The sequence below is a fragment of the Triticum aestivum genome, chromosome 6D (genome assembly GCF_018294505.1).
Source record: "Triticum aestivum cultivar Chinese Spring chromosome 6D, IWGSC CS RefSeq v2.1, whole genome shotgun sequence".
Taxonomy (NCBI): Eukaryota; Viridiplantae; Streptophyta; class Magnoliopsida; order Poales; family Poaceae; genus Triticum; species Triticum aestivum.
The window spans coordinates 183,559,064-183,631,152 of NC_057811.1; the positions used below are offsets into that span (position 1 = coordinate 183,559,064).

At 43.2% G+C, this 72,089-nt stretch overlaps 2 protein-coding genes across 6 annotated transcripts; both read left to right on the plus strand.

Moving 5' to 3' along the window:
• The first annotated feature begins 3,933 nt into the window (after window positions 1-3,933).
• Window positions 3,934-22,113, plus strand: LOC123144403 (V-type proton ATPase subunit B 1-like). 4 transcript variants are annotated; one of them, XM_044563529.1, is made up of 7 exons: window positions 3,934-4,137; window positions 4,482-4,555; window positions 5,128-5,183; window positions 5,300-5,398; window positions 5,575-5,634; window positions 5,941-6,052; window positions 22,085-22,113. In XM_044563529.1, the coding sequence occupies exons 2-7, from the start codon at window positions 4,498-4,500 to the stop codon at window positions 22,096-22,098; spliced, it is 399 nt and encodes a 132-aa protein (XP_044419464.1). In that variant the 5' UTR covers window positions 3,934-4,137; window positions 4,482-4,497; the 3' UTR covers window positions 22,099-22,113. The 4 variants fall into 4 exon arrangements, with proteins under 4 accessions (XP_044419464.1, XP_044419462.1, XP_044419463.1 ...); XM_044563527.1 differs by lacking the exon at window positions 22,085-22,113 and adding an exon at window positions 21,914-21,981; XM_044563528.1 differs by lacking the exon at window positions 22,085-22,113 and adding an exon at window positions 21,200-21,242.
• Window positions 22,114-27,934: 5,821 nt separating this feature from the next.
• On the plus strand, window positions 27,935-35,035 carry LOC123144402 (V-type proton ATPase subunit B 2). Of its 2 annotated transcripts, none has more exons than XM_044563524.1 (15): window positions 27,935-28,139; window positions 28,484-28,557; window positions 29,129-29,184; window positions 29,301-29,399; window positions 29,576-29,635; window positions 29,942-30,053; window positions 30,224-30,432; window positions 30,962-31,090; window positions 31,245-31,382; window positions 33,429-33,579; window positions 33,873-33,955; window positions 34,094-34,141; window positions 34,232-34,285; window positions 34,369-34,452; window positions 34,529-35,035. In XM_044563524.1, the coding sequence occupies exons 2-15, from the start codon at window positions 28,500-28,502 to the stop codon at window positions 34,712-34,714; spliced, it is 1,467 nt and encodes a 488-aa protein (XP_044419459.1). In that variant the 5' UTR covers window positions 27,935-28,139; window positions 28,484-28,499; the 3' UTR covers window positions 34,715-35,035. The 2 variants fall into 2 exon arrangements, with proteins under 2 accessions (XP_044419459.1, XP_044419460.1); XM_044563525.1 differs by having other exon boundaries at window positions 28,110-28,280.
• The last annotated feature ends 37,054 nt before the right edge of the window (window positions 35,036-72,089 follow it).

A 72,089-nucleotide genomic window follows, 5' to 3' on the forward strand; every position in this document is an offset into this window, starting at 1 on the left:
TGTAAACAATAATATCTCAAAAATGACATAAGTGACATAGCGATGATTCCGGCACAAGAGGAGTACCACTGCAGTTTCTACAATAAGTATTGATGAAGAATACTAGGCCCACTTGTAAAACACGATATAGCGTTGCACTGCAGTTTATGCATCGGGGAATTTCTTGTACTCATGGATGTCTGACAAATTATATAGGTTTAGTATCATCCATGTCTAAATTTACAGAGACTATCCTCCTAAGCGAACTCAGATGAATCATTACGACATTTCTCTGCAACAAATTCAGGATTATTTGTTTTCAGCGACGCACCTCTTAGTCCACTAAGTCCAGTCAGGTGCTTGTAGATTCATCTTGCCGGTGGACAGTTTGGAGACCTGGACCGAGCCCTCCCGTCTCGCCGCCCGGCCTATTTCTTCCCTCACGGATCTCCGCGTCCCCGCTGATGGCTGCTGCAGGTGCGCGATCTGCTGATCGACCCACGAACTGAGCACGGCGTCCATTACGCCGTCAGATCCGTTGGAGTTGAGCTCTCCCCCACCTCCTGCACGAGGGGAAATCTGGATCGGACATGGACACAAGGAGATGCGAATTAACAAATATAGTAGCAAAAGTTCAGATGACGCCCGCATGTAACTAAAGACCAGGGATTGTTTGCGCTACCTGCTGGCTGATGCGCTGTATTAGAGATTTCATCGCCGGCAAAAGTGGATTCCTCTCCCTCACACAATCTCCTCTCCGGCGCCGACAAGGACTCAGTCCCCCACATGCTGGTAAAGTGATTTTCCCGTGCTTGTGGCTTCATCTCCAACACCTGCGGCCAGCACGCCTGTCTCTTCTTCACAGACCCACGGGTCTTCGCTCAAGGGCCGTCGCTTCAACCACATGCCGCAGAGAGCCCGCCGTCCCGAAAGCCAGCAGATCCATCGGCGCTGCACTTTCATCCGCCTCCTCGGTCAAATTGGGTCTGGTTCAGATAGGAAACAATCAGACAAAAATGAAGAAGGAACGAGGACCGACGAATAGCAGATCAACAAAATTTATCCTACTGACGGGCCGCATTAGGAATTCCACTGGCAATGAAGCGCCGATCTAACCAGTGAATACGTCAACAAAATCGATAGGTTTGGCGCATACCTTTTCTCTGGTTGCATCAGGTGAAGGAAATATGCCCTAGATGCAATAATAAAGTTATTATTTATTTCCTTATATCATGATAAATGTTTATTATTCATGCTAGAATTGTATTAACTGGAAACATAATACTTGTGTGAATACATAGACAAACAGAGTGTCACTAGTATGCCTCTACTTGACTAGCTCGTTGATCAAAAGATGGTTATGTTTCCTAGCCATTGACATGAGTTGTCATTTGATTAAACGGGATCACATCATTAGGAGAATGATGTGATTGACTTGACCCATTCCGTTAGCTTAGCACTCGATCGTTTAGTATGTTGCTATTGCTTTCTTCATGACTTATGCATGTTCCTATGACTATGAGATTATGCAACTCCCGTTTACCAGAGGAACACTTTGTGTGCTACCAAACGTCACAACGTAACTGGGTGATTATAAAGGTGCTCTACAGGTGTCTCCGAAGGTACTTGTTGGGTTGGCGTATTTCGAGATTAGGATTTGTCACTCCGATTGTCGGAGAGGTATCTCTGGGCCCTCTCGGTAATGCACATCACTTAAGCCTTGCAAGCATTGCAACTAATGAGTTTGTTGCGAGATGATGTATTACGGAACGAGTAAAGAGACTTGCCGGTAACGAGATTGAACTAGGTATTGAGATACCGACGATCGAATCTCGGGCAAGTAACATACCGATGACAAAGGGCACAACGTATGTTGTTATGCGGTCTGACCGATAAAGATCTTCGTAGAATATGTGGGAGCCAATATGAGCATCCAGGTTGCACTATTGGTTATTGACCGGAGACGTGTCTCGGTCATGTCTACATAGTTCTCGAACCCGTAGGGTCCGCACGCTTAACGTTTCGATGACAATTATATTATGAGTTTATATGTTTTGATGTACCGAAAGTTGTTCGGAGTCCCGGATGTGATCACGGACATGACGAGGAGTCTCGAAATGGTCGAGACATAAAGATTGATATATTGGAAGCCTATGTTTGGATATCGGAAGTGTTCCGGGTGAAATCGGGATTTTACCGGAGTACTGGGAGGTTACCGGAACCCCCGGCAACATAATGGGCCTTAGTGGGCCTAGGTGGAAGAGAGGAGAGGCGGCTAGGGCTGGGCCGCGCGCCCCTCCCCCCTAGTCCGAATAGGACAAGGAGAAGGGGGCGGCGGCCCCCTTCCTTCTTCTCCCTCTCCTCTTTCCCCCCTCCCAAGTCCTAATCCAACTAGGAAAGGGGGGGGAGTCCTACTCCCGGTGGGAGTAGGACTCCTCCTGGTGCGCCCCAAGGCTGGCCGCACCTTCCCCCTTTGATCCTTTATATACGGGGGCAGGGGGGCACCCCAGACACAACAATTGATCATTGATCTCTTAGCCGTGTGCGGTGCCCCCCTCCACCATATTACACCTCGATAATATCGTAGCGGTGCTTAGGCGAAGCCCTGCGTCGATAGAAGATCATCATCGTCACCACGCCGTCGTGCTGACGAAACTCTCCCTCAACACTCGGCTGGATCGGAGTTCGAGGGACGTCATCGAGCTGAACGTGTGCGGAACTCGGAGGTGCCGTGCGTTCGGTACTTGATCGGTTGGATCGTGAAGACGTACGACTACATCAACCGCGTTGTGTTAACGCTTCCGCTTTCGGTCTACGAGGGTACGTGGACAACACTCTCCCCTCTCGTTGCTATGCATCACCATGATCTTGCGTGTGCGTAGGAATTTTTTTGAAATTACTACGTTCCCCAACATCAGGAACTCCATGAGCCAGATCTCGGGATGCTCCTTCGCACGCCGGCAGGGATCCTTGGCACGGCGACCTAGCTTGTGGCGGGGGCGGGGGTGGGGAATGGATCGAATGCAGCCGAATAGCAGCCATTCGACGCGCTGCGCCGATGGCAGACGGAAACTGGTTTTCCTGTTCCACGGATGAGGACGGCAGCGGGCGTCCCGAGCCACGAATCAACTCTGATGGGATAACGGTGGCCGGCATTCCGCCGTTTCCTGGCCCATAGGTCAGCACCCCCGCTATACGTATCCTCTATTTTCCATCATTATCTGGTCTCTCGTATATCCCTGCGCCATTAAATGCGCCGCATCTCAAGACGTGAACGAGCAGCCCTGATAACGAGCACATGTGTGCTCATGTGCAGAAACACCGCGTCCCTCTTACAAGTTGTACTCTACCTAATTTGATCGTAAAGAACAAATAACTTGTAGTAAAATTATTGTAAACTAGTAAAGAACTATTTTACAACTCAAATCAAGCATGAGATTTGATAGTAAAACACTATGTATTTTATAGTAAAGATGCTCTGCTGTGTTATGACTCATTTTTGGGTTGACTTTTGATGGTAATACACTTGGTGCTTAGTGGTAAAAATGATAAATCGTTTTACCACCCACTACTACAAGGAGGAGATTTGATAATAAACACTATAAAATTTTATAGAAAAATGACAGACTTCCTTACAACTCAATTTCTGATTAATTCTTGATAGTAAATTTGGTACTAGTAGATTCTATTACCACCCATTAGTACCTGGAGGGGATTTGCAAGTGGATTTCTTTCTCTTTTTATTCACCTGTAATGGCCGGAGCGACGAGCTCAGGCAGAATTTAACGCAAAATAGATATACACGTATTTATGTATGTATATTTAATAATTTTAATTTGGATCAAGATGACGTGCTGCCTCAGCATCTCAAACTACTCCCTCCGTTCCATATACTAGTTTTAAAATTTCAAAAACGCTCTTATATTATGGGATAGAGGGAGAGAACTCATAGAGATAGGGTGTATGTGTGTAGTGAGGTGATTGCACCGTGTTAATTTTTTTTCTTTCAATTTGGGCTCTGGTGTTTAATTTCGTTAGCCTTCCTCCTCCGCTCGTGTCGTCGTCTCCACCACCCACGTTGGGTTCTAGCCACGTCTCTGTCTTCCTCTCCCTCTCGTTCTCCATCTCGTTACCTCTCTGCTGCCAACCCGACCCAAGGTGCGTCTCCTCGCGACTCAACCCGCTCAAATCCCAGCCAACTAGCGCCCAATCCGGGGAGAATTGGGTTGATCCTTGTGCTGTGTTTGTTCCCATCCTCGGATCCTGGACCAAGATCCGACCGAGAGCCCAGATCTGCTGGTAGAGTTCAAGCGGGAAATATTGCAAGCCTTTTCTTACTCAGGCATTTAGGAGAGTGCAATTTTAGTGGGGTTGGCGCGTTTGATGCGGCGGTGTTGATTGGAGTGATCCATCGGTCTAGATTGGTCCTATGGCCTATCGTGGTCACTTTCTTCCTCCTTTGTTTCTTTGGACGGTTTCCTTGATTTTGCCATTTCCTGCAGGTTGTTCGTCGCCAGCATGGGTCTGGCGAAGGATGGCGCCGAGATGGAGGAGGGGACATTGGAGATTGGCATAGGTAAGTCTTGACCAAGGCAAACCGAAGCTTGTGGTATGTATATTGCTCTTGAGAATTACAGCCTAGATTGTTTAGCTTTCTTGTGTTACTCCAATGGCGAACGGATAGGTTTGCTACATTAGTGCTCTGCTGTGCATATAAAGATAATAGATGCCGGACGATTGGCATGCTGCTAGAGTGCACTCATTTGATGAAACGGAGATGTTTTTTTGACCCGATGAAACTGAGATTTTATCAATCTTTAAAGTAAATATGCTGGCAGACAGTAAAGGTTGTCCTGTTCGTTTATTCTTGATCCTGACAGGAATGTGCTGCAAATCAGTATCAGCAATGTTCTCCTGAACCATGGTCCTGAGGTCCTTGCCTTTCTCCGTTGTATCTTTGCTTTTCTCCCATAGTTTCACACTAGTTGTACTTACACTCGGTGTGGCCTATCTAGCACCCCCCGCCGGTGTTGCTTCCTATCTTTCACATTAGTCTATATAGTTTTTTTAGGAAATCATTAGTCTTTTTTTGAAAACCCATTTGGGTGATATAGCAAAGATGATAATGAATTTCTGCTTGTCATGCAGAGTATAGGACTGTCTCCGGTGTGGCAGGGCCGTTGGTTATTTTGGACAAAGTAAAGGTATGATTTGTCATTCTTCTCTATATAGCTATAGCTGCTAATGTTACCGAAATTATGGTTGGATCAAATAACCATTCTCACACTCAGTAAATTTTCGCTGTATAAACCTATTTTAGGGCCCAAAGTATCAGGAGATTGTGAACATCCGATTGGGAGATGGCACCACTCGTCGTGGTCAAGTCCTCGAAGTCGATGGTGAAAAAGCTGTTGTGCAGGTTGTTTCCTTTCTATGGACCATATTCTCTTGATTGAAGAATGCCAATTGAGTTTTACACGATGTTGCATTTGATCTGATTTTTTACATAGTTTGCTTAGGGATCCAGTGCATTAAATTGTATTTGGTTACATGGTACTTGACCTTTTTTGGATACTGAGCTGCGTGCCTCTTAAGGTATTTGAAGGTACTTCAGGGATAGACAACAAGTATACTACTGTGCAGTTCACAGGCGAGGTACCTGTTATTCACATCTTTGCTTCTGATTCTTTGTCGTTCAATCATTAAATGCTTTATTTCTTTCTATGCAATAAATACCCAGATCATCAAACTATAGCTATACAATTTCAGTATGAACAATAAATGACATCAGCCATCTTAAAGTTGGATATGGAAACTGAACCCAGAAAATGCTAGGCATGAACATTTAGTGATATCAAACGTCTTCCTGCTGAATAACTTTATTTTTCGAATGAGGCTTTGTTGACTCGTCTCAACTTCACCACTTTATTTCTTTGCATATGGCACCGTTTTGTGTTACAGGTTTTGAAAACTCCCGTCTCACTTGATATGCTTGGACGCATTTTTAATGGCTCTGGAAAACCTATTGATAATGGCCCCCCTATATTGCCCGAGGCTTACTTGGATATTTCTGGTGAGTTATTTCATGTTATCGTAAACTTTCTTATGCTTAGGGTAGACAAGTGGCATGGACACTTCTTAGGAGAACTGGAGATTAGTTAAATAATCTATTCTTTGTGAAAGGCTCCATCTTAACTTATGGTAACCTTTATAATATCTGAGAGATGTCTGATATTATCCCAGGAAGTTCTATGCAACTCCCGTTTACCAGAGGAACACTTTGTGTGCTACCAAACGTCACAACGTAACTGGGTGATTATAAAGGTGCTCTATAGGTGTCTCCGAAGGTACTTGTTGGGTTGGCGTATTTCGAGATTAGGATTTGTCACTCCGATTGTCGGAGAGGTATCTCTGGGCCCTCTCGGTAATGCACATCACTTAAGCCTTGCAAGCATTGCAACTAATGAGTTTGTTGCGAGATGATGTATTACGGAACGAGTAAAGAGACTTGCCGGTAACGAGATTGAACTAGGTATTGAGATACCGACGATCGAATCTCGGGCAAGTAACATACCGATGACAAAGGGCACAACGTATGTTGTTATGCGGTCTGACCGATAAAGATCTTCATAGAATATGTGGGAGCCAATATGAGCATCCAGGTTCCACTATTGGTTATTGACCGGAGACGTGTCTCAGTCATGTCTACATAGTTCTCGAACCCGTAGGGTCCGCACGCTTAACGTTTCGATGACAGTTATATTATGAGTTTATATGTTTTGATGTACCGAAGGTTGTTTGGAGTCCCGGATGTGATCACAGACATGACTAGGAGTCTCGAAATGGTCGAGACATAAAGATTGATATATTGGAAGCCTATGTTTGGATATCGGAAGTGTTCCGGGTGAAATCGGGATTTTACCGGAGTACCGGGAGGTTACCGGAACCCCCCGGCAACATAATGGGCCTTAGTGGGCCTAGGTGGAAGAGAGGAGAGGCGGCTAGGGCTGGGCCGCGCGCCCCTCCCCCCTAGTCCGAATAGGACAAGGAGAAGGGGGCGGCGCCCCCCTTCCTTCTTCTCCCTCTCCTCTTTCCCCCCTCCCAAGTCCTAATCCAACTAGGAAAAGGGGGGGAGTCCTACTCCCGGTGGGAGTAGGACTCCTCCTGGCGCGCCCCAAGGCTGGCCGCACCTCCCCCCTTTGATCCTTTATATACGGGGGCAGGTGGCACCCCAGACACAACAATTGATCATTGATCTCTTAGCCGTGTGCGGTGCCCCCCTCCACCATATTACACCTCGATAATATCGTAGCGGTGCTTAGGCGAAGCCCTGCGTCGGTAGAACATCATCATCGTCACCACACCGTCGTGCTGACAAAACTCTCCCTCAACACTCGGCTGGATCGGAGTTCGAGGGACGTCATCGAGCTGAACGTGTACTGAACTCGGAGGTGCCGTGCGTTCGGTACTTGATCGGTCGGATCGTGAAGACGTACGACTACATCAACCGCGTTGTGTTAACGCTTCCGCTTTCGGTCTACGAGGGTACGTGGACAACACTCTCCCCTCTCGTTGCTATGCATCACCATGATCTTGCGTGTGCGGAGGAATTTTTTTGAAATTACTACGTTCCCCAACAGTGGCATCCGAGCCTGGTTTTATGCGTAGATGTCATATGCACGAGTAGAACACAAGTGAGTTGTGGGCGATATAAGTCATACTGCTTACCAGCATGTCATACTTTGGTTCGGCGGTATTGTTGGATGAAGCGGCCCGGACCGACATTACGCGTACGCTTACGCGAGACTGGTTCTTCCGACGTGCTTTGCACAGAGGTGGCTGGCGGGTGTTAGTTTCTCCAACTTTAGTTGAACCGAGTGTGGCTATGCCCGGTCCTTGCGAAGGTTAAAACAGCACCAACTTGACAAACTATCGTTGTGGTTTTGATGCGTAGGTAAGAACGGTTCTTGCTCAGCCCGTAGCAGCCACGTAAAACTTGCAACAACAAAGTAGAGGACGTCTAACTTGTTTTTGCAGGGCATGTTGTGATGTGATATGGTCAAGGCATGATGCTATATTTTATTGTATGAGATGATCATGTTTTGTAACCGAGTTATCGGCAACTAGCAGGAGCCATATGATGGTCCACAAGGTATCTGATGTGAGCACCGGTACTCAACCAGAGGAAGAAGAATGCCAGGAGATCTGATTATAGAAACAACTGACTAACTCAAAGTTCAAATGCAAAAGAATTATGATTTCCAACTCAGGGGGGTCAGGAGCAACGCTCTGATCAAGGATGGATAAGTTGAATAGGCTTAGGGGTACAATCGATGGCAATTTGATAGGTCGAGATCCAGCTCACGTTTAAAATGACGTCTGAGCCGGAAGAATGAATTCTAGGATATGATTGAGGATTGCGAGCATTCGCAACAAATTGAATCAACGGACTCAAAATGATAATGACAAGAGATGCCAATAAGATTACGAGAATTTTGGGATTAACCATAATGCAAGCAAACAAGAATTTCAAGAGCAATAGGCTCCTGAGGATTTTCGGAAGATCGAATAGTATTTTGAAGACTATTGTGGAATACTTGAAACAACTGGGGATGACCGGATACTCGGTAAGTGCGAGAATTATCCGTAGGGGTATTCAGGTGACAAAGAACAGCAAGGCGGTAAGCTCAAAGGATTCTCGGAACAACAGAGAGAATTTCGGGGTATCTTGTAATAACAAGATCAACTGAGAAACATTGTATGAATGGCGAGTATACGTGGTTATTCATAGGAGTTTATCGATAAAAGGGAATTGCAAAAGCAATGAACACAAGTTCTCGGGTTATCAGCGGAGAGTATCTTCAGGGTCTTCACGTGCAGCAGACGATCATCAGTAATAAGGGGCTCTCCGGGTGAAAGTGATAACGAGATCCTAATGTTAGATTTAGTAAAATTCACTTAACCTGAATAGAAGAGAGATCAGAGTCCCAGAGTATAGACAAGGAGTAAAAGATCCTAATACCACCCAATGGCGACGTGGGCCCGTAAGCCACACAGCCATGTTAGTAAAACAGTTTTCACTGACTAGACTCAACTTCGGCCAAGGAGTTGGAAAGGGGGATTCCTACAGGCAGTTGGCTCTGATACCAACTTGTGACGCCCCCGATTTGACCGTACACTAATCATGCACGCAAATGTGTACGATCAAGATCAGGGACTCACGGGAAGATATCACAACACAACTCTAAAACATAAATAAGTCATACAAGCATCATAATACAAGCCATGGGCCTCGAGGGCTCGAATACAAGTGCTCGATCATAGACGAGTCAGCGGAAGCAACAATATCTGAGTACAGCCATAAGTTAAACAAGTTTGCCTTAAGAAGGCTAGCACAAAAGTAGCAACGATCGAAAAGGCAAGGCCTCCTGCCTGGGACCTCCTAACTACTCCTCGAAGCCGAACTCCATGTAGAATCATCCTCGGGATCTCTAGCTCCTGGACTCCAGCATCTGGTTGCGACAATCAGGTATACAAAGGGGAAAAGAGGGAGAAAAGCAACCGTGAGTACTCATCCAAAGTACTCGCAAGCAAGGAGCTACACTACATATGCATGTGTATATGTGTAAAGGGCCATATCAGTGGACTGAACTGCAGAATGCCAGAATAAGAGGGGGATAGCTAATCCTGTCGAAGACTACGCTTCTGGCATCTCCATCTTGCAGCATGTAGAAGAGAGTAGATTGAAGTCCTCCAAGTAGCATCGCATAGCATAATCCTACCCGGCGATCCCCTCCTCGTCGCCCTGTTAGAGAGCGATCACCGGGTTGTATCTGGCACTTGGAAGGGTGTATTTTATTCAGTATCCAGTTCTAGTTGTCATAAGGTCAAGGTACAACTCCGGGTCGTCCTTTTACCGAGGGACACGGCTATTCGAATAGATAAACTTCCCTGCAGGGGTGCACCACATAACCCAACACGCTCGATCCCATTTGGCCGGACACACTTTTCTGGGTCATGCCCGGCCTCGTAAGATCAACACGTCGCAGCCCCACCTAAGCACAACAGAGCGGTCAGCACGCCGGTCTAATCCTAAGCGCGCAGGGGTCTGGGCCCATCGCCCTATGCACACCTGCACGTTGCGAACGCGGCCGCGAGCAGACCTAGCAACCCACACGATCACGGCGGTTACGTCAAAGCGGTCCAACACGGCGCGCGCCACTCAGTCGCTGACGTCACGAAGGCTTCGGCTGATACCACGACGCCGGGATACCCATAACTACTCCCGCGTAGATGGCTAGTGCGTATAGACCAAATGGCCAGACTCAGATCAAATACCAAGATCTCGTTAAGCGTGTTAAGTAACCGCGAACGTCGACCAGGGCCAGGCCCACCTCTCACCTAGGCGGTCTCAACCTGCCCTGTCGCTCCGCCACAAAGATCCACTTGCGGGTACTCCTTCGAGCCGACCCGACTTTAGTCATCACATGTGTCATGTATGTAGTATATAAGTATATACCCGTGATCACCGCCCAGGCGATCACGGCCCGATAGTATAGCACAGCAGACGGACAAGAATGTAGGGCCACTGATGGAAATCTAGCATCCTATACTAAGCATGTAGGATTGCAGGTAAAGGTATCAACAGTAGTAGCAAGGATAGGCTATGCATCAGGATAGGATATCGGAAAGCAGTAACATGCTACACTACTCTAATGTAAGCAGTATAGAGAAGAATAGGCGATATCTGGTGATCAAGGGGGGGCTTGCCTGATTGCTCTGGCAAGTAGGAGGGATCGTCAACTCCGTAGTCGAACTGGGCAGCAGCAGCGTCAGTCTCGTAGTCTACCGGAGAGAAGAGGGGGAAGAAACAGTAAATACAATGCAAACATAAGCACGACGAGACATAACATGGCAAAGCGCAGCGATAGGAGTGTTCTAACGCAGTGCTACACGATACTGGCGAAGGGGGATAATATCCGGAAAGTTTTCCCGGAGTTAGGCATTTTTGGACAGATGAAACGGAGGGGAATGTTGCGAGTATGATAGGTTAGGGAGGTGTGGCGGACGAACGGGCTGCGTATCCGGATTCGTCTCGTCGTTCTGAGCAACTTTCATGTAGAAAACATTTTCATCCGAGTTACGGTTTAAAAGATATGAATTTTCAAAGATTATTTGAATTTCTGGAATTTATTTATTTATTAAATTAAATTCGAATTATCCAAAACAGTAATGGTGACGTCAGCATGTCGTATGTGTGACATCAGCAGTCAACTGTGCGCTGACCATGTCACCCTGACATGTGGGGCCCACATGTCAGCCTCTGTAGCTAATTAACTGGGTTAATTTAAACAAAAAAAAACTTAATTAGATTGTGGGCCCTACTAGTCAGTGTCTGATTAGGGATTAGTTTAACTAACTAATTTAACTAACTGATTAATTAGTATTTTTATTTTTATTTTTTAAAAGGTTTTATTGGTGGGCCCCGTATGTCAGCTGCTGGGATTGGCCCAGTCAGCATCGACCGAAGTCAACGGGTCAAAGGTGGGGCCCAGGGGCCCGCTGGTCAGTGACCCTGGGGGTGGGCCCCAGGCGCCACGTCGGACGCCGGCGGGAGGGCACTCCGGCGAGCCCGTACACGGCGGCGAGCCTCGGCCGTGGCCGGAATTCGGCCACAGGGGTCCGTTTCACGCGCGCTTGGTCGCGTTCGAACGGCCAAGACGATCCGCGCCGGATGGTGGTAGTGGTTCGTCCGGAGGTGGCCGGAAACGGCATCGGCGGTGAGCTTAGCGGCGGCCGGAGTTCGGGGTTGCACGGGCACGGCGATGGGAGGCACGGGAAGGCCAGATGTGGGGCTCAACGGGGCCCTGGGAGTGCCAGGAGCACGCGGGGACCATCGGTGCGGGCGGAGGAGCTCGGGGTGCGCGAGCCAGGCAGCTATGGCGGACGGCGGCGGTCGGTACTAGCAGGGAAGCTAGCAGGAGGGGAACCGGAGCCCAGGAAGAGAGGGGGGTAGCGGAGCTCACTGGGGAGCCGTAGGGAGTGGCAGCGGGCTTGGGGGAGGCTGAGGCCGTCCGGCGCGGTGGGGACGAGGACGACGGTTCCGGGCGACGGCGGTTGGCGTCGGGGCGGCGAGCACGGCGTCCTGCGAGGCGGGCGACGGGGGGGGGGAGCGGCGCCGACGTCGGGGCCTCAGGCGGCGGTGGTCGGAGACGGGGGACAGGGGCGACGGGGCGCCGGCGGTGGGCACAGGGGCAAGGCGCCCCGATCCAGATCACGTTCGGGAGGAGGAGCGAGGGGAGACGGGTTCGTGGGGAAAATGGGGTGTAGTGGGCTAGGGTTGGCAGGAGGGAGAGGGGGCCTTTTGTACTGAGGGGGAGGTCGTGGATGGCTTCCACGCAGGGCTCGGGTGGCCATGGCCGGGGGGATGAGCGCCACGATCCCCCTGCCTCCCTGTAGCAGAGGAAGGGGACGAGGGGGTGGGCTGGCCCCTTTTGGCTAGATGGGCCAAGTGGCCCAGGAGGCTCTCTTTTTGTTTTAATTTTTGTTTAGTCTTATCCTTTTTCTTATTTTTCTTTTCTGATTTAATTTTATTTCCCAAATTGTTTTAGTTTTGTAAAATATTCATTTAGTACCTAAAATAGTAACATTAATTATACCACTGCCACAATAACTTTGGAACCTAGCTAAAGTAGTTTAGTATTTTATAAAATATAATAGGGGTATAACTAATTGTTTTTGCTGCTGTTGTCATCACTTTAGGGTATTTAAATATTTTAAAAAGATGTTGTTTCTCCACCAATATCATCCATGATTTATTTGTCACATTAACAACATTTTATTTTGACTTTTGAAAACTTTAATTGTTTGCCTTTAATTTGAAGTTGAATTCCGAATCGGTTTTGAACTAACGCGAGATTTGCAACAGTATCAGAGGTGATGTGGCACCATTAGCAGAGTTTTACTGTAGCCTAATTATCCGGGCGTCACAATTCTCCTCCACTACAAGAAATCTCGTCCCGAGATTTAAGAGGGGAAGTGACGGGGAAGGGATTTGGTTACGAAATTCTAACGAGTCATCTCGGTCTTGGTTGCTCTTCTCGAAGAGGTCGATCCATTACGTGGGTGTCTTCATTTATCTGCTTCGGTCATCATGACGATGTTGGCATCCTTTCTTCGGGAGCTCCATCGTACTTACGAAAGGATAGGAGGGAAACTACAAGGACAGGTGTCTGCAAGGGCTGATATTCGGCAATTAGCTCTGGGGTTTTGGACCAAGGTATCCCTTGAGTCGAAACTTAGGAAAACATCGAGAGCAAAGTAAGAAGGTACAATAAGGAGTTTCAAGCGGCCAGGCAATCGTTCGATGCCTGAAACAGGGCGTGAAAGGGGCTCAAAGCAATCGGGAATAAGTATTGCGTCTTATACCAGAATAGATCAATAGGCAGGTGGCCCGTGAATTACATACAAAGTCAAGCACGAGGAGTAACTTTGACAAAAGGGTGTACAGGAGAGTCAGGTTTCGATCTTGTGGAACTGTGGGTTATGGGCCCACCATGTGGGTTAAAAGTAGGAAGGGCGGAGACGTCTTGCATGATCATGTAAGCAAGGGATGTCAGAGGATAGCATGTCTTTTATGTCGGCAACCACATCGGTACCAAGGGTGAGGGACGAAGAGAACCATTTTCCTGCTCGTCGAAACGAGGCGGACCAATAGGCAAAGTTCTCGTCCATCGGTGGTTACCGGAATATCATCGACAATAGTAACAGGGTCTTACTGACAGGATTGTACACCGGGGTGTTTACATAAGCAGGAGAATACTACTGCTTAGATCATATAGATCACCAGAAAGGTTAAACCAAACAATGGAAAGGAAAATATGATTATCAGATTAAACAGAAGAATGGAAAGGAAAATGTGTTTAAACACATATTTCAAGGGTGTATCCTCCCCAAGGACAAGCAGAGCATGATATCCAGGACAGGATATAATGTAGAAAACTCTTTAGGTAAGGTGAGAGAAATTTCATGACATCACCCATACTACGGTGTTTGGATAATGCAAAGAAAATTTTGCATTGTTCTTCAAATGCTCTTATTGAAAATCGGAGTACCACAGACATGCTTCGAGATAACATTGGCATGGTCTTCAAGCAAAGGTCAGACGTTGGATACAAAGGATCCATCGGAAACAACTTATAGAATAAGTCTTACCACTTTCTCATGGAAGAATAGCTAACCTTGCTAAAAGGGAAAACTTATAACAATAGGTCCTCCCGCCAGGTGTGCTGGGTATCATCACCTTACCGGGTCATAAATAGGCCAATGTTATAACTCTTGGAAATATGTCCCAACCATCATACCTGACCGAGATTCAGATCTGATTGGTGTCAGGATACCTCAGACTCAGGATGTCTGAGAAGAAAAGTGCAACACAAATTGATGGGATGACATTATAAGATTCTCGGGAAATGAACTATGAAAGCAAGTTCCGAAACCAGAGTTCTTCATTAAACCAAAGAGAGGGATAGGAGGTGGCTGATGGACTCAGCGACATTCCATTGAGAGTTCCAAGATGGATTTCCACAACTATGTGAACAAGGAGATAACAATAGTTAGATCGAATGACTTAATGATGTATGCTCGAGGAAAACATACACAGTTAAACATTGGTTGAAATGTGCACCCGAAATGTGGGCTAGGTAGCACGATCAATGTTCGAATGATGATTCATTAAGCCATAGACGTAGAATGAAACTATAGACCAATAACTTCAAAGCAATAGGGTTGCTAGAAGTTTAGAATTTACACGTCACAGACCATTTGTCGGTATTTCGTTTAGAAACAACACGGGGACCAAGAAAGAATGGTGATGGTGAGAAGTATCACTGTACCAAGAATTCTTAAGAGGTGGAGTAATGCTCACGACATTCTTGACATCGAAGATGGTAATACTCCACGGTAGAACATAACATAGGTTGGATAGCAGGGAAATCAAGATACAACACAAAATATGAACAAGTTTGTGTTGAGGGGAGGCAAGAATGTTGTCGATGATAACACAATTCATCGAGGGGCAAGGATGGTATTTCTCATCCTGAATTTCGACACACAACTTGGAAGAAATCAAATTGTTGACAATGATCACGACAAATTTGTCGAGAGGTTTTCAAGAAGATGTAATTGATCGACGATGACATCAAGTCAAAGGAATGATGAAAGCGAAAGGTTATTGGAACCACGGGTAGGGCACAAACTCGAATTCAAGTTTGCTATTCAAGGAGAAGTGATATGACGAGGGAGATCGACGCAAGATTAGCTCACTGTCGAAATTTGTGCGCTGGGAAGGTCCAGGTAACACAGTTAAAATCATCAAGGTAATGATATAGCCAAACAGGCTAGGAATGGCGTGATCGGGTACAAACTCGTACTTAAGGAAGATTACTAAGAGTTGTTGAACCGTAGTGCGGACTCGGTTCAGTTATCGGTGTCTTTGCGTGATTAATAACTCAGAGCCCGTGGAAAATTGGAATCAATGAGAATGTAGCACTTGATGGAGAACTCATAATAAGTTATGCAGTTCCGTGATAATCTCGAGATACCAGGGGGGTAATGCTCGACGACAAATCAAAGTAGAGGTTGGACTAGGGTATTGCTCTGCAGAAGACAAGTGCTTAAACTTGCACGAGAAATGGTATTTAAAGGAGAACATGGTCGGAACCACGATTGAAAAAGGCCAGATCCCAGATATAAGATGAACTTATACCAATGGAATAATTAATTTAAGAAAAGCTTTAATGATAAGATCTACATCGTGTTCATGGGCATGAACGCAAAGTTCAAGGTCGACTCCCACTTCTCCAATGCATAACCTTTCATTTACTTCTCGCGTTCGATGAAGTTATTTAGTAGAAAATTATCTGGTAAAATACCAGAAGGTTATGGCTTGTGAAAACCTTCGGGTTCATACGGTTTTTTTTAGGGAAGGTATAGGTTCAACCCATCAAGGCATCTTAGGAACATATACCACAAACTTCGGAGTAAATATTACAAGCTCGAAAGAAGGGCATTGTTCAAAATCAGATGATACAATTTACCAAAGGCATTATATACCCATGGAAAGGCTCACAAGGTTATTCAATAGGAAGGACACTGTCGGATAAAATCCAACAAGGGAACCGATGGTCCACAAGGGATCTGATGTGAGCACCGGTACTCAACCAGAGGAAGAAGAATGCCAGGAGATCTGATTATAGAAACAACTGACTAACTCAAAGTTCAAATGCAAAAGAATTATGATTTCCAACTCAGGGGGGTCAGGAGCAACGCTCTGATCAAGGATGGATAAGTTGAATAGGCTTAGGGGTACAATCGATGGCAATTTGATAGGTCGAGATCCAGCTCACGTTTAAAATGACGTCTGAGCCGGAAGAATGAATTCTAGGATATGATTGAGGATTGCGAGCATTCGCAACAAATTGAATCAACAGACTCAAAATGATAATGACAAGAGATGCCAATAAGATTATGAGAATTTTGGGATTAACCATAATGCAAGCAAACAAGAATTTCAAGAGCAATAGGCTCCTGAGGATTTTCGGAAGATCGAATAGTATTTTGAAGACTATTGTGGAATACTTGAAACAACTGGGGATGACCGGATACTCGGTAAGTGCGAGAATTATCCGTAGGGGTATTCAGATGACAAAGAACAGCAAGGCAGTAAGCTCAAAGGATTCTCGGAACAACAGAGAGAATTTCGGGGTATCTTGTAATAACAAGATCAACTGAGAAACATTGTATGAATGGCGAGTATACGTGGTTATTCATAGGAGTTTATCGATAAAAGGGAATTGCAAAAGCAATGAACACAAGTTCTCGGGTTATCAGCGGAGAGTATCTTCAGGGTCTTCACGTGCAGCAGACGATCATCAGTAATAAGGGGCTCTCCGGGTGAAAGTGATAACGAGATCCTAATGTTAGATTTAGTAAAATTCACTTAACCTGAATAGAAGAGAGATCAGAGTCCCAGAGTATAGACAAGGAGTAAAAGATCCTAATACCACCCAATGGCGACGTGGGCCCGTAAGCCACACAGCCATGTTAGTAAAACAGTTTTCACTGACTAGACTCAACTTCGGCCAAGGAGTTGGAAAGGGGGATTCCTACAGGCAGTTGGCTCTGATACCAACTTGTGACGCCCCCGATTTGACCGTACACTAATCATGCACGCAAATGTGTACGATCAAGATCAGGGACTCACGGGAAGATATCACAACACAACTCTAAAACATAAATAAGTCATACAAGCATCATAATACAAGCCATGGGCCTCGAGGGCTCGAATACAAGTGCTCGATCATAGACGAGTCAGCGGAAGCAACAATATCTGAGTACAGCCATAAGTTAAACAAGTTTGCCTTAAGAAGGCTAGCACAAAAGTAGCAACGATCGAAAAGGCAAGGCCTCCTGCCTGGGACCTCCTAACTACTCCTCGAAGCCGAACTCCATGTAGAATCATCCTCGGGATCTCTAGCTCCTGGACTCCAGCATCTGGTTGCGACAATCAGGTATAGAAAGGGGAAAAGAGGGAGAAAAGCAACCGTGAGTACTCATCCAAAGTACTCGCAAGCAAGGAGCTACACTACATATGCATGGGTATATGTGTAAAGGGCCATATCAGTGGACTGAACTGCAGAATGCCAGAATAAGAGGGGGATAGCTAATCCTGTCGAAGACTACGCTTCTGGCAGCCTCCATCTTGCAGCATGTAGAAGAGAGTAGATTGAAGTCCTCCAAGTAGCATCGCATAGCATAATCCTACCCGGCGATCCCCTCCTCGTCGCCCTGTTAGAGAGCGATCACCGGGTTGTATCTGGCACTTGGAAGGGTGTATTTTATTCAGTATCCAGTTCTAGTTGTCATAAGGTCAAGGTACAACTCCGGGTCGTCCTTTTACCGAGGGACACGGCTATTCGAATAGATAAACTTCCCTGCAGGGGTGCACCACATAACCCAACACGCTCGATCCCATTTGGCCGGACACACTTTTCTGGGTCATGCCCGGCCTCGTAAGATCAACGCGTCGCAGCCCCACCTAAGCACAACAGAGCGGTCAGCACGCCGGTCTAATCCTAAGCGCGCAGGGGTCTGGGCCCATCGCCCTATGCACACCTGCACGTTGCGAACGCGGCCGCGAGCAGACCTAGCAACCCACACGATCACGGCGGTTACGTCAAAGCGGTCCAACACGGCGCGCGCCACTCAGTCGCTGACGTCACGAAGGCTTCGGCTGATACCACGACGCCGGGATACCCATAACTACTCCCGCGTAGATGGCTAGTGCGTATAGACCAAATGGCCAGACTCAGATCAAATACCAAGATCTCGTTAAGCGTGTTAAGTAACCGCGAACGTCGACCAGGGCCAGGCCCACCTCTCACCTAGGCGGTCTCAACCTGCCCTGTCGCTCCGCCACAAAGATCCACTTGCGGGTACTCCTTCGAGCCGACCCGACTTTAGTCATCACATGTGTCATGTATGTAGTATATAAGTATATACCCGTGATCACCGCCCAGGCGATCACGGCCCGATAGTATAGCACAGCAGACGGACAAGAATGTAGGGCCACTGATGGAAATCTAGCATCCTATACTAAGCATGTAGGATTGCAGGTAAAGGTATCAACAGTAGTAGCAAGGATAGGCTATGCATCAGGATAGGATATCGGAAAGCAGTAACATGCTACACTACTCTAATGCAAGCAGTATAGAGAAGAATAGGCGATATCTGGTGATCAAGGGGGGGCTTGCCTGATTGCTCTGGCAAGTAGGAGGGATCGTCAACTCCGTAGTCGAACTGGGCAGCAGCAGCGTCAGTCTCGTAGTCTACCGGAGAGAAGAGGGGGAAGAAACAGTAAATACAATGCAAACATAAGCACGATGAGACATAACATGGCAAAGCGCAGCGATAGGAGTGTTCTAACGCAGTGCTACACGATACTGGCGAAGTGGGATAATATCCGGAAAGTTTTCCCGGAGTTAGGCATTTTTGGACAGATGAAACGGAGGGGGAATGTTGCGAGTTTGATAGGTTAGGGAGGTGTGGCGGACGAACGGGCTGCGTATCCGGATTCGTCTCGTCGTTCTGAGCAACTTTCATGTAGAAAACATTTTCATCCGAGTTACGGTTTAAAAGATATGAATTTTCAAAGATTATTTGAATTTCTGGAATTTATTTATTTATTAAATTAAATTCGAATTATCCAAAACAGTAATGGTGACGTCAGCATGTCGTATGTGTGACATCAGCAGTCAACTGTGCGCTGACCATGTCACCCTGACATGTGGGGCCCACATGTCAGCCTCTGTAGCTAATTAACTGGGTTAATTTAAACAAAAAAAAAACTTAATTAGATTGTGGGCCCTACTAGTCAGTGTCTGATTAGGGATTAGTTTAACTAACTAATTTAACTAACTGATTAATTAGTATTTTTATTTTATTTTTTAAAGGCTTTATTGGTGGGCCCCGTATGTCAGCTGCTGGGATTGGCCCAGTCAGCATCGACCGAAGTCAACGGGTCAAAGGTGGGGCCCAGGGGCCCGCTGGTCAGTGACCCTGGGGGTGGGCCCTAGGCGCCACGTCGGACGCCGGCGGGAGGGCACTCCGGCGAGCCCGTACACGGCGGCGAGCCTCGGCCGTGGCCGGAATTCGGCCACAGGGGTCCGTTTCACGCGCGCTTGGTCGCGTTCGAACGGCCAAGACGATCCGCGCCGGATGGTGGTAGTGGTTCGTCCGGAGGTGGCCGGAAATGGCATCGGCCGGAGTTCGGGGTTGCACGGGCACGGCGATGGGAGGCACGGGAAGGCCAGATGTGGGGCTCAACGGGGCCCTGGGAGTGCCAGGAGCACGCGGGGACCATCGGTGCGGGCGAAGGAGCTCGGGGTGCGCGAGCCAGGCAGCTATGGCGGACGGCAGCGGTCGGTACTAGCAGGGAAGCTAGCAGGAGGGGAACCGGAGCCCAGGAAGAGAGGGGGGGTAGCGGAGCTCACTGGGGAGCCGTAGGGAGTGGCAGTGGGCTCGGGGGAGGCTGAGGCCGTCCGGCGCGGTGGGGACGAGGACGACGGTTCCGGGCGACGGCGGTTGGCGTCGGGGCGGCGAGCACGGCGTCCTGCGAGGCGGGCGACGGGGGGGGGGGGGGGGCAGCGGCGCCGACGTCGGGGCCTCAGGCGGCGGTGGTCGGAGACGGGGGACAGGGGCGACGGGGCGCCGGCGGTGGGCACAGGGGCAAGGGCGCCCCGATCCAGATCACGTTCGGGAGGAGGAGCGAGGGGAGACGGGTTCGTGGGGAAAATGGGGTGTAGTGGGCTAGGGTTGGCAGGAGGGAGAGGGGGCCTTTTGTACTGAGGGGGAGGTCGTGGATGGCTTCCACGCAGGGCTCGGGTGGCCATGGCCGGGGGGATGAGCGCCACGATCCCCCTGCCTCCCTGTAGCAGAGGAAGGGGACGAGGGGGTGGGCTGGCCCCTTTTGGCTAGATGGGCCAAGTGGCCCAGGAGGCTCTCTTTTTGTTTTAATTTTTGTTTAGTCTTATCCTTTTTCTTATTTTTCTTTTCTGATTTAATTTTATTTCCCAAATTGTTTTAGTTTTGTAAAATATTCATTTAGTACCTAAAATAGTAACATTAATTATACCACTGCCACAATAACTTTGGAACCTAGCTAAAGTAGTTTAGTATTTTATAAAATATTATAGGGGTATAACTAATTGTTTTTGCTGCTGTTGTCATCACTTTAGGGTATTTAAATATTTTAAAAAGATGTTGTTTCTCCACCAATATCATCCATGATTTATTTGTCACATTAACAACATTTTATTTTGACTTTTGAAAACTTTAATTGTTTGCCTTTAATTTGAAGTTGAATTCCGAATCGGTTTTGAACTAACGCGAGATTTGCAACAGTATCAGAGGTGATGTGGCACCATTAGCAGAGTTTTACTGTAGCCTAATTATCCGGGCGTCACAATGATCAACATAGTGATGTTCACCATTGAAAACTACTCCATTTCACGTGATGATCGGTTATGGTTTAGTTGATTTGGATCACGTGATCACTTAGATGATTAGAGGGATGTCTATCTAAGTGGGAGTTCTTAAGTAATATGATTAATTGAACTTAAATTTATCATGAACTTAGTACCTGATAGTATGTTGATTGTAGATAGATGGCCCGTGCTGTTGTTTCGTTGAATTTTAATGCGTTCCTTGAGAAAGCAAAGTTGAAAGATGATGGTAGCAATTACACGGACTGGATCCGTAACTTGAGGATTATCCTCATTGCTGCACAGAAGAATTACGTCCTGGAAGCACCGCTGGGTGCCAGGCCTGCTGCAGGAGCAATACCAGATGTTATGAACGTCTGGCAGAGCAAAGCTGATGACTACTCGATAGTTCAGTGTGCCATGCTTTACGGCTTAGAACCGGGTCTTCAACGACGTTTTGAACGTCATGGAGCATATGAGATGTTCCAGGAGTTGAAGTTAATATTTCAAGCAAATGCCCGGATTGAGAGATATGAAGTCTCCAATAAGTTCTACAGCTGCAAGATGGAAGAGAATAGTTATGTCAGTGAACATATACTCAAAATGTCTGGGTATAACAATCACTTGATTCAATTGGGAGTTAATCTTCCGGATGATAGCATCATTGACAGAATTCTTCAATCACTGCCACCAAGCTACAAGAGCTTCGTGATGAACTATAACATGCAAGGGATGGATAAGACGATTCCCGAGCTCTTCGCAATGCTAAAGGCTGCGGAGGTAGAAATCAAAAAGGAGCATCAAGTGTTGATGGCCAATAAGACCACTAGTTTCAGGAGAAGAAACCCAAGTCTGGACCTAAGCCTGAGACTGAGTGCTTCTACTGCAAGCAGACTGGTCACTGGAAGCGGAACTGCCCCAAGTATTTGGCGGATAAGAAGGATGGCAAGGTGAACAAAGGTATATGTGATATACATGTTATTGATGTGTACCTTACTAGAGCTCGCAGTAGCACCTGGGTATTTGATACTGGTTCTGTTGCTAATATTTGCAACTCGAAACAGGGACTACGGATTAAGCGAACACTGGCCAAGGACGAGGTGACGATGCGCGTGGGAAACGGTTCCAAAGTCGATGTGATCGTCGTCGGCACGCTACCTCTACATCTACCTTCGGGATTAGTATTAGACCTAAATAATTGTTATTTGGTGCCAGCGTTGAGCATGAACATTATATCTGGATCTTGTTTGATGCGAGACGGTTATTCATTTAAATCAGAGAATAATGGTTGTTCTATTTATATGAGTAATATCTTTTATGGTCATGCACCCTTGAAGAGTGGTCTATTTTTAATGAATCTCGATAGTAGTGATACACATATTCATAATGTCGAAGCCAAAAGATGCAGAGTTGATAATGATAGTGCAACTTATTTGTGGCACTGCCGTTTAGGTCATATCGGTGTAAAGCGCATGAAGAAACTCCATACTGATGGACTTTTGGAATCACTTGATTATGAATCACTTGGTACTTGCGAACCGTGCCTCATGGGAAAGATGACTAAAACGCCGTTCTCCGGAACTATGGAGAGAGCAACAGATTTGTTGGAAATCATACATACAGATGTATGTGGTCCAATGAATATTGAGGCTCGTGGCGGATATCGTTATTTTCTCACCTTCACAGATGATTTGAGCAGATATGGGTATATCTACTTAATGAAACATAAGTCTGAAACATTTGAAAAGTTCAAAGAATTTCATAGTGAAGTTGAAAATCATCGTAACAAGAAAATAAAGTTTCTACGATCAGATCGTGGAGGAGAATATTTGAGTTACGAGTTTGGTCTACATTTGAAACAATGCGGAATAGTTTCGCAACTCACGCCACTCGGAACACCACAACGTAATGGTGTGTCCGAACGTCGTAATCGTACTTTACTAGATATGGTGCGATCTATGATGTCTCTTACTGATTTACCGCTATCGTTTTGGGGTTATGCTTTAGAGACGGCTGCATTCACGTTAAATAGGGCACCATCGAAATCCGTTGAAACGATGCCTTATGAACTGTGGTTTGGCAAGAAACCAAAGTTGTCGTTTCTTAAAGTTTGGGGCTGCGATGCTTATGTGAAAAAGCTTCAACCTGATAAGCTCGAACCTAAATCGGAGAAATGTGTCTTCATAGGATACCCAAAGGAGACTGTTGGGTACACCTTCTATCACAGATCCGAAGGCAAGACATTCGTTGCTAAGAATGGATCCTTTCTAGAGAAGGAGTTTCTCTCGAAAGAAGTGAGTGGGAGGAAAGTAGAACTTGATGAGGTAACTGTACCTGCTCCCTTATTGGAAAATAGTTCATCACAGAAACCGGTTCCTGTGACGCCTACACCAATTAGTGAGGAAGTTAATGATGATGATCATGAAACTTCAGATCAAGTTGTTACTGAACCTCGTAGGTCAACCAGAGTAAGATCCGCACCAGAGTGGTACGGTAATCCTGTTCTAGAGGTTATGTTACTAGACCATGACGAACCTACGAACTATGAAGAAGTGATGGTGAGCCCAGATTCCGCAAAATGGCTTGAGGCCATGAAATCCGAGATGGGATCCATGTATGAGAACAAGGTATGGACTTTGGTTGACTTGCCCAATGATCGGCAAGCCATTGAAAATAAATGGATCTTCAAGAAGAAGACTGACGCTGACGGTAATGTTACTGTCTATAAAGCTCGACTTGTTGTGAAAGGTTTTCGACAAGTTCAAGGGATTGACTACGATGAGACCTTCTCACCCGTAGCGATGCTTAAGTCTGTCCGAATCATGTTAGCAATTGCCGCATTTTATGATTATGAAATTTGGCAAATGGATGTCAAAACTGCATTCCTGAATGGATTTCTGGAAGAAGAGTTGTATATGATGCAACCGGAAGGTTTTGTCGATCCAAAGGGAGCTAACAAAGTGTGCAAGCTCCAGCGATCCATTTATGGACTGGTGCAAGCCTCTCGGAGTTGGAATAAACGCTTTGATAGTGTGATCAAAGCATTTGGTTTTGTACAGACTTTTTGAGAAGCCTGTATTTACAAGAAAGTGAGTGGGAGCTCTGTAGCATTTCTGATATTATATGTGGATGACATATTGTTGATTGGAAATGATATAGAATTTCTGGATAGCATAAAGGGATACTTGAATAAGAGTTTTTCAATGGAAGACCTCGGTGAAGCTGCGTATATATTGGGCATCAAGATCTATAGAGATAGATCAAGACGCTTAATTGGACTTTCACAAAGCACATACCTTGACAAAGTTTTGAAGAAGTTCAAAATGGATCAAGCAAAGAAAGGATTCTTGCTTGTGCTACAAGGTGTGAAGTTGAGTAAGACTCAATGCCCAACCACTGCAGAAGATAGAGAGAAGATGAAAGATGTTCCCTATGCTTCAGCCATAGGCTCTATCATGTATGCAATGCTGTGTACCAGACCTGATGTGTGCCTTGCTATAAGTCTGGTAGGAAGGTACCAAACTAATCCAGGAGTGGATCACTGGACAGCGGTCAAGAACATCCTGAAATACCTGAAAAGGACTAAGGATATGTTTCTCGTTTATGGAGGTGACAAAGAGCTCATCGTAAATGGTTACGTTGATGCAAGCTTTGACACTGATCCGGACGATTCTAAATCGCAAACTGGATACGTGTTTACATTGAACGGTGGAGCTGTCAGCTGGTGCAGTTCTAAACAAAGCGTCGTGGCGGGATCTACGTGTGAAGCGGAGTACATAGCTGCTTCGGAAGCAGCAAATGAAGGAGTCTAGATGAAGGAGTTCATATCCGATCTAGGTGTCATACCTAGTGCATCGGGTCCAATGAAAATCTTTTGTGACAATACTGGTGCAATTGCCTTAGCAAAGGAATCCAGATTTCACAAGAGAACCAAGCACATCAAAAGACGCTTCAATTCCATCCGGGATTTAGTCCAGGTGGGAGACATAGAAATTTGCAAGATACATACGGATCTGAATGTTGCAGACCCGTTGACTAAGCCTCTTCCACGAGCAAAACATGATCAGCACCAAGGCTCCATGGGTGTAAGAATCATTACTGTGTAATCTAGATTATTGACTCTAGTGCAAGTGGGAGACTGAAGGAAATATGCCCTAGAGGCAATAATAAAGTTATTATTTATTTCCTTATATCATGATAAATGTTTATTATTCATGCTAGAATTGTATTAACCGGAAACATAATACTTGTGTGAATACATAGACAAACAGAGTGTCACTAGTATGCCTCTACTTGACTAGCTCGTTGATCAAAGATGGTTATGTTTCCTAGCCATTGACATGAGTTGTCATTTGATTAACGGGATCACATCATTAGGAGAATGATGTGATTGACTTGACCCATTCCATTAGCTTAGCACTCGATCGTTTAGTATGTTGCTATTGCTTTCTTCATGACTTATACATGTTCCTATGACTATGAGATTATGCAACTCCCGTTTACCAGAGGAACACTTTGTGTGCTACCAAACGTCACAACGTAACTGGGTGATTATAAAGGTGCTCTACAGGTGTCTCCGAAGGTACTTGTTGGGTTGGCGTATTTCGAGATTAGGATTTGTCACTCCGATTGTCGGAGAGGTATCTCTGGGCCCTCTCGGTAATGCACATCACTTAAGCCTTGCAAGCATTGCAACTAATGAGTTTGTTGCGAGATGATGTATTACGGAACGAGTAAAGAGACTTGCCGGTAACGAGATTGAACTAGGTATTGAGATACCGACGATCGAATCTCGGGCAAGTAACATACCGATGACAAAGGGAACAACGTATGTTGTTATGCGGTCTGACCGATAAAGATCTTCGTAGAATATGTGGGAGCCAATATGAGCATCCAGGTTCCGCTATTGGTTATTGACCGGAGACGTGTCTCGGTCATGTCTACATAGTTCTCGAACCCGTAGGGTCCGCACGCTTAACGTTTCGATGACAATTATATTATGAGTTTATATGTTTTGATGTACCGAAGGTTGTTCGGAGTCCCGGATGTGATCACGGACATGACGAGGAGTCTCGAAATGGTCGAGACATAAAGATTGATATATTGGAAGCCTATGTTTGGATATCGGAAGTGTTCCGGGTGAAATCGGGATTTTACCGGAGTACTGGGAGGTTACCGGAACCCCCGGCAACATAATGGGCCTTAGTGGGCCTAGGTGGAAGAGAGGAGAGGCGGCTAGGGCTGGGCCGCGCGCCCCTCCCCCCTAGTCCGAATAGGACAAGGAGAAGGGGGCGGCGCCCCCCTTCCTTCTTCTCCCTCTCCTCTTTCCCCCCTCCCAAGTCCTAATCCAACTAGGAAAGGGGGGGAGTCCTACTCCCGGTGGGAGTAGGACTCCTCCTGGCGCGCCCCAAGGCTGGCCGCACCTCCCCCCTTTGATCCTTTATATACGGGGGCAGGGGGGCACCCCAAGACACAACAATTGATCATTGATCTCTTAGCCGTGTGCGGTGCCCCCCTCCACCATATTACACCTCGATAATATCGTAGCGGTGCTTAGGCGAAGCCCTGCGTCGGTAGAAGATCATCATCGTCACCACGCCGTCGTGCTGACGAAACTCTCCCTCAACACTCGGCTGGATCGGAGTTCGAGGGACGTCATCGAGCTGAACGTGTGCTGAACTCGGAGGTGCCGTGCGTTCGGTACTTGATCGGTTGGATCGTGAAGACGTACGACTACATCAACCGCGTTGTGTTAACGCTTCCGCTTTCGGTCTACGAGGGTACGTGGACAACACTCTCCCCTCTCGTTGCTATGCATCACCATGATCTTGCGTGTGCGTAGGAATTTTTTTGAAATTACTACGTTCCCCAACATCAGGAACTCCATGAGCCAGATCTCGGGATGCTCCTTCGCACGCCGGCAGGGATCCTTGGCACGGCGACCTAGCTTGTGGCGGGGGCGGGGGTGGGGAATGGATCGAATGCAGCCGAATAGCAGCCATTCGACGCGCTGCGCCGATGGCAGACGGAAACTGGTTTTCCTGTTCCACGGATGAGGACGGCAGCGGGCGTCCCGAGCCACGAATCAACTCTGATGGGATAACGGTGGCCGGCATTCCGCCGTTTCCTGGCCCATAGGTCAGCACCCCCGCTATACGTATCCTCTATTTTCCATCATTATCTGGTCTCTCGTATATCCCTGCGCCATTAAATGCGCCGCATCTCAAGACGTGAACGAGCAGCCCTGATAACGAGCACATGTGTGCTCATGTGCAGAAACACCGCGTCCCTCTTACAAGTTGTACTCTACCTAATTTGATCGTAAAGAACAAATAACTTGTAGTAAAATTATTGTAAACTAGTAAAGAACTATTTTACAACTCAAATCAAGCATGAGATTTGATAGTAAAACACTATGTATTTTATAGTAAAGATGCTCTGCTGTGTTATGACTCATTTTTGGGTTGACTTTTGATGGTAATACACTTGGTGCTTAGTGGTAAAAATGATAAATCGTTTTACCACCCACTACTACAAGGAGGAGATTTGATAATAAACACTATAAAATTTTATAGAAAAATGACAGACTTCCTTACAACTCAATTTCTGATTAATTCTTGATAGTAAATTTGGTACTAGTAGATTCTATTACCACCCATTAGTACCTGGAGGGGATTTGCAAGTGGATTTCTTTCTCTTTTTATTCACCTGTAATGGCCGGAGCGACGAGCTCAGGCAGAATTTAACGCAAAATAGATATACACGTATTTATGTATGTATATTTAATAATTTTAATTTGGATCAAGATGACGTGCTGCCTCAGCATCTCAAACTACTCCCTCCGTTCCATATACTAGTTTTAAAATTTCAAAAACGCTCTTATATTATGGGATAGAGGGAGAGTAACTCATAGAGATAGGGTGTATGTGTGTAGTGAGGTGATTGCACCGTGTTAATTTTTTTTCTTTCAATTTGGGCTCTGGTGTTTAATTTCGTTAGCCTTCCTCCTCCGCTCGTGTCGTCGTCTCCACCACCCACGTTGGGTTCTAGCCACGTCTCTGTCTTCCTCTCCCTCTCGTTCTCCATCTCGTTACCTCTCTGCTGCCAACCCGACCCAAGGTGCGTCTCCTCGCGACTCAACCCGCTCAAATCCCAGCCAACTAGCGCCCAATCCGGGGAGAATTGGGTTGATCCTTGTGCTGTGTTTGTTCCCATCCTCGGATCCTGGACCAAGATCCGACCGAGAGCCCAGATCTGCTGGTAGAGTTCAAGCGGGAAATATTGCAAGCCTTTTCTTACTCAGGCATTTAGGAGAGTGCAATTTTAGTGGGGTTGGCGCGTTTGATGCGGCGGTGTTGATTGGAGTGATCCATCGGTCTAGATTGGTCCTATGGCCTATCGTGGTCACTTTCTTCCTCCTTTGTTTCTTTGGACGGTTTCCTTGATTTTGCCATTTCCTGCAGGTTGTTCGTCGCCAGCATGGGTCTGGCGAAGGATGGCGCCGAGATGGAGGAGGGGACATTGGAGATTGGCATAGGTAAGTCTTGACCAAGGCAAACCGAAGCTTGTGGTATGTATATTGCTCTTGAGAATTACAGCCTAGATTGTTTAGCTTTCTTGTGTTACTCCAATGGCGAACGGATAGGTTTGCTACATTAGTGCTCTGCTGTGCATATAAAGATAATAGATGCCGGACGATTGGCATGCTGCTAGAGTGCACTCATTTGATGAAACGGAGATGTTTTTTTGACCCGATGAAACTGAGATTTTATCAATCTTTAAAGTAAATATGCTGGCAGACAGTAAAGGTTGTCCTGTTCGTTTATTCTTGATCCTGACAGGAATGTGCTGCAAATCAGTATCAGCAATGTTCTCCTGAACCATGGTCCTGAGGTCCTTGCCTTTCTCCGTTGTATCTTTGCTTTTCTCCCATAGTTTCACACTAGTTGTACTTACACTCGGTGTGGCCTATCTAGCACCCCCCGCCGGTGTTGCTTCCTATCTTTCACATTAGTCTATATAGTTTTTTTAGGAAATCATTAGTCTTTTTTGAAAACCCATTTGGGTGATATAGCAAAGATGATAATGAATTTCTGCTTGTCATGCAGAGTATAGGACTGTCTCCGGTGTGGCAGGGCCGTTGGTTATTTTGGACAAAGTAAAGGTATGATTTGTCATTCTTCTCTATATAGCTATAGCTGCTAATGTTACCGAAATTATGGTTGGATCAAATAACCATTCTCACACTCAGTAAATTTTCGCTGTATAAACCTATTTTAGGGCCCAAAGTATCAGGAGATTGTGAACATCCGATTGGGAGATGGCACCACTCGTCGTGGTCAAGTCCTCGAAGTCGATGGTGAAAAAGCTGTTGTGCAGGTTGTTTCCTTTCTATGGACCATATTCTCTTGATTGAAGAATGCCAATTGAGTTTTACACGATGTTGCATTTGATCTGATTTTTTACATAGTTTGCTTAGGGATCCAGTGCATTAAATTGTATTTGGTTACATGGTACTTGACCTTTTTTGGATACTGAGCTGCGTGCCTCTTAAGGTATTTGAAGGTACTTCAGGGATAGACAACAAGTATACTACTGTGCAGTTCACAGGCGAGGTACCTGTTATTCACATCTTTGCTTCTGATTCTTTGTCGTTCAATCATTAAATGCTTTATTTCTTTCTATGCAATAAATACCCAGATCATCAAACTATAGCTATACAATTTCAGTATGAACAATAAATGACATCAGCCATCTTAAAGTTGGATATGGAAACTGAACCCAGAAAATGCTAGGCATGAACATTTAGTGATATCAAACGTCTTCCTGCTGAATAACTTTATTTTTCGAATGAGGCTTTGTTGACTCGTCTCAACTTCACCACTTTATTTCTTTGCATATGGCACCGTTTTGTGTTACAGGTTTTGAAAACTCCCGTCTCACTTGATATGCTTGGACGCATTTTTAATGGCTCTGGAAAACCTATTGATAATGGCCCCCCTATATTGCCCGAGGCTTACTTGGATATTTCTGGTGAGTTATTTCATGTTATCGTAAACTTTCTTATGCTTAGGGTAGACAAGTGGCATGGACACTTCTTAGGAGAACTGGAGATTAGTTAAATAATCTATTCTTTGTGAAAGGCTCCATCTTAACTTATGGTAACCTTTATAATATCTGAGAGATGTCTGATATTATCCCAGGAAGTTCTATCAACCCAAGTGAGAGAACCTATCCAGAAGAGATGATTCAAACAGGAATATCCACCATTGATGTCATGAACTCGATCGCTCGAGGGCAAAAAATTCCTCTTTTCTCTGCTGCTGGACTTCCTCATAATGAAATTGCTGCTCAAATTTGTCGTCAAGCTGGTCTCGTTAAAAGGTTGGAGCAAAGCAAGCATGCAGCAGAGGTAATGAACATATCCTTTATAGCAGGGTTGGTTACGGACATTGGCTACCAATGCATGAAGTCAATCTCAGTTTCCTGAGCATCATTTTCTTTGCACTGAGCTGCATCCTTCATGGAATGTGTGGGTAGTTATAATAAGTCTCTCTTGCTTGCGCCATTGACAACCAACATAAGGGTGTTTACGGACAATCACTTAACTAAGCACACAGTCAATCTTATGTTCCTGAGCATCATATTCTTTGCACTTAGCTTGCAAGTTGCATCCTTCATAAAATATATGCATAGTTATAATAGTTCTCTGACTTCTGTGACTTTTTTAACTTTCTGGCAAGGGGAAGACCGACCGTTTGTGGGTAGAGTTAGACTTATTACCTGTTGAATAGGTCTCTGGAAATTATACAAAGAGCTGCAAAGTTATGGATTGCTCTCAGTCTCATACTGTGTAAAGCAACCATGCCGAAAGTTTTGGTTTTGTTATTTTGTCTGCAGATTGGTGTTTCTTCTACTCATCTTGCTATGGTTTATATTAGGGAGGTGAAGAAGACAATTTTGCAATTGTGTTTGCTGCTATGGGAGTAAACATGGAAACGGCACAATTTTTCAAGCGTGACTTCGAAGAAAATGGTTCAATGGAGCGGGTCACTCTTTTCCTGAATTTGGTAAAATTTGATTTTGCTATTTTTTTGGTGATTTTGTTATTAGAATGTGCAAATCAGATCTTTGAGGTTGTAGTTGTGTTTAATATATTTGACCCGAGCAATACTAAGAAAGCATACCATGAAACCTGAATCTCTTGCCTTGATTGTTTCGCAGGCAAATGACCCCACTATTGAGCGTATTATCACTCCTCGAATTGCCTTAACAACTGCTGAATATTTGGCATATGAATGTGGGAAGCATGTTCTTGTGATTCTAACAGATATGAGCTCATATGCCGATGCACTTCGTGAGGTAGTGTGTTTTCTCTATGATTTTCTTATCTCATCATATTCTGTGAGCTTCAATCTGTTCAGTTATTTGTTCTTTGAGTAGAATGACTTTTCAGGACGACGTAGTATCAAGTGAAAACTTGATTTCAGTGAAAATCTGGAAACTTGGATCCCACCCCGTAGATCTGTAGTGAACGGCATCTGCTCAAAGGCGGAGCTCCCACCAGCAACTTAAACACACATTGGCAGAAAACCCCCTCTCCTATTCGCCATCTAGGGCCATAGTCCTTGACTGTTCATGAGATGGATACGTCTTCAATCCTGTTATGCGTCACGATGGAGCCTCAACCGCCGGCTAGCCCTTTCCATATGCCGGCTGCAACGAGACCTCCGTCGGCAGCGACTTGCCCTCCACCGACCTCAATGGGCTCTCCATCGGCTGCGACTCTCCCTCCACCGGTCACGTCTGGCACCATGACTGCTGATCGCGAACGGGCTGCCGTCGGCTGCGGCTCGCCCTATGCAGGCCGTGACTGGCTCTTTGGAGTACTCCTCACCTCTATTCGGTCCCCTGACCTCCCCTCCTATTTGATTTGAGGCAAGCCGGTGCTTTTAATTTTGGTGTAGAACAAGATGAAATTCAGAGCTTCACTGTTATCTTTTGACCTATTGAGGGCATGAAATTTATGTGGCATGAGCTTTTGAGATTTCTGTATCTCTGAATGTTTAAGTTTGAGAATTTTCTAGTGTTTGTATTGTCAATCTAAATTGTAGCAAATGTGTCATCTGAAGAGAATTGGTAACAATCAGCAAACTTATTTACATTTTATGCAAAGAACTGGCCATTAAACTCTCGCATTCACTATTTAATTGGGAGATGATTTGGACCATTTTGTAGGTTATTTTCTCCTGTAGAAATGAAACAACCCATTATGCAGAGTATGCTTGTGATCTTTTAGGAATAGAAACTGCTATTTGCTGAAAGCCTGCAAGCTTTTTTATGCTTACTGCATTTCAGGAATATGAACTGCTCTTTGCTGCAAGCATGCAACCTTCTGATGCTTACTGCATTTTCAGTTATTACTTTCGTCTATACTTATTACTAGAAAGGTCTATACTTATTACTAGAAAGTGTATTCATGTAGCTAGTTGCAATGGTGTTTCCATCATTATTCAGATCTGTACAAACAAGTCACTCCGTTAGTCATATACTATAAACTAAAGCAAAAAATCCCATTGAATCTTGAGTGGTAATACACCAACATTCAGCTACAAGTTTACAAAGGAGGAGCAAAGTTCAGAGAGAAAATTCTGTACATCAAGAATTAGGAGGAGCTACAACTTCACACTGAATCAGATACTACCTACACGGAATTTACATGAAAATTGCAGCACACTTTTGCGGGACGGGCTTCCTACATACACATACAGGACACGACCACGGCGCCGCTCGAGTGTTGGGACCCCATCTCGAGGTGAGCTTCAGTGCCTGCACCGCCACAGCTATGAGCCCCGCCTGCTGTAGTCGCCTCACCTCGCGAGCCCTCCCCGCCGAGGGGCTTCAACGTGGTGCGTGGCTGCGCTGCCGCCGTTGGGAGCTTTGTCTGTGGCCGCCGCGCCGCAGGAGCTGTCCCTGCCAAGGGGAGTCGGAACGGTGCATGGACATGCCGCCGCATTTGGCAGCGCCGGCTGTGGCGCCTCCCCTCGGCAGCCATCCGGCGTGGGGCGCGCCGGCGTCGCCGCCATGGCTATTTCGCTGCGGGGTAGGGACGGGTAGGGGCGGTAGAGGATAAGCCAATGCTCAAAAACCTGACAACATTACTAGGAAGGAGGGGGTTTTGTGCTAATGTGCTAATGTGCGTTTAAGTTGCTGGTGGGAGCTCTTGAGTAGATGCAGTTCGCTACAGATCCAACGGGGTGGGATCCAAGTTTCCAGATTTTCACTGAAATCAAGTTTTCACTTGATACGTCGCCTTTCAGGACAGTGTCATCCGTCATCTTTTGTATATGGTCGAAGACTCAACGATTTTGATTTTCTTAATTACATGTGAATTTTATTTATGTTTAGGTCTCAGCAGCACGAGAAGAGGTACCTGGTAGGCGTGGTTATCCTGGGTATATGTATACTGATCTGGCCACCATATATGAGCGAGCTGGGCGTATCGAGGGAAGAAAAGGATCAATTACCCAAATTCCTATTCTTACAATGCCTAATGATGGTAAGCAACGGACCAGTTGCATTGCTAGAGTTATTATCTTTAATCCTACATTATTTCCATTCTAGGAAGCCTCTTTTTTTGCAGTTGCAATTTTCAGCCCACTTTGTGTGGTATGTTGCACCCTATCCATTAGAAAAAATCCACTTAACTAGAACTCTATCAGGTGGGAAAAAAACTAGAAATCTAAGTATCCGCTGCCTGAATGTTGTTTGATGTCTATCCAGTGGATTAGTAGTCTTGCTTCCCGGCAGATCGCAGTGTCATGCCTGACCTTTTGTTCGTTTCCTCAACAGATATCACCCATCCAACTCCTGATCTTACGGGATACATTACCGAAGGGCAGATATATATTGACAGACAGCTTCATAATAGACAGGTGCACTTGCATGTTCTTTTTTGTTGTCGCTTTTCCTCCTCCTGTTATAAGCATTGATTGTTCCTTCAATACATGATTGTGAGGGATTTCTTTTTTATTATCTAACGGATTAACGGAAGTATTGTGTTGCTTTCTCAGATATACCCACCCATCAACGTCCTGCCATCTCTTTCTCGTCTGATGAAGGTACTTTTGTAGCTAGTCAAAATTTGTGGCATTTAGTGTTTCTTAGTTTGGGATCACATGGAGAATTATGTCATAATTCTTTACGTGCAGAGTGCTATTGGTGAAGGTATGACACGCCGGGATCATTCAGATGTGTCCAATCAGGTATTCGTTTGCATTTGAGATCATTTTTATGTCTCATTCACCTTATGATATATGTTGATGGGCTAACATGACCTTCTGTTCAGCTGTATGCCAACTACGCCATTGGGAAGGATGTTCAAGCCATGAAAGCAGTTGTCGGAGAGGAGGCTCTTTCATCTGAGGACCTGGTCTGTTGCCAGTTAATTTAGTTGTGCATCGATTATCTTTTAGTACAAAACTAATGATATGATTCTCATCGTGCAGCTCTATTTAGAATTCCTCGATAAGTTTGAGAGGAAATTTGTAGCGCAAGGAGCATACGATACTCGGAACATTTTTCAGTCACTTGATCTGGCATGGACATTGCTACGCATATTCCCCCGTGAACTTCTCCACCGTATTCCTGCGAAGACCTTGGATCAGTTCTACAGCAGAGATGCCACCCATTGATCCATTTTGTTCATAAAAGTCCATTTTTTTCATGATGAACAGCTTGAATAAGAGAAGAATCCAAACTTGTATCATTTTGCTACGTTATATAGTCAGATCCTATTCTTTCCAGTCTGTATGCACAAGTTGTACCCCACATGTCTTGTGCACTGGCAGCTTTGTAATCCCATGTAGCTTCCATTCACAAGCTAGACCTCTTTCTGGTTTCATTTCCCTGTATTGTGCAGCAAAACTGAAAAGCCGTTTAGGCGCGTACATGCCCGAAGATGTTAGTTATATATTTTTGGACTTGTGGAAAATGTAAACAATATTGATTTGTTCTTTGTTAAGGCTTTTAAGTAAATTGATTGATACTCGCTCCGCGAACTAATATAAGAGCGTATAGATCACTAAAGTAGTGATCTACAGGCTCTTATATTAGTTTACAGAGGGAGTACAAGAAATTGCATGTTTGTTTTGGTGACTCATGGTAACGACTAATCATACTCAATGGAGTAGCTAACAAATGTCACCTCATAAATAGGTTGACATGTGAACAATGAGAGTGTATCTTGGGTAAAATAAGCTAAGTGCAGCTGATGCACCCGAGAGAGGCGTTTTTGAGGCCGATCTCCATGGAGGCCTTTATTTTTTAAAAATTCAAATTCAAACTTTTATGGTTCGAACAATTCTGAAAAAAATATGCGTGTATGTAAGGATGTATGTAAGGATGCAACCCACATATGTGTAAAAATTCATGATGAAATACCTTGAGCTGCGATCTATACATAAAAGGCAAATTCATAACCTGGGAGGATGAATAGTATCATGTGTTAAACAACCTTATATTTGTCTTTTTTGCACAACCCTCTTTCAATGTATTTTGAACTGAAAATTTACACACATATGTGTTATACCTTCATATATATCTGTATTTTTTTAGTATTTTTTAAAATGTAAAAATATGAATTTCGATGAAATTTCAAATTTGAATTTGGAGGCCTCACTGGAGGCCGAGCTCCAAAAGGGATTTCCGTGATGCACCCATCTACAAAAATTCAAAATTTCCAAGTGTTTTGCAACATAGATAAAAATTAATCTGCCAGGACATAGAAACATTCAAATACGAGAACAACCTACTCGAGCAACAAATGAAAAAGATAAGCCTGGCTATAAATAGCGGCAGTACTTAAATTTAAGTTGAATTATTTATCTAGCCCACTATCACAACAAATTTCTCTTTTTGCGTGTCAAATACATATCACAATTATATTCGGTATAGTTTCGGATACTTTTACAAGGTGATACTAGGTCGGATGCATCACCACAAATGTGGCTGCGTTCTAATATGTCGTGGACTTGGTCCAAACTTTAGATGCAAAGGGGACCAAAGAATATATGGGGGGTTTGGGATTCCACACATGGAGCTTTTCAACCAACCTTTATTGGCCAAACAAGGTTGGAGACTTTTGCATGCCCTAGAAAGTCTACGCCTATGTGCTCGGCCGCTTTGTGCTAAGTACTACTCAAACAGAAAATTACTTGATATTTTTTTTTCGGGCAATGCTTCATTTGTTTGGAAGATATTGAATATAGCTTGGAACTTTTGGAGAAAGGGATTATTTGGCGGCCGGTGACGACACTTCAATTAGAACCTGGAGAGATCTGTGGAGTCCTCGTGGGTCATCATTTTGTCCGATTACACCCAAGGGGAGATGTAGATTGAATTATATGTCATATTTCCTAGATAGTTATGGGTTATGGAAGACATAGCTGCTGAATATGCATTTTCATCTCACAGATGTCCAAGAGATTCCAAAGATTAGAACATCACCACAACAGAGAGAAGATTTGTTCGCATGCTTCCTCAAACGACCTGGTTTATTTTATACCAGGAGCACTTGCCACATAGCTGCCTTTGAGCACTATGACAAGTTCACATGCGGGTCTGCCAATACTAGATCCCATGGTGATCGCTCAGTGTGGAACTTAGTCTGGTGTGGTCTGACTCCACCAAAGATGAAGAAAACAATCTCAGGTGTTGTCAATGATGTTTCGCCGACAAACCTTTTTTGAAACAAAGGAGGCATCTTAGTGTTCGTGCAACCCACGACCTATTGATACAAAAGATGAACATGTTTTTCATGCACTTGTGGTTTTCCCACATACAATATATATCAACATGGAATGCTATGAGAGAGGTGTGGCCATTACCTTCTCGTGAAGAAGTGGTGAAGATAGATCACGAATGGTTGTTTAGTGTACTGATGAACAACTAAGAGGAAATCAAAATCATGATCTTGATGCTTGGCGGATTTGGAGTGTTCATAATGATGCTACTCACCATAAACCACTGCTGACAGTGGTGGTTTCAGAGCAGTTTTTATGCAGCTATCTTACTTTCATTTTGCATCTCAGAAGTCAGGGTGTAGAGGAAGTATTCAAAGGAAAGGTGCTGGTTTTGGGAATTGCATTCATAGTGCCAGCACCGGCTATAGTCCCTCGGACACCATGGTCAAAACCATTGATGTCTTCCATGTGCACATGGTTGAGTCCTAGCCTTTTCGAAGTAAGGATCCCACAGAGAGTTGGGAAATGGTCTTTGCCTCTTGTAGAGGTCTATCGAAATGTGCCCGCGAGTTTGTTGAGATTCAAAGCAAAAGGAATGCGGAAGCGGAAATATTCCATGAGTATTGTGACGGGAATTAAAGCGTGCATGAATAAAAATAAAGAACAAGAGAGTAATGAAAGTGATGAAATCTGCAATAGGGCTAAGGCGTTCTCAAGGAGTCTGGATTTACCACTAGTAAGTGTGTTACTTAATTATGCAAATCGACAATTCTAGGTTCGGATAACCAAGTCACTTTATATATTTCTATGTGTGGGTAGATCCAAGTATATATATGTGCATACTACCGCAACTTTGTATCACACATGCCACCATTTTTCCTCCCCTACCGGATAGAGGCAACAAATGAGTCTCCTCCTAGATGCGGCTAAAGGTGACCTCCGTTATCCCTCTATCAGTAACCCCATGTATGTAAAAGACAGTTTTTCTCACTTTGCATCCCAAAAGATCACCCAACTCATTTGTTAAATTTTCAAAACAGTTAAGAGGTACCATGCAAGATTTAGAAAATTTTACTCTTAGACCAGTGGCAGCCCAAAACACCTGTAGGGTGGAAACGAGTACTTGCAGCTGGTCTGAGCAAGCACAACTTTAGGAATCAAAGTTATAAGAGAGTCGTTTATGCAATCCACATTAACCTTGTCCTGCTGAAATCAAAGCACAACTTGTAAACATCCACCTTAACAATATGCCAACATTGCTTGAGAAACTAACCATTGAAGCCATATGATCCTGGTGACTTATCCAGGAGAGTTTCCTTTACCACTTGATCAATTTCCTCTCTGGTAAGGTTAATTAAAAGCTCACTCTCATCCTAAGCAGTTCTAAGTAACTCTAAAACTTCAGGTGTAAAAACAACTTGAGTGGATTGCCCCATTTCCAAGTACATGTGCCACAACACAACAACCTTATGACCATGATCTGAAATATCTCTACCATCATAAAGGTTAAGCATGCAATTTTGCTATGTTTGTACTCGACAGTATCCATGGAATGGAAAAGCAGTGCTCTCATCCCCCAGTGTAGCCCATCTTATTCTACAGCAACAAGCGCAGCAAACTTTTTTTTGACATTTCTCTAAAACACATTCAGTGATGTGAAGAAGACATGATGTTCCCGAGGCTCATCTAACACTAGAATTACATTATTGTAAATTTTAATATAAATATCCTGGTTAGAGATGTTCTCATTCGATCTTTTCAGTGCTTTTCTGAGCAACTTAAACTTAGCTTAAATTGATTTAGCACTGCTGCCGTAGATACAAGTGGTCCAAATGTTTTGAACTACTCAAAGAAATTAGGTTTCCTTACAATAATTTTCAAATATAACAACATATGCTTTTGGAATTTAAGTGTCAATAGGCACCACAGATGGCAAGTGATCAGAGATGGGCCTGGCAAGTGGGTTAACCATCACCGGTACCGTTACGTGCTATACAAACGATTTTTACCACTTTCCGCGACCTAAGTTTTAAACCGTCGCCTTGTCAGTGTGTGCGATAGGGGGGAGGGGGGGGTCCTTCTCACACGACCTATAAACCGTCGGGGATTGGCGAGCAGATATTGACGATTTCCATAGAATAAACGTATGAGAAGTCGTGCATGTCCCACACGTTATGTCTCGACATTACGTTTCTAATCCGAGAGACATCCAAAACGATTATGTTGCTATAGTCGTGTGGAAAAGGTGGATATCACAAACATTTAATCTACCGATGTGTTTGCGATAGACACGTTATCGCACACAGTTAAAAAATGTAAAATGTGTGCGGTGCCTCTACTATCGCCAACATGTCCATTTTAATAACTGTGTGCGATAGATATTCCTATCACACACGGGCTCCATATATGCATCGTCTTTTTTTTGTCCAATATTAGACATGCATACATATTTGAAACATTTGCCGTATTACTATGAATCGCACATGCATATGAGACAAAACCGTGTGTGCATCCGTCGAGCATCGCAAACGTTTCACGTCAAAGAACCGTATGTTCTATATTTTCCATCACACACACTGTTTTGTTTCTAACCATGTGTACATTATTTTATTTGCTCCTGTTTAATTTAATTTTTTTGTAATTTATTATTCAAATTGGAAATTTTGAAATATGAAGCGTGGAATTTAAATTCTCAGCATAATGGTTCAACAACCAATCCATAAATTCTCAGTACAATATGTTCAGTAATTACAGGATTAGGCAATATTAACTATGATGAACCATAATATTTAGAGGCGTTAAAGGTGAAGAGAGAAGTGTAAATCATTTTGGTTGCTGATGGTGTTGAAGAAGCGAAATGCCCATAATGTGCCCTCCTGCATGCCATAGGCGCGAACCACTTTTTTCCAACCCCTTGTGACGATCGCCCACCCATCCTTCACCGCCTCCAGGAAGACTTCTAGACCATTATCATGGTAATATGAATTATATACTTTAACCTTAGTTTCCTCCACTTCGGTCATGTAGCTGCAAGGTAATCATCAGTAAATTGCTTCGAAAACCACTGAAAAGAGAAACTTTCAGATATTCATGTCTAACAGAGTAACTATTATGGGCAGGGGGAAAAGGCAACACATTACTTACCATCCTGAAGTTCACTGTTGTCTTGAACAAAGTGTAAATAAAGAGTTTAATTTCCATCACCCATCTCTTTCGCCTAACAATCTTTGTTAGTTTCCTCACTTGACGCTTGTTCATGAATATCTCATTGCCTCATACGCAAAAGGGATCGAAACATGGATCAGTATTGCTAATATATGTACCTACAGGCAATCAGTAAATGTTACAAGGTAAACTGCGACTGCACAAATGATGTAAAATACAACTCCCTTCGTTCCCAAGTACAAGTATTTTTTGAGATTTCAATATGAACTACATACAGTGTATATAGACATAGTTTAGATTAGAAGGCTACCAGTAAATGTTAGAAGGTAAACTGCGATTGCACAAATGATGTAAAATACAACTCCCTTCGTTCCCAAGTATAAGTATTTTTAGAGATTTCAATATAAACTACATACAGTGTATATAGACATGGTTTAGATTAGAATGTAGATTCACTCATTTTGCTCCATATGTAGTCTATATTGGAATATCTAAAAAGACTTATATTTAGGAACAAAGGTTGTATAAGACATGAGATGCATCTAATCTCGACGGCAAACAACAACATCGTCCATTGTAGCCCTGTGTAAGTACATGAAAATACAATGTTAACTACAACATGGTTAATATCCACCAAAAATAGCAAATGGTAATAAAACGACAACATCTGGAGTGATATCTTCATTGTGAAAGAGTAGCACGATAGAAAAGGGACGGATTAAAAAATGGATATAATTGTTTACTACAATAGACACGTTTAACTACAGAAAACCTAGTATAGCCGTCGAAAGTGGAACTAATAAAAATGAAATTGATAGAGTTAAACATCGCAAGGCAGGTGCTGCTAGAGCAGAGAATGTCTCAGTTGTCTATAAAAAGTTACGGAAAATAGCTAAGACGGGTTAGGCGTGTTTACTACAATATGCTTAATACATCAACCGTACAAAACATAGCCATTGGAGCTGGTATTTGTAAGATTGAACTGGTCAGTTCATACTTGGTAAGTCCTGAGGGGTAGTTTTGCCGGGGCGCTTCATATGGGCCAGAGCCCGCCCCAAGTCGGCGGTAGCGAAGGCGAGGTGTTCCTCCGGATCAAAGCGTGGATCAATGGCGCTGACATGTGTACCTACAAGAAGCAAGTAAATGTTAGAAGCTAAACTGCAATTGCCCAAATGATGTAAAATACTGTAAGACATGAGATGCAGCTAACCTCGATGGCAAACAACAACATCGCCCATTATGGCCCTGCATAAGTACATGGAAATTCATGTTAACTAGAACAGGTTTAGCATCCACCAAAAATAACAAATTGAAACAAAACGACATCATCTCTAGTGATATCCTCGTTGCGGAGAGTAGCATGGTAGTAAAGGGACATATTAAAAAAAATGCATACAACTGTTAATTACAACAGGCTTAACAACATCCTAAGTCATGTGTTGTAAGTTTGTAACTGGTATTGGTGAAATTGAGCTGGACAGTTCATACTTGAACATCACACATTGTGCAGTACTGAAAATAACAAGACACGTTTAACTATAGGCAACCTAGTATAGCCATTGAAACTGGTACTGATAAAAATGCAATTGAGAGAGTTAAACATCGCAAGGCAAGTGCTGCTAGAGCAGAGAATGACCCAGTTGTCTATAAAAAGGTAGGGAATTTTTTTGGGAAACGTAGCATGCAATTTCAAAAAAATTCCTACGCTCACACAAGATCTATCTAGGATATGCATAGCAACGAGACGGGAAGAGTGTGTCCACGTACCCTCGTAGACCGAAAGCAGAAGCGTTATGTTAACACGGTTGATGTAGTCAAACGTCTTCACGATCCAACCGATCCAAGTACCAAACGTACGGCACCTCCATGTTCAGCACACGTTCAGCTCGATGACGTCCCTCGAGCTCTTGATCCAGTAGAGGGTCGAGGGAGAGTTCCGTCAGCACGACGGCATGGCGACGGTGATGGTGAAGTGGTCCGCGCAGGGCTTTGCCTAAGCACTACGACGCTATGACCGGAGGAGTAAACTTGGGAGGGGGGCACCGCACACGGCTAAGAGAAATCTTGGTGTACCTTTGGGGTGCCCCCGCCCCCGTCTATAAAGGGGGGAGGAGGAGGCCGGCGGCCTAGGAGGGGCGCGCCAAGGGGGAAGTCCTACTTGGACTCCTAGTCCAAGTAGGATTCGGCCCCCACCTTTTCCTTCCAACGGAGGGGGAAAGAGGGAAGGAGAGGAGAGGAAGAGGGAAAGGGGGCCCGCGCCCCCTCCCCTTCCTATTCGGACTCCCCTTGGGGGGGGGGGTGCCTCCCCCTTGTGGTTTCTCCCCTCTTCTCTCCCATGGTCCATGAGGGCCATGATTTCCCCCGGGGGGTTCCGGTAACCCCTCGGTACTCCAATAAAATACCTGAATCACTCGGAACCATTTCGATGTCCGAATATAACCTTCCAATATGTGAGTCTTTACCTCTCGACCATTTCGAGACTCCTCGTCATGTCCGTGATCTCATCCGGGACTCCGGACAAACTTCGGTCACCAAAACACATAACTCATAATACAAATCGTCATCGAACGTTAAGCGTGCGGACCCTACGGGTTCGTGAACTATGCAGACATGACCTAGACACATCTCCGGTTAATAACCAATAGTAAAACCTAGATGCTCATATTGGCTCCTACATAATCTACGAAGATCTTTATCGGTAAAACCACATAACAACATACGTCATTCCATTTGTCATCGGTATGTTACTTGCCCGAGATTCGATCATCAGTATCCTCATACCTAGTTCAATCTCGTTACCGGCAAGTATCTTTACTCGTTGCATAATGCATCATCCCGCAACTAACTCATTAGTCACATTACTTGCAAGGCTTATAGTGATGTGCATTACCGAGAGGGCCCAGAGATACCTCTCCGATACACGGAGTGACAAATCCTAATCTTGATCTATGCCAACTCAACAAACACCTTCAGAGACACCTGTAGAGCATCTTTATAATCACCCAGTTACGTTGTGACGTTTGATAGCACACAAAGTGTTCCTACGGTATTCGGGAGTTGCATAATCTCATAGTTAGAGGAATATGTATAAGTCATGAAGAAAGCAATAGCAATAAAACTAAATGATCATAATGCCAAGTTAACGGATGGGTCTTGTCCATCACATCATTCTCTAATGATGTGATCCCGTTCATCAAATGACAACACATGTCTATGGTCAGGAAACTTAACCATCTTTGATTAACGACCTAGACAAGTAGAGGCATACTAGGGACACTCTGTTTTGTCTATGTATTCACACATGTACTAAGTTTCCGGTTAATACAAATCTAGCATGAATAATAAACATTTATCATGATATAAGGAAATATAAATAACAACTTTATTATTGCCTCTAGGGCATATTTCCTTCAGTCTCCCACTTGCACTAGAGTCAATAATCTAGATTACATAGTAATGATTCTAAGACCCATGGAGTCTTGGTGCTGATCATGTTTTGCTCATGGAAGAGGCTTAGTCAACGAGTCTGCAACATTCAGATCCATATGTATTTTGCAAATCTCCATGTCTGCCTCCTTGACTTGATCGCGGATGGAATTGAAGCGTCTCTTGATGTGTTTGGTTCTCTTCTGAAATCTGGATTCCTTCGCCAAGGCAATTGCTCCAGTACTGTCACAAAAGATTTTCGTTGGACCCGATGCACTAGGTATTACACCTGGATCGGATATGAACTCCTTCATCCAGACTCCTTCATTTGCTGCTTTCGAAGCGGTTATGTACTCCGCTTCACACGTAGATCCTGCCACGACGCTCTGCTTGGAACTGCACCAACTTACAGCTCCACCATTCAATATAAATACGTATTCGGTTTGTGACTTAGAGTCATCCGGATCAGTGTCAAAGCTTGCATCGACATAACCATTTACGACAAGCTCTTTGTCACCTCCATAAATGAGAAATATATCCTTAGTCCTTTTTAGGTATTTCAGGATGTTCTTGACCGCTGTCAAGTGATCCACTCCTGGATTACTTTGCTACCTCCCTGCTAAACTTATAGCAAGGCACACATCAGGTCTGGCACACAGCATTGCATACATGATATAACCTATGGCTGAGGCATAGGGAATGACTTTCATTTCCTCTCTATCTTCTACAGTGGTCGGGCATTGAGTCTGACTCAACTTCACACCTTGTAACACAGGCAAGAACCCTTTCTTTGACTGATCCATTTTGAACTTCTTCAAAACTTTATCAAAGTATGTGCTTTGTGAAAGTCCAATTAAGCGTCTTGATCTATCTCTATAGATCTTGATGCCCAATATATAAGCAGCTTCACCGAGGTCTTTCATTGAAAAATTCTTATTCAAGTATCCTTTTATGCTATCCAGAAATTCTGTATTATTTCCAATCAACAATATGTCATCATATAATATTAGAAATGCTACAGAGCTCCCACTCACTTTCTTGTAAATACAGGCTTCTCCAAAAGTCTGTATAAAACCATATGCTTTGATCACACTATCAAAGCGTATATTCCAACTCCGAGAGGTTTGCACCAGTCCATAAATGGATCGCTGGAGCTTGCACACTTTGTTAGCACCTTTAGGATCGACAAAACCTTCTAGTTGCATCATATACAAATCTTCTTTAAGATATCCATTAAGGAATGCAGTTTTGACATCCATTTGCCAAATTTCATAATCATAAAATGCGGCAATTGCTAACATGATTTGGACAGACTTAAGCATCGCTATGGGTGAGAAGGTCTCATCGTAGTCAACTCCTTGAACTTGTCGAAAACCTTTCGCAACAAGTCAAGCTTTGTAGATAGTAACATTACCGTCAGAGTCAGTCTTCCATTTATTCTCTATGGCTTGTCGATCATCGGGCAAGTCAACCAAAGTCCATACTTTGTTCTCATACATGGATCCCATCTCAGATTTCATGGCCTCAAGCCATTTCGCGGAATCTGGGCTCATCATCGCTTTCTCATAGTTCGTAGGTTCGTCATGGTCAAGTAACATGACCTTCAGAACAGGATTACCATACCACTCTGGTGGGACCGTACTCTGGTTGACCTACGAGGTTCGGTAGTAACTTGATCTGAAGTTTCATGATCATCATCATTAGCTTCCTCACTAATTGGTGTAGGGATCACTGGAACTGATTTCTGTGATGAACTACTTTCCAATTCAGGAGAAGGTACAATTACCTCATCAAGTTCTACTTTCCTCCCACTCACTTCTTTCGAGAGAAACCCCTTCTCTAGAAAGGATCCATTCTTAGCAACGAATATCTTGCCTTCGGATCTGTGATAGAAGGTGTACCCAACAGTCTCCTTTGGGTATCCTATGAAGACACATTTCTCCGATTTGGGTTCGAGCTTATCAAGTTGAAGCTTTTTGACATAAGCATCGCAACCCCAAACTTTAAGAAACGATAGCTTAGGTTTCTTGCCAAACCACAGTTCATATGGTGTCATCTCAACGTATTTAGATGGTGCCCTATTTAACGTGAATACAGACGTCTCTAAAGCATAAACCCAAAACGATAGCGGTAAATCGGTAAGAGACATCACAGATCACACCATATCTAATAAAGTACGGTTACAACGTTCGGACACACCATTACGCCGTGGTGTTCTAGGTGGCGTGAGTTGCGAAACTATTCCACATTGTTTCAAATGAAGACCAAACTCATAACTCAAATATTCACCTCCACGATCAGATCGTAGAAACTTTATTTTCTTGTTACGATGATTTTCCACTTCACTATGAAATTCTTTGAACTTTTCAAATGTTTCAGACTTCTGTTTCATTAAGTAGATATACCCATATCTTCTCAAATCATCCGTGAAGGTTAGAAAATAACGATATCCGCCGCGAGCCTCAACACTCATTGGACCGCATACATCAGTATGTATTATTTCCAACAAGTCAGTTGCTCGCTCCATTGTCCCGGAGAACGAAGTCTTAGTCATCTTGCCCATGAGGCATGCTTCGCAAGTATCAAGTGATTCATAATCAAGTGATTCCAAAAGTCCATTAGCATGGAGTTTCTTCATGCGCTTTACACCAATATGACCTAAAGGGTAGTGCCACAAATAAGTTGCACTATCATTATTAACTTTGCATCTTTTTGGCTTCAATATTATGAATATGTGTATCACTACAATCGAGATTCAACAAAAATAGACCACTCATCAAGGGTGCATGACCATAAAAGATATTACTCATATAAATAGAACAACCATTATTCTCTTATTTAAATGAATAACCGTCTCGCATCAAACAAGATCTAGATATAATGTTCATGCTCAACGCTGGCACCATTTAACAATTATTTAGGTCTAAAACTAATCCCGACAGTAGATGTAGCAGTAGCGTGCCGACGGCGATCACATCGACTTTGGAACCATTTCCCACGCTCATCATCACCTCGTCCTTAGCCAATCTTCCTTTAATCCGTAGCCCATGTTTCGAGTTGCAAATATGAGCAACAGAACCAGTATCAAATACCCAGGCGCTACTACGAGCATTAGTAAGGTACACATCAATAAAATGTATATCAAATATACCTTTCACTTTGCCATCCTTCTTATCCGCCAAATACTTGGGGCAGTTCCGCTTCCAGTGACCAGTCCCTTTGCAGTAGAAGCACCCAGTCTCAGGCTTAGGTCCAGACTTGGGATTCTTCCCTTGAGTAGCAACTTGCTTGCTGTTCTTCTTGAAGTTCCCCTTCTTCCCTTTGCCCTTTTTCTTGAAACTAGTGGTCTTGTTAACCATCAACACTTGATGCTCCTTCTTTATTTCTACCTCCGCAGCCTTTAGCATCGCGAAGAGCTCGGGAATTGTCTTTTTCATCCCTTGCATATTATAGTTCATCATGAAGCCTTTATAGCTTGGGCAGTGATTGAAGAACTCTGTCAATGACACAATCAACTGGAAGATCAACTCCCAGCTGAGTCAAGTGATTATAATACCCACACATTTAGAGTATGTGTTCACTGACAGAACTGTTCTTCTCCATATTGAAGCTGTAGAACTTGTTGGAGACTTCATATCTCTCAAACCGGGCATTTGCTTGAAATATTAACTTCAACTCCTGGAACATCTCATATGCTCCATGACGTTCAAAACGTCTTTGAAGTCCTGATTCTAAGCCGTAAAGCATGGCACACTGAACTATCGAGTAGTCATCAGCTTTGCTCTGCCAGACGTTCATAACGTCCGGAGTTGCTTGATACGTCTCCAACGTATCTATAATTTTTGATTGTTCCATGCTATTATATATTCTGTTTTGGATGTTTAATGGGCTTTATTATACACTTTTATATTATTTTTGGGACTAACCTATTAACAGGAGGCCCGGCCCAAAATGCTGTTTTCTTGCCTATTTAGTGTTTCGAAGAAAAGGAATATCAAACGGAGTCCAAACGGAATGAAACCTTCGGGAGCGTGATTTTTGGAACGAACGTGATCCTGGAGACTTGGAGTTGAAGTCAAGGAAGCTTCGAGGTGGCCACGAGGCAGGAAGGCGCGCCCCCACCCTCGTGGGCCCCTCGTGGCTCCCCTGACCGACTTCTTTCGCCTATATATATATCCATATACCCTAAAAACATCGGCGAACAGAACAGATCGGGAGTTCCGCCGCCACAAGCCTCTGTAGCCACGAAAAACCAATCGAGACCCTGTTCCGGCACCCTGCCGGAGGGGGGAACCCTCACCGGTGGCCATCTTCATCATCCTGGCGCTCTCCATGATGAGGAGGGAGTAGTTCACCCTCGGGGCTGAGGGTATGTACCAGTAGCTATGTGTTTGATCTCTCTCTCTCTCTCTCTCTCTCTCTCTCTCTCGTGTTCTTGAGGTGATACGATCTTGATGTATCGCGAGCTTTGCTATTATAGTTGGATCTTATGATGTTTCTCCCCCTCTACTCTCTTGTAATGGATTGAGTTTTCCCTTTGAAGTTATCTTATCGGATTGAGTCTTTAAGGATTTGAGAACACTTGATGTATGTCTTGCCGTGCTTATCTGTGGTGCCAATGGGATATTCACGTGATCTACTTGATGTATGTTTTGGTGATCAACTTGCGGGTTCCATGAACTTATGCATAGGGCTTGGCACACTTTTCGTCTTGACTCTCCGGTAGAAACTTTGGGGCACTCTTTGAAGTTCTTTTTGTTGGTTGAATAGATGAATCTGAGATTGTGTGATGCATATCGTATAATCATACCCACGGATACTTGAGGTGACATTGGAGTATCTAGGTGACATTAGGGTTTTGGTTGATTTGTGTCTTAAGGTGTTATTCTAGTACGAACCCTATGATAGATCGAACGGAAAGAATAGCTTCGTGTTATTTTACTACGGACTCTTGAATAGATAGATCAGAAAGGATAACTTTGAGGTGGTTTCATACCCTACCATAATCTCTTCGTTTGTTCTCCACTATTAGTGACTTTGGAGTGACTCTTTGTTGCATGTTGAGGGATAGTTATATGATCCAATTATGTTATTATTGTTGAGAGAACTTGCACTAGTGAAAGTATGAACCTTAGGCCTTGTTTCCTAGCATTGCAATACCGTTTACGCTCACTTTTATCATTAGTTACCTTGCTGTTTTTATATTTTCAGATTACAAAAACCTATATCTACCATCCATATTGCACTTGTATCACCATCTCTTCGCCGAACTAGTGCACCTATATAATTTACCATTGTATTGGGTGTGTTGGGGACACAAGAGACTCTTTGTTATTTGGTTGCAGGGTTGTTTGAGAGAGACCATCTTCATCCTACGCCTCCCACGGATTGATAAACCTTAGGTCATCCACTTGAGGGAAATTTGCTACTGTCCTACAAACCTCTGCACTTGGAGGCCCAACAACGTCTACAAGAAGAAGGTTGTGTAGTAGACATCAATCTCATTTCTGGCGCCGTTGCCGGGGAGGTGAGTGCTTGAAGGTATATCTTTAGATCTTGCAATTGAATCTTTTAGTTTCTTGTTTTATCACTAGTTTATTCTCTAAAAGAAAACTACAAAAAAATGGAATTGAGTTTGTCTCATACGCTTCATCTTTTTAATATCTTTCGTGAGAATGATGGAAAGGAAAATTGTGCTCAAGTGCTAGGACAAGAAATATATAGAATGTTTGGCACTAAATCTTTGTATGATGAGCAAGATTGCAATGTTGTTAGTATGAATTCTATGAATATCCATGATGCTAATGATATGCAAAGCCACAAGCTTGGTGAAGCTATGTTTGATGAATATGATATTTTTAGTCCCCCAAGTTTTGATGAGCAAATTTATTATGATGATAGCATGCCTCCTATTTTTGATGATTATTGTGATGACACGTATGCTATAAAGAATAAAGATAACCATGAAACTTGTCATCTTGATTTTAATTTTCAATTGGATTATGCTTCACATGATATTTATTTTGTTGAGTTTGCTCCCACTATTATTCATGAGAAGAATTTTGCTTATGTGGAGAGTAATAAATTTTCTATGCTTGTAGATCATGAAAAGAATGCTTTATGTGATGGTTATATTGTTGAATTCATTCATGATGCTACTGAAAATTATTATGAGAGAGGATCATATGCTTTTACATATTGCAATAATATCAAGTTTCCTCTCTATGTGCTTAAAGTTTTAAAGTTATGCTTGTTTTGCCTTCCTATGCTAGTTGATTATTGTTCCCCTAAGTTGTTTGCTCACAAAATCCCTATGCATAGGAAGTGGGTTAGACTTAAATGTGCTAGTCATATTCTTCATGATGCTCTCTTTATGTTTCAGTTCTTATGCCTTAGGTGAGCATCATTGAAATCATCATGCCTAACTAGGGGCGTTAGACGATAGCGCTTGTTGGGAGGCAACCCAATTTTATTTTAGTTTCTTGCTTTTTGGTTCTGTTTAGGAATAAATAATCTATCTAGCTTCTGGTTAGATGTGGTTTTATGTTTTAATTAGTGTTTGTGCCAAGTAAGACCTATAGGATCTTCTTGGATGATAATTATTTGATCTTGCTGAAAAAGACAGAAACTTTCTGCTCACGAAAAGAATTCTGAAAAATCACCAGAACGTGATAAAATAGTGATTCCAATTGCAGTAGATCAATAAACAAATTATCTAGGTCGTCCTTTTGGTAGAAGTTTTGGAGTTCTAGAAGTTTGCGTTAGTTACAGATTACTACAGACTGTTCTGTTTTTGACAGATTCTGTTTTTCGTGTGTTGTTTGCTTATTTTAATGAATCTATGGCTAGTAAAAGAGTTTATAAACCATTGAGAAGTTGTAATAAAATAGGTTTAACACCAATATAAATAAAGAATGAGTTCATTACAGTATCTTGAAGTGGTGTTTTGTTTTCTTTCGCTAACGGAGCTCACGAGATTTTCTGTTAAGTTTTGTGTTGTGAAGTTTTCAAGTTTTGGGTAAAGATTCGATGGACTATGGAATAAGGAGTGGCAAGAGCCTAAGCTAGGGGATGCCCAAGGCACCCCAAGGTATTATCCAAGAACAACCAAGAGCCTAATCTTGGGGATGCCCCGGATGGCATCCCCTCTTTCGTCTTCATTCATCGCTTTCGAGATTTAGGAAACCGGGATATAGAAGGAATTAAGGAGACGCAAAAGTTCAAGCTTGGGGATGCCCAAGGCACACAAAGATAATATTTCAAGAAGTCTCAAGCATCTAGGCTTGGGGATGCCCTGGTGGGCATCCCACCTTTCTTCTTCAACAATTATCGGTTAGTATCGGTTGAGCCTAAGTTTTTGCTTCTTCACATGATGAGTGCTATCCTTGAAATGTCGTTTTATTTTGTTTTGCTTGCTGCTTGAATAATATACCAAGATATGAAATTCTTAAATGTTAGAGAGTCTTCACATAGCTACATAATTATTCAACTACTCATTGATCTTCACTTATATCTCTTGGAGTAGTTTGTCATTTGCTCTAGTGCTTCACTTATATCCTTTTAGAGCACAACGGTGGTTTTATTTTGAAGAATAGATGAACTCTCATGCTTCACTTATATTATTTTGAGAGTCCTAAACAGCATGGTAATTTGCTTTGGTTATGAATTTAGTCCTAATATGATGGGCATCCAAGAGGGATATAATAAAAAATTTCATATAAAGTGCATTGAATACTATGAGAAGTTTGATTCCTTACGATTGTTTTGAGATATGAAGATGGTGATATTAGAGTCATGCTAGTTGAGTAGTTGTGAATTTGAGAAATACTTGTTCTAATGTTTGTGATTCCCGTAGCATGCACGTATGGTGAACCGTTATGTGATGAAGTCGGAGCATGATTTATTTATTGATTGTCTTCCTTATGAGTGGCGGTCGGGGACGAGCGATGGTCTTTTACTACCAATCTATCCCCCTAGGAGCATGCGCGTAGTGCTCCGTTTCGATAACTAATAGATTTTTGAAATAAGTATGTGAGTTCTTTATGACTAATGTTGAGTTCATGGATTATACGCACTCTCACCCTTCCACCATTGCTAGCCTCTCTAATACCGCACACCGTTCGCCGGTATCATACACCCACCATATATCTTCCTCAAAACAGCCACCATACCTACCTATTATGGCATTTCCATAGCCATTCCGAGATATATTGACATGCAACTTTCCACTGTTCCGTTTATTATGACATGCTTCATCGTTGTCATATTGCTTTGCATGATCATGTAGTTGACATCGTATTTGTGACCAAGCCATCATTCATCATTCATACATGTCACTCTTGATTCATTGCACATCCCGGTACACCGCCGGAGGCATTCATATAGAGTCATATTTTGTTCTAAGTATCGAGTTGTAATTCATGAGTTGTAAGTAAATAAAAGTGTGATGATCATCATTATTAGAGCATTGTCCCAGTGAGGAAAGGATGATGGAGGCTATGATTCCCCCACAAGTCGGGATGAGACTCCTGACGAAATAAATAAATAAAAGAGGCCAAAGAAGCCCAAATAAAAAAAGAGAAAAAAGAGGCCATAAAAAAAGAGAAAAGGCCCAAAAAAATGAGAGAAGGCCCAAAAAAATTAGAGAAAAAGAGAGAAGGGGCAATGCTACTATCCTTTTACCACACTTGTGCTTCAAAGTAGCACCATGATCTTCATGATAGAGAGTCTCTTATGTTGTCACTTTCATATACTAGTGGGAATCTTTCATTATAGAACTTGGCTTGCATATTCCAATGATGGGCTTCCTCAAAATGCCCTAGGTCTTCGTGAGCAAGTGAGTTGGATGCACACCCACTTAGTTTCTTTTGTTGAGCTTTCATACACTTATAGATCTAGTGCATCCGTTGCATGGCAATCCCTACTCACTCACATTGATATCTATTGATGGGCATCTCCATAGCCTGTTGATACGCCTAGTTGATGTGAGACTATCTTCTCCTTTTTTCTTCTCCACAACCACCATTCTATTCCACATATAGTGCTATGTCCATGGCTCACGCTCATGTATTGCGTGAAGATTGAAAAAGTTTGAGAACATCAAAAGTATTAAACAATTGCTTGGCTTGTCATCAGGGTTGTGCATGATTTAAATATTTTGTGTGACGAAGATAGAGCATAGCCAGACTATATGATTTTGTAGGGATAACTTTCTTTGGCCATGTTATTTTGAGAAGACATGATTGCTTTGCTAGTATGCTTGAAGTATTATTGTTTTCATGTCAATATTAAACTTTTGTTTTGAATCGTATGGATCTGAATATTCTTGCCACAATAAAGAAGATTACATTGATAAATATGTTAGGTAGCATTCCACATCAAAAATTCTGTTTTTATCATTTACCTACTCGAGGACGAGCAGGAATTAAGCTTGGGGATGCTTGATACGTCTCCAACGTATCTATAATTTTTGATTGTTCCATGCTATTATGCATTCTGTTTTGGATGTTTAATGGGCTTTATTATACACTTTTATATTATTTTTGGGACTAACCTACTAACCAGAGGCCCAACCCAAAATGATGTTTTCTTGCCTATTTCAGTGTTTCGAAGAAAAGGAATATCAAACGGAGTCCAAACGGAATGAAACCTTCGGGAGCATGATTTTTGGAACGAACGTGATCCAGGAGACTTGGAGTTGATGTCAAGGAAGCTTCAAGGTGGCCACGAGGCAGGGAGGCGCGCCTGCCCCCTGGGCACGCCCCCCACCCTCGTGGGCCCCTCGTGGCTCCCCTGACCGACTTCTTTCGCCTATATATATCCATATACCCTAAAAACATCGGGGAACAGAATAGATCAGGAGTTCCGCCACCGCAAGCCTCTGTAGCCACGAAAAACCAATCGGAACCCTGTTTCGGCACCCTGCCGAAGGGGGGAACCCTCACCGGTGGCCATCTTCATCATCCCGGCGCTCTCCATGACGAGGAGGGAGTAGTTCACCCTCGGGGCTGAGGGTATGTACCAGTAGCTATGTGTCTGATCTCTCTCTCTCTCTCTCTCTCTCTCTCTCTCGTGTTCTTGAGGTGATACGATCTTGATTTATCGCGATCTTTACTATTATAGTTGGATCTTATGATGTTTCCCCCTCTACTCTCTTGTAATGGATTGAGTTTTCCCTTTGAAGTTATCTTATCGGATTGAGTCTTTAAGGATTTGAGAACACTTGATGTATGTCTTGCCGTGCTTATCTGTGGTGACAATGGGATATTCACGTGATCTACTTGATGTATGTTTTGGTGATCAACTTGCGGGTTCCATGAACTTATGCATAGGGCTTGGCACACGTTTTTGTCTTGACTCTCCGGTAGAAACTTTGGGGCACTCTTTGAAGTTCTTTGTGTTGGTTGAATAGATGAATCTGAGATTGTGTGATGCATATCGTATAATCATACCCACGGATACTTGAGGTGACCTTGGAGTATCTAGGTGACATTAGGGTTTTGGTTGATTTGTGTCTTAAGGTGTTATTCTAGTACGAACCCTATGATAGATCGAACGGAAAGAATAGCTTCGTGTTATTTTACTACGGACTCTTGAATAGATAGATCAGAAAGGATAACTTTGAGGTGGTTTCGTACCCTACCATAATCTCTTGATTTGTTCTCCGCTATTAGTGACTTTGGAGTGACTCTTTGTTGCATGTTGAGGGATAGTTATATGATCCAATTATGTTATTATTGTTGAGAGAACTTGCACTAGTGAAAGTATGAACCTTAGGCCTTGTTTCCTAGCATTGCAATACCGTTTACGCTCACTTTTATCATTAGTTACCTTGCTGTTTTTATATTTTCAGATTACAAAAACCTATATCTACCATCCATATTGCACTTGTATCACCATCTCTTCGCTGAACTAGTGCACCTATACAATTTACCATTGTATTGGGTGTGTTGGGGACACAAGAGACTCTTTGTTATTTGGTTGCAGGGTTGTTTGAGAGAGACCATCTTCATCCTACGCCTCCCACGGATTGATAAACCTTAGGTCATCCACTTGAGGGAAATTTGCTACTGTCCTACAAACCTCTGCACTTGGAGGCCCAACAACGTCTACAAGAAGAAGGTTGTGTAGTAGACATCAATCTCATTTCTGGCGCCGTTGCCGGGGAGGTGAGTGCTTGAAGGTATATCTTTAGATCTTGCAATTGAATCTTTTAGTTTCTTGTTTTATCACTAGTTTATTCTCTAAAAGAAAAGTACAAAAAAATGGAATTGAGTTTGTCTCATACGCTTCATCTTTTTAATATCTTTCGTGAGAATGATGGAAAGGAAAATTGTGCTCAAGTGCTAGGACAAGAAATATATAGAATGTTTGGCACTAAATCTTTGTATGATGAGCAAGATTGCAATGTTGTTAGTATGAATTCTATGAATATCCATGATGCTAATGATATGCAAAGCCACAAGCTTGGGGAAGCTATGTTTGATGAATATGATATTTTTAGTCCCCCAAGTTTTGATGAGCAAATTTATTATGATGATAGCATGCCTCCTATTTATGATGATTATTGTGATGACACGTATGCTATAAAGAATAAATATAACCATGAAACTTGTCATCTTGATTTTAATTTTCAATTGGATTATGCTTCACATGATATTTATTTTGTTGAGTTTGCTCCCACTATTATTCATGAGAAGAATTTTGCTTATGTGGAGAGTAATAAATTTTCTATGCTTGTAGATCATGAAAAGAATGCTTTATGTGATGGTTATATTGTTGAATTCATTCATGATGCTACTGAAAATTATTATGAGAGAGGATCATATGCTTTTACATATTGCAATAATATCAAGTTTCCTCTCTATGTGCTTAAAGTTTTAAAGTTATGCTTGTTTTGCCTTCCTATGCTAGTTGATTATTGTTCCCCTAAGTTGTTTGCTCACAAAATCCCTATGCATAGGAAGTGGGTTAGACTTAAATGTGCTAGTCATATTCTTCATGATGCTCTCTTTATGTTTCAGTTCTTATGCCTTAGGTGAGCATCATTGAAATCATCATGCCTAGCTAGGGGCGTTAGACGATAGCGCTTGTTGGGAGGCAACCCAATTTTATTTTAGTTTCTTGCTTTTTGGTTCTGTTTAGGAATAAATAATCTATCTAGCTTCTGGTTAGATGTGGTTTTATGTTTTAATTAGTGTTTGTGCCAAGTAAGACCTATAGGATCTTCTTGGATGATAATTATTTGATCTTACTGAAAAAGACAGAAACTTTCTGCTCACGAAAAGAATTCTTAAAAATCACCAGAACGTGATAAAATACTGATTCCAATTGCAGTAGATCAATAAAAAAATTATCTAGGTCGTCCTATTTTGGTAGAAGTTTTGGAGTTCTAGAAGTTTGCGTTAGTTACAGATTACTACAGACTGTTCTGTTTTTGACAGATTCTGTTTTTCGTGTGTTGTTTGCTTATTTTAATGAATCTATGGCTAGTAAAAGAGTTTATAAACCATTGAGAAGTTGTAATAAAATAGGTTTAACACCAATATAAATAAAGAATGAGTTCATTACATTACCTTGAAGTGGTGTTTTGTTTTCTTTCGCTAACGGAGCTCACGAGATTTTCTGTTAAGTTTTGTGTTGTGAAGTTTTCAAGTTTTGGGTAAAGATTCAACGGACTATGGAATAAGGAGTGGAAAGAGCCTAAGCTTGGGGATGCCCAAGGCACCCCAAGGTATTATCCAAGGACAACCAAGAGCCTAATCTTGGGGATGCCCCGGATGGCATCCCCTCTCTCGTCTTCGTTCATCGCTTTTGAGATTTAGGAAACCGGGATATAAAAGGAATTAAGGAGACACAAAAGTTCAAGCTTGGGGATGTCCAAGGCACCCCAAGATAATATCAACTAAACAATGTCCAATCATCACGTGAGATGGAGTAGTTTTCAATGGTGAACATCACTATGTTGATCATATCTACTATATGATTCACGTTCAACCTTTCGGTCTCAGTGTTCCGAGGTCATATCTGCATATGCTAGGCTCGTCAAGTTTAACCCGAGTATTCTGCACGTGCAAAACTGGCTTGCACCCATTGTATGTGAACGTAGAGCTTATCACACCCGATCATCACGTGGTGTCTCGGCACGACGAACTATAGCAATGGTGCATACTCAGGGAGAACACTTATACCTTGAAATTTAGCGAGGGATCATCTTATAATGCAACCACCGTACTAAGCAAAATAAGATGCATAAAGGATAAACATCACATGCAATCAAAATATGTGACATGATATGGCCATCATCATCTTGTGCCTTTCATCTCCGTCTCCAAAGCACCGTCATGATCTCCATCGTCACCGGCTTGACACCTTGATCTCCATCGCAGCATCGTTGTCGTCTCGCCAACTATTGCTTCTACGACTATCGCTACCACTTAGTGATAAAGTAAAGCAATTACATGGCGATTGCATTTCATACAAGAAAGCGACAACCATAAGGCTCCTGCCAGTTGCTGATAACTTTTACAAAACATGATCATCTCATACAACAATTGATATCTCATCACGTCTTGACCATATCACATCACAACATGCCCTGCAAAAACAAGTTAGACGTCCTCTACTTTGTTGTTGCATGTTTTACGTGGCTGCTACGAGTTTCTAGCAAGAACCGTTCTTACCTATGCATCAAAACCACAATGATTTTTCGTCAAGTGTGCTGTTTTAACCTTCAACAAGGACCAGCAGTAGTCAAACTCGAGTCAACTAAAGTTGGAGAAACAGACACCCGCTAGCCACCTGTGTGCGGAGCATGTTGGTAGAACCAGTCTCATGAACGCGGTCATGTAATGTCGGTCTGGGCCGCTTCATCCAACAATACTGCCGAATCAAAGTAAGACGTTGGTGGTAAGCAGTATGACTATTATCGCCCACTCTTTGTGTTCTACTCGTGCATATCATCTACGCATAGACCTGGCTCGGATGCCACTGTTGGGAAACGTAGCATGCAATTTCAAAAAAATTCCTACGCTCACGCAAGATCTATCTAGGAGATGCATAGCAATGAGACGGGAAGAGTGTGTCCACGTACCCTCGTAGACCGAAGGCGGAAGCGTTATGTTAACACGGTTGATGTAGTCGAACGTCTTCACGATCCAACCGATCCAAGTACCGAATGTACGGCACCTCCGTGTTCAGCACACGTTCAGCTTGAGACGTCCCTCGAGCTCTTGATACAATAGAGGGTCGAGGGAGAATTCCGTCAGCATGACGGCGTGGCGACGGTGATGTGATCCGCGCAGGGCGTCGCCTAAGCACTACGACGCTATGACCGGAGGAGTAAACTGTGGAGGGGGGCACCGCACACGGTTAAGAGAAATCTTGGTGTACCTTTGGGGTGCCCCCCGCCCCCGTATATAAAGGGGGGAGGAGGAGACCTGCGATCTAGGAGGGGCGCGCCAAGGGGAGAGTCCTACTTTTCCTTCCAACGGAGGGGGAAAGAGGGAAGGAGAGGAGAGGAAGAGGGAAAGGGGGGCCACGCCCCCTCCCCTTCCTATTCGGACTCCCCTTGGGGGGGGGGGCTCCCCCTTTTGGGCTGTCCCCTCGTCTCTCCCATGGACCATGAGGCCCATGATTTCCCACGGGGGGTTCCGGTAACCCCTCGGTACTCCGATAAAATACCCGAATCACTCGGAACCATTCCGATGTCCGAATATAACCTTCCAATATATGAACCTTTACCTCTCGACCATTTCGAGACTCCTCGTCAGGTCTGTGGTCTCATCCGGGACTCCGAACAAACTTTGGTCACCAAAACACATAACTCATAATACAAATCGTCATCGAACATTAAGCGTGCAGACCCTACGGGTTCGAGAACAGACATGACCGAGACACATCTCCGGTCAATAACCAATAACGGAACCTGGATGCTCATATTGGATCCTACATATTCTACGAAGATCTTTATCGGTCAAACCGCATAACAACACACGTCATTCCCTTTGTCATTGGCATGTTACTTGCCCGAGATTCGATCATCGGTATCCTGATCATACCTAGTTCAATCTCGTTACCGGCAAGTCTCTTTACTCGTTCTGTAATGCATCATCCCGCAACTAACTCATTAGTCACATTGCTTCCAAGGCTTATAGTGATGTGCATTACCGAGAGGGCCCAGAGATACCCCTCCGATACATGGAGTGACAAATCCTAATCTTGATCTATGCCAACTCAACAAACACCTTTGGAGACACATGTAGAGCATCTTTATAATCACCCAGTTACGTTGTGACGTTTGATAGCACACAAAGTGTTCCTACGGTATTCGGGAGTTGCATAATCTCATAGTGAGAGGAATATGTATAAGTCATGAAGAAAGCAATAGCAATAAAACTAAGCGATCATAATGCTAAGCTAACGGATGGGTCTTGTCCATCACATCATTCTCTAATGATGTGATCCTGTTCATCAAATGACAACACATGTCTATGGTCAGGAAACTTAACCATCTTTGATTAACGAGCTAGTCAAGTAGAGGCATACTAGGACACTCTGTTTTGTCTATCCATTCACACATGTACTAAGTTTCCGGTCAATACAATTCTAGCATGAATAATAAACATTTATCATGATATAAGGAAATATAAATAACAACTTTATTATTGCCTCTAGGGCATATTTCCTTAAAAAATAGCTAAGATGTGTTAGGAATGTTTACTACAACATGATTAATACATCAACCGTACAAAACATAGCCATTGCAATTGGTATTGGTAAGATTGAACTGGTCAGTTCATATTTGGTAAGTACTGACAGGTAGTTGCTAGGGCACTTCATATTGGCCAGAGCCAGCCCCAAGTTAGCGGCGGCGGAGGCGAGGTGTTCCTTTGAGTCGAAGCAGGTAAATATTAGAAGCTAAACTGCAATTGCACAAATGATGTAAATGTAGGGTTTTACGGTAGGGTGCGTCGATTGCAAATTAAAATCCCTACCCGCAGAACATCCAGGAACATGCTAGGAGAATGGATCACGGATCGTTACCACTAGATGCGTAGTGCCGTGCAGCGGAATTAGAGTTGGGGCAGCGCGTCCAGAGTCGTCTCCTCCTTGTCCGATCTCCCTCGAACAACCGTTCGTCAAATCCCACATACAAGTTCACCGGAGCGGCGCAGGTGCGCCGCCTCTAACAATATCCACGCGTGCAGGAGGAACACCATGCGGCGGACTGCTAGGTCCGATCACACAGTCGGCGGCGAGTGGAGGTGGCTATTCGCTCAAGAACTAGCAAGAATCATTGGAGGGATTGAGACATAGCAAGCTCAAAGAAGGTCAACAAGGGGGGGGGGCAAACAAGAGCTCAAGAGATAGGGACCATTGGGGAAGAAGGCCCTCTTAAATAGGCCCCCCGAATCCAACCTTATGCCCACTAGTCGTGCTCAAGCGGTACTACCACTCGAGGGAGAGGTACTACCGCTTAGCATGGTCAAAACAGCCCAACGAGACAGAATAAGTTCTGCCAGAGAGGTATTACCCCTTATAAGAGGTAGTACCGCTCATAGAGGTAGTACCGCTTATAAGAGGTACTACCGCTAAGAGGTACTACCGCTCGAGTAGATTGGACAATGATGACCCACAAGTATAGGGGATCTATCGTTGTCCTTTTGATAAGTAAGATTGGACAAGCCTCCCACTTATGATTAACCCCTCTTGCAAGCATCCGCAACTACGAAAGAAGAATTAAGATAAATCTAACCATAGCATGAAACATGTGGATCCAAATCAGCCCCTTACAAAGCAACACATAAACTAGGGTTTAGGTTTCTGTCACTCTAGTAACCCATCATCTACTTATTACTTCCCAATGCCTTCCCCTAGGACCAAATCATGGTGAAGTGTCATGTAGTCGACGTTCACATAATACCACTTGAGGAAAGACAACATACATCTCATCGAAATATCGAATGAATACCAAATTAACATGATTACTTATAACAAGACTTCTCCCATGTCCTCAAGAACAAATGTAACTGCTCACAAAGCATGCTCATGTTCAAGATCAGAGGGGTATTAATATCATTAAGGATATGAACATATGATCTTCCACCAAATAAACCAACTAGCATCAACTACAAGGAGTAATCAACACTACTAGCAACCCACAGGCACCAATCCACAGGTACCAATCTGAGGTTTTGGGACAAAGATTGAATACAAGATCTGAACTAGGGTTTGAGAGGAGATGGTGCTGGTGAAGATGTTAATGGAGATTGACCCTCCCTCGATGAGAGGATCGTTGGTGATGACGATGGCTTCGATCCCCCCCCGGAGGGAGGTTTCCCTGGCAGAATAGCTCCGCCGGATCCCTAGATTGCTTCTGCCCAGGTTCCGCCTTGAGATGGCGGTGCTTCGTCCCGAAAGCTTCTCTCTGGTTTTTTCCAGGTCAAAACCTTTCATATAGCAGAAGATGGGCACCGGAGACCTTCCAGGGGGCCCACAAGCCATGGGGGCGCGCCCTAGGGGGTAGGGCACGCCCCCAGGCTTGTGGCCACCTAGTGGGTCCCCTCTGGTAGTTTCTTCGTCAAGTAATTCTTAATATTCCAAAATAATTCTCCATAAATTTTCAGGACTTTTGGAGTTGTGCAGAATAGATCTCTCAGATTTGCTCCTTTGTGGTCCAGAATTCCAGCTGCTAGCATTCTCCCTCTTCATGTAAATCTTGTAAAATAAGAGAGAAAAGGCATAAGTATTTTACCATAATGTATAATAACAACCCATAATGCAATAAATATTAACATAAAAGCATGATGCAAAATGGACGTATCAACTCCCCCAAGCTTAGACCTTGCTTGTCCTCAACCGAAGCCGAAATCGATAATCATGACCACATGTTTAGAGATGGAGGTGTCGATAAAATAAAGTACGGACATGAGGGCATCATGATCATTTTTAGAATAGCAACATATATTGTCATATAATTTCTTATGCTAAAGTAACAATTCGTTCACAAGGTAAAGTATGAATCAAAAACTTTATTGAAACCAACAAACTATGATCTTGGTCATTGAAACAATTGCAATTTATAATAACATCGGAAAGAGTCAATGTAAGAGCTTTTATTTAGCAAGTTCACATACTCAACCATCATTTAATATTTCATAATTGCTAACACTCATGCGATACTTATGAGATCAAAGTTTCAATCAAACACACAGGAAGATAGGGGCTTATAGTTTCGACTCCCAACCATTTACCTCAAGGGTAACGTCAACAATAATAGTTTGTGCACACCTGCATCCGAGTGGATATATATATATATCTGGATCTTCCCCAACATATAATGCTTGCCAAAAAGAAAAAGTATAAAAAGGAGAGGTGAAGATCACCATGACTCTTGTATAAAGGTAGAAGGTAAAAGTAAAAGATAGGCCCTTCACAGAGGGAAGTAGAGGTTGTCATGCACTTTTATGGTTGGATGCACAAAATCTTAATGCAAAAGAACATCACTTTATATTGCCGTTTGTGATAAAGAACTTTATTATGCAGTCCGTCGCTTTTATTTCTTCCATATCACAAGTTCGTATAAAACTTATTTTCCTCAAACTAAAAGATCATACATATTTAGAGAGCAATTTTTATTGCTTGCGCCGATGACAACTTACTTGAAGGATCTTACTCAATCCATAGGTACGTATGGTCCATAGGGAATCATTGCATGGAAAAGAAAAAAAATTCTACGCACGCGCAATGATCTATCCATGGAGAAGCATAGGAACAAGGGGGAGAGTATGTCTACGTACCCTCGTAGACCGTAAGCGGAAGCGTTTCACAACGCGGTTGATGTAGTCAAACTTCTTCGTGCTTCAACCGATCAAGTACCGAACGCACGACACCTCCGCATTCTGCACACGTTCAGCTCGGTGACGTCCCTCGCCTTCTTGATCAAGCAATATGTCGAGGTAGTAGATGAGTTCCGTCAGCATGACGGCATGATGACGGTGATGGTGAAGTGATCTACGCAGTGCTTCGCCTAAGCACTACGAAAATATGACCGAGGGTGTAAACGATGGAGGGGGGCGCCGCACACGGCTAACAATTGTCTGGGGTGTGCTAGGCGCCCCCTCCCACATATATATAGGTGGGAGGTAGAGGGGAGAGGCCAAGGGGCGACCCAAGTAGGTCTGAATCCTACTTGGGCTCCTGCCCTTGGCCGCGCCCCCCTGCCATGTTTGTTGGAGGGTGAAGGAAAGAGAGGGGGAGAGGGAAGGACGTGGGAATCCTAATCCACACTTTCCTTTCCATTGTCCCCTTTCCTTCTCCTCCTTAGGTTGGCCCATATGGGGGGCGCACCAGCCCCTTGTGGCTGGTGCATTTCCCCTCTTGGCCCATAAGGCCCATATCTTTTGTCGGGGGTGCCCGGAACCCCTTCCGATGACCCGATAAGTACCCGGTAACCCCCGAAACACTTTCGGGTGTCTGAATACTATCGTCCTATATATGAATCTTTACCTCTCGACCATTTCATACTCCTCGTCATGTCCATGATCTCATCCGAGACTCCAAACAACATTCGGTCACCAAAATAGATAACTCATATAATACTATATTGTCATTGAACGTTAAGCGTGCGGACCCTGCGGGTTCGAGAACTATGTAGACATGACTGAGACACCTCTCCGGTCAATAACCAATAGCGGAACCTGGATGCCCATATTGACTCCTACATATTCTACGAAGATCTTTATCAGTCGAACCGTTATGACAACATACGTAATTCCCTTTGTCCATCGGTATGTTACTTGCCCGAGTTTCGATCGTCGGTATCTTCATACCTAGTTCAATCTCATTACCGGCAAGTCTCTTTACTTGTTCTGTAATACATCACCTCGCGACTAACTCCTTAGTCGTTTGCTTGCAAGCTTATGATGTGTATTACTGAGAGGGCCCAGAGATACCTCTTCGATACTTGGAGTGACAAATCCTAATCTCGATCTATGCCAACTCAACAAGCACCTTCGGAGATACCTGTAGAGCATCTTTATAATCACCCAGTTATGTTACGTTGTGACGTTTGATAGCACATAAGGTATTCCTCCAGTATCCCAGAATTGCATAATCTCATAGTCGAAGGAATATGTATTTGACATGAAGAAAGCAATAGCAATAAAACTGAACGATCATTATGCTAAGCTAATGGATGGGTCTTGTCCATCACATCATTCTCCTAATGATGTGATCCCGTTATCAAATGACAACTCATGTCAATGGTTAGGAAACCTTAACCATCTTTGATCAACGAGCTAGTCTAGTAGAGGCTCACTAGGGGCACAGTGTTTGTTTATGTATTCACACATGTATTAAGGTTTCCGATCAATACAATTCTAGCATGAATAATAAACCTTTATCATGAATAAGGAAATATAAAATAACGACTTTATTATTGCCTCTAGGGCATATTTCCTTCAGTCTCCCACTTGCACTAGAGTCAATAATCTAGATTACATTGTCATGAATCTAACACCCAAGGAGTCTTGGTGTTGATCATGTTTTGCTCACAAAAGAGGCTTAGTCAACGGGTCTGCCACATTCAGATCCGTATGTATCTTGCAAATTTATATGTCTCTATCCTTGACTTGTTCATGAATGGAGTTGAATCGTCTCTTGATGTGTTTGGTTCTCTTGTGAAACCTGGATTCCTTCGCCAAGGCAATTGCTCTAGTGTTGTCACAAAATATTTTCATTGGATACAATGCACTAGGTATTACACCCAGATTGGATATAAACTCCTTCATCCAGACTCCTTCATTTGCTGCTTCCGAAGCAGCTATGTACTCCGCTTCACACGTAGATCCCGCCACGACGCTCTGCTTGGAACTGCACTAACTTACAACTTCACCATTCAATATAAATACGTATCCGGTTTGTGCCTTCGAGTCATCTAGATCAGTGTCAAAGCTAGTATCGACATAACCATTTACGACAAGCTCTTTGTCACCTCCATAAACGAGAAACATATCCTTGGTCCTTTTCAGGTACTTCAAGATGTTCTTGACCACTGTCCAGTGATCCACTCCTGGATTACTTTGGTACCTTCCTGCCAGACTTATGGCAAGGCACACATCAGGTCTGGTACATATCATGGCATACATGATAGAACCTATGGCCAAGGGATAGGGAATGACTTTCATTTTCTCTCTATCTTCTGCAGTGGTCGGGCATTGAGTCTGACTCAACTTCACACCTTATAACACAGGCAAGAACCTTTTCTTTGACTGATCCATTTTGAACTTCTTCAAAACTTTGTCAAGGTATGTGCTTTGTGAAAGTCCTATTAAGCGTCTTGATCTATCTCTATAGATATTGATGCCCAATATATAAGCAGCTTCACCGAGGTATTTCATTGAAAAACTCTTATTCAAGTATCCTTTTATGCTATCTAGAAATTCTATATCATTTCCGATCAACAAATGTCATCTACATATAATATTAGAAATGCTACAGAGCTCCCACTCACTTTGTTGTAAATACAAGCTTCACCAAAAGTCCGTATAAAACCATATGCTTTGATCACCACATCAAAGCGTATATTCCAACTTTGAGATGCTTGCATCAGTCCATAGATGGATCGCTGGAGCTTGCACACTTTGTTAGCACCTTTAGGACCGACAAAACCTTCTGGTTGCATCATATACAACTCTTCTTTAAGAAATCCATTAAAGAATGCAGTTTTGACGTCCATTTGCCAGTTTGCATAACTATAAAATGCAGCAATTGCGAACATGATTCAGACAGACTTAAGCATGGCTACGGGTGAGAAAGTCTCATCGTAGTCAACCCCTTGAACTTGTCAAAAATCTTTTGTGACAAGTCGAGCTTTGTAGACAGTAAAATTACCATCAGCGTCAGTCTTGTTCTTGAAGATCCATTTATTCTCTATGGCTTGCCAATCATCGGGCAAGTCCACGAAAGTCCAAACTTTGTTCTCATACATGGATCCTATCTCAAATTTCATGGCCTCAAGCCATCTGTCGGAATCTGGGCTCATCATAGTTCATAGGTTCACCTTGGTCTAATAACATGACTTGCAGAACAGGATTACCGTACCACTCTGGTGCGGATTGTTCTCTGGTTGACCTACGAGGTTTAGTAGCAACTTGATGTGAAGTTTCATGATCATTATCATTTGCTTCCTCTCTAGTTGGTGTAGGCATCACGGGAACGGATTTCTCTGATGTGTTACTTTCCAATTCGAGAGAAGGTACGATTACCTCATCAAGTTCTAATTTCCTCCCACTCACTTCTCTCGAGAGAAACTCCTTCTCTAGAAAGGTTCCATTCTTGGAAACAAAGATCTTGCCTTCGGATCTATGGTAGAAGGTGTACCCAATAGTTTCCTTAGGGTATCCTATGAAGATGCACTTCTCCAATTAGGGTTCGAGCTTATCAGGCTGAAGCCTTTTGACATACTTGTGTCGCAACCCCAAACTTTAAGAAACGACAACTTAGGTTTCTTGCCAAACCACAGTTCATACGGTGTCGTCTCAATGGATTTAGACGGTGTCCTATTTAACGTGAATGCAGTTGTCTCTAATGCATAACCCCCAAATCATCGTGGTAAATCGGTAAGAGACATTATAGATCACACCATATCTAAGAAAGTATGGTTACGACATTCGGACACACCATTACGCTGTGGTGTCCAGGTGGTGTGAGTTGTGAAACTATTCCACATTGTTTTAAATGAAGGCCAAACTCGTAACTCAAATATTCGCCTCCGCGATCAGATCGTAGAAACTTTATTTTCTTGTTATGATGATTCTCTACTTCACTCTGAAATTCTTTGAACTTTTCAAATGTTTCATACTTGTGCTTCATCAAATAAATATTCCCATATCTACTCAAATCATCTGTGAAGGTCAGAAAATAACGATACCCGCCGCGTGCCTTGATGACCCACAAGTATATGGGATCAATTGTAGCTCTTTTTGATAAGTAAGAGTGTCGAACCCAACGAGGAGCAGGAGGAAATGACTAGTGGTTTTCAGCAAGGTAATGTCTGCAAGTGCTGAAATTGTAAGTAACAGAGTTGGTTGATAGCAGGATAATTTGTAACGAGCAAGTAATGATAGTAGTAACAAAAGTGCAGCAAGGTAGCCCAATCCTTTTGAGGCAAAGGACAGGCCAAAACGGTCTCTTATAGTAAGCAAAGCGTTCTTGAGGGTACACGGGAATTTCATCTAGTCACTTTCATCATGTTGGTTTGATTCGTGTTTGCTACTTTGATAATTTGATATGTGAGTGGACCGGTGCTTAGGTGTTGCTCTTACTTGAACAAACCTCCTACTTATGATTAACCCCCTCGCAAGCATCCACTACTACGAGAAAAGTATTAAGAATAATTTCTAACCATAGCATTATACTTTTGGATCCAATCGGCCCCTTACGGGATAGCGCATAAACTAGGGTTTAAGCTTCTGTCACTCTCGCAACCCATCATCTAATAACTACTCCACAATGCATTCCCTTAGGCCCAAATATGGTGAAGTGTCATGTAGTCGACGTTCACATGACACCACTAAGGAAATCACAACATACATACTATCAAAATATTGAACACATATCAAGTTCACATGATTACTTGCAACACAATTTCTCCCGTGACCTCAAGAACAAAAGTAAATACTCACAAATGATAATCATTCTCAAGATCAGAGGGGTATTAAGTAGCATATTGGATCAGAACATATAATCTTCTACCAAATAAACCATATAGTAATCAACTACAAGATGTAATCAACACTACTAGTCACCCACAAGCACCAATCTATAGTTCCGGTAACAAGATTGAACACAAGAGATGAATTAGGGTTTGAGATGAGATGGTGTTGTTGAAGATATTGATGGAGATTGCCCTCCCCAAGATGGGAGATTTGTTGGTGATGATGATGACAATGATTTCCCCCTCCGGGAGGGAAGTTCCCCAGCGGAATCGCTCCGCCGGAGGGCAAAAGTGCTCCTGCCCAAGTTCCGCCTCGAGACGGCGGTGCTCCGTCCCTAAAGTCCTCTCTTTATTTTTTCTAGGTCAAAATGACTTATATACCAGAATATGGGCACCGGAGGTGGGCTGGGTGAGCACAGCCCACCAAGGCGCGCCTGGGCTCCCTAGCGCGCCCAGGTGGGTTGTGCCCACCTGGTGGGCCCCCTCTGGTACTTATTGGCTCCAATATTCCTCAAATATTCCGTAAAAAATCTCCGTAAAGTTTCAGTTTGTTTGGAGTTGTGCAGAATAGGTAGCCTAACGTAGCTTTTCCAGGTCCAGATTTCCATCTGCCAGAATTCTCCCTCTTTGTGTGTACCTTGCATATTATGAGAGAAAAGGCATTGGAATTACTCCGAAAAGCATTATTATACATAAAACATCATAAATAAAAGTAGGAAAACATGATGCAAAATGGACGTATCAACTCCTCCAAGCTTAGACATCGCTTGTCCTCAAGCGAAAAGCAATATCAAAAAACATGTCCACATGCTTAGAGAGAGAGTTGTCCATAAAAACAAAATACGGACATAGAAGCATCATGTTGATTATTATAATGGCAACAAACTTAAACATAAAACTTTTATCATAGAACTTTTATCATAAACTTCTCATGAACAAGTGATAATTCATCACACTTATCGAAGTATAAAGCATAAACTCTATTAGAAACCAACAAACTATGTTCTCAGTCATCTTTGCAACTACAATTCATCATCTTTTCAGGAAGGGTCATGTATCGGTGCCTTTAGGCAAGTCCACATGCTCAACCATCATATAGTCTTCTATGTTTGCTAACACTCACCGCATACACATGAGCAAAACGTTTCAACCAGACACATAGAAAGATAGGGGCTTGTAGTTTTGCCTCCCAGCGTATTCACCTCAAGGGTGATGTGAACAATAATAACTCATGCTACCCATATTCAACTAGACATATGTGCCTAGATCTTTCCTGGCCACATGATGCTTGCCAAAGAGGAAATAAAAAGGAACAGAGAGGAAAACTTTGACTCTTTGCATAAAAGTAAATACATAAAGGTAAAAGATAGGCCCTTCGCAGAGGGAAGCGGAGGTTCCATGCGCTTATTTGTTTGTATGCTCAACCCCTTAGTGCAAAAGAACGTCACGTTGTATTGCCCCTTGTGATGGCAACCTTTATTATGCAGTCTGTCGCTTTTATTCTTCACTGTCACAAGTTCGTACAACGCTCAATTTTCTCTTACACTAAATGATCCCAACTTTTAGAAGCAATTTTTATTGCCTTATTGCACTGATGACAATTACTTGAGGGATCTTGCTCAATCCCTAGGTAGGTATGGTGGACTCTTGAAAATAAGATTTCGGTTTAAGGGTTTTTGGATGCACAAGTATTATCTCTACTTAGTGCGGAATTTTTGGCTAGCAAAGATAGGGGGCAGGCACCACATGTTAAAGGATCTATGACAATACAACTTCTATGTGAATATGAACAAACATAAATCATTATGTTGTCTTCCTTGTCCAACGTCAACAATTTTGGCATATAATATTTTGATGGGGGCTCACAATCACAAAAGATTTCTAGGATATTGTATTTATATGTGACTCTTCTCTTCCCTTATTAATTCTTTCATGAGTTGCATCATTGACCAATGCTATGTTTGTCAATCTCTAATAAAATTTTCTACTTATACTTTTCCTTATGTAGTGTCATCACCTACCATAAGATTAGCATATGATCTTTTTAACTTATTTCCTTTCTTTTTATTGCAACATGAAAGTAAAGAAAGCAAAAACTCAAACTAAACTTTATTATATATCTCGCACATGATTACAAGGATAGATCACTAAGCAAACTCTCGAAAAGAAATGATCGAACTAAACTTTTATTCATCTAAAGCAAAAGATCGAACTAAAATAAGTAAAGGCAAAAGATAGTGGAGATGATACAGTACCGGGGCACCTCCCCCAAGTTTGGCGGAATCCAAGGGGAGTGCCCATACCCGATACTCAATTTTATTTTGGTGATGAAGAAGAAGGTGTTGGTGGTGGAGTAGAGGGTTTGTCCTTCTTCCTCAGTTTACGCTTGAGGATGGAATTTTCCTCCTTCAATTCACCGATCTCCTGTTCAAGCTCTAGTACCTTTTTGCATAAATCTTGCTTACTGTCCTGCAAAAGGTGGAAGGGTATAGACTGAACCTTAGGCCTCTTTGCTTTGTTGGGGAGGCTTGACTTCTTGAATTCCACATGCATGTCCGTAGGTTGAGGCAACAGAGTTTCGTGCTCATCTGAGCTCGTCTCCTCTTTCTCCCTAGGATAATAGTCTTCCTCTTCCTCCGTGGTCCAGCCATAATGCTCCACATCCCCGTAGGACTTGGGGTTTTTGACAAAATCAGCAACATAGCTCTCACCCTCAGAGTCTTGGGATGACATATTTTCAGATCTCTCAGGAAAACAACAAGAGAAGAAAACAGAAGATTTCTCCGTGATACGGTGGTCAATAGGTTCGGGGGGTATATAAAGATTTTTTATCTTGGGAGACAAGCAATCTGTAGAAAAACGGAGTCCGGAAGGTACCCAGGTGGGCACAACCCACAAGCCAGGCGCGCCCTGGTGTCTTGTGCTCACAAGGGTGACCTTCCTAGTTGTTTCTTATTTTCCTAATTTTTGTTATATTCCAAAACTGACAAAAAATATTTTTGTGGATTTTTCGAAGTCCGTTTACTTACCGTATCACGTACCTCCTTATTTTCATGATTCTGGAGTGTTCCGGAGGGACTCTTTTATGTGTTCTTCCGGTGTCAAAGTTTGGATAATATTACTCTCAACATTAATGGGCGTACCTGAGATATAATGTTTTATTCGTTGCCCATTAACAACCTTCGGGTTAGTACCTTCGGCATTATTTATCTTGATAGCTCCAGACCGATAAACCTCCTTGATAACATAGGGTCCTTCCCATTTGGAGAGGAGTTTTCCTGCAAAGAATCTAAAATGAGAGTTGTACAAAAGAACATACTCTCCAACTTTAAACTCACGCTTCTTTTATCATGCCATCTTTTAACCTTTTCTTTAAATAACTTGGCATTTTCATAAGCTTGGGTTCTCCATTCATCTAATGAGCTAATATCAAATAACCTCTTTTCACTGGCAAGTTTGAAATCATATTTGAGTTCTTTGATTGCCCAATATGCTTTATGTTCTAACTCAAGAGGCAAACGACAAGCTTTTCCATAAACCATTTTATAAGGAGACATACCCATAGGATTTTTATATGATGTCCTATAAGCCCAAAGTGCATCATCTAATTTCTTAGACCAATTCTTCCGGGACCTATTGACAGTCTTTTGCAAGATTAATTTTATTTCTCTATTGCTAAGTTCAACTTGACCACTAGACTGAGGATGATAAGGTGATGCAATTCTATGGTTACATCATACTTGGCAAGGATTTTACAGAAAGCACCATGAATAAAGTGTGAACCACCATCAGTCATTAAATATCTAGGGACTCCAAACCTTGGAGAAATAACTTCCTTAAGCATTTTAATAGAGGTGTTGTGATCAGCACTACTGGTTGGAATAGCTTCTATCCACTTAGTAACATAATCAACGGCAACCAAATATGTGTATACCCATTAGAGGAAGGAAAAGGTCCCATGTAATCAAATCCCCAAACATCAAATGGTTCAACAACAAGTGAATAATTCATAGGGCATTTCTTGACGCTTACCGATATTACCTATTCTTTGGCATTCATCACAAGATAAGACGAACTTACGGGCATCCCTGAAGAGGCCAATAAAATCCAGATTGCAATACCTTGTGAGCAGTTCTGTCTCCAGCATGATGCCCTCCATAAGCTTCGGAGTGAAATTTCCATAGGATTTGTCCCTGTTCATGCTCAGGTACACAATGTCTAATAATACCAACTACTCCTGCTTTATAAAGATGTGGGTCATCCCAAAAGTAATGTCTTAAATCATAGAAGAATCTTTTCTTTTGTTGGTATGTAAAGCTAGGTGGTAAATATTTAGCAACAATGTAATTAGCATAGTCAGCATACCAAGGAGTGTTATGAGAAACATTTATTGCAGCTAACTGCTCATGAGGAAAACTATCATCAATAGGTAGTGGGTCATCAAGCACATTTTCAAGCTTAGACAAGTTATCAGCTACGGGGTTCTCCGCTCCTTTTCTATCAGTGATATGTAAATCAAATTCTTGTAGCAATAGAACCCATCGAATAAGTCTAGGTTTAACATCTTTCTTTTCCATAAGATATTTTGTAGCAGCATGATCGGTGTGAGCAAGTACTTTTGAATCAACAATGTATGATCTAAATTTATCACAAGCAAACACCACTGCTAGAAATTCTTTTTCAGTAGTAGCATAATTTCATTGAGCACCGTCTAGAGTTTTACTAGCATAATGAATAACATCCAGTTTCTTATCAACTCTTTGTCCTAGAACAACACCAACAGCATAATCACTAGCATCACACATAATTTCAAAAGGCAAGTTCCAATCAGGTGGTTGAACAATAGGTGCAGAAATTAAGGCTTGCTTGAGAGTTTTGAAGGCTTCTAAACAATCATCATCAAAAACAAAAGGAACAACCTTTTGCAAAAGGTTTGTAAGAGGCCTAGGAATTTTAGAAAAGTCTTTGATAAATCTCCTATAGGAACCAGCATGACCTAGGAAACTACGAACACCT

Bases quoted from the DNA above. Each gene is read 5' to 3' on its own strand.
- LOC123144403 (XM_044563526.1), top strand. From the start codon at position 4,498: ATGGGTCTGGCGAAGGATGGCGCCGAGATGGAGGAGGGGACATTGGAG. The intron at 5,399-5,574 runs GTTGTTTCCTTT...GTGCCTCTTAAG, and splicing joins GTGAAAAAGCTGTTGTGCAG to GTATTTGAAGGTACTTCAGG. The intron at 6,053-6,222 runs GTGAGTTATTTC...ATATTATCCCAG, and splicing joins GGCTTACTTGGATATTTCTG to GAAGTTCTATGCAACTCCCG.
- LOC123144402 (XM_044563524.1), top strand. From the start codon at position 28,500: ATGGGTCTGGCGAAGGATGGCGCCGAGATGGAGGAGGGGACATTGGAG. The intron at 29,636-29,941 runs GTACCTGTTATT...TTTGTGTTACAG, and splicing joins CTGTGCAGTTCACAGGCGAG to GTTTTGAAAACTCCCGTCTC. The intron at 33,580-33,872 runs GTAAGCAACGGA...TTTCCTCAACAG, and splicing joins TCTTACAATGCCTAATGATG to ATATCACCCATCCAACTCCT.